Source organism: Schistocerca gregaria, chromosome 7, assembly GCF_023897955.1.
Source record: "Schistocerca gregaria isolate iqSchGreg1 chromosome 7, iqSchGreg1.2, whole genome shotgun sequence".
Taxonomy (NCBI): Eukaryota; Metazoa; Arthropoda; class Insecta; order Orthoptera; family Acrididae; genus Schistocerca; species Schistocerca gregaria.
The window spans coordinates 555,492,048-555,564,136 of record NC_064926.1 but is presented as its reverse complement, the minus strand read 5'-3'; positions in this window follow the sequence as shown (position 1 = coordinate 555,564,136).

Genomic DNA, 72,089 nt, shown 5'->3' with positions numbered 1-72,089 from the left:
TGGTCCATGGAGTGTGATCCCTTGATGCCTCAGAACATGCTCTACCAACCGGTCCCTTCTTCTTGTCAAGTTGTGCCACACTCCATAGAAATACTTTCAGAAATTACTTGCTGACACTTAAATCTATACTCGATTCTAACAAATTTCTATTCTTCATAAACGCTTTCCTTGCCATTACCAGTCTACATACACTCAGTATGAAGAACAAATTAGTATCATGAGTAAGCTTTCCTCCGTAATAAAGTATTCCAGGCAATTTGTCTCATATTAACAAATAACAGATCTTTTTCTCTGAAAAACATAACTACTCGCTACTATGACTCAAATAACAACGCTACAGCGCTGCAATTGACTGAATAACAAGTCAACTACAGACAGAACACAGAGTCAAGGATCTCATTCACAACTCACCAAGTGTACTCTTTTATCTTTGTCCCAATACAGTAAAGGTGGATTATTTACAATAGCAGGAAACGTATGAGAACTTTACACTACTCTGTGTCACCCCCCCCCCCCCCGCCACCCCCCCCCCCCCACCCGAAAAAATTTCATATGGGTTGTCATAGCTGTGAAAAGTGTGATAAGGCAAGGAGAATGAATTTTTTAAAGAAACTGTAAAGAATTGAGTACAATTTGTTATATTTATAAACAACAATACAAGTGTTATGATTCAGGTCGCACAATGTACTAAAGAATTTTGTAACTGGTATTTTATGCATGAAGATTATCTATGCACAGGGTTGGATGCACACGCACTATTTGACGAGTTCTGTAGATTGTGGGTAAGTATTGCATCACTTATTACTGTCGAAAGTAACGCATTTTTCGGGTAAGATAAATCATACACATAAGTTGCATCATAAAAGCAACACAACAAATGTGTCTGAAATTTTAAGAGACTTAACTGCTAAGGTCATCAGTCCCTAAGCTTACACACTACTTAACCTAAATTATCCTAAGGCAAACACACACAACCATGCCCGAGGGAGGACTCGAACCTCCTCCGAGACCAGCCGCACAGTCCATGACTGCAGCGCCTTAGAGCGGGTAATCCCGCACGGCAGCAAAACAACAATTAAAGCCAAGTGTGTTATAACAAAAATGAACAATACCAGTGTTATCACAAAATGCCAATAAGACAGCACTGTCAAAAGTTTGTTGGTACACCAACAATAGTGTAATGGATTGGTTCACAACCTATGTTAACCTTCCGATAGGGGAACGTGCGTGTCAGATATGCTGCTATAATGCTCGTTACCACTCTGTTCTAGCCTCCTCTCTCGATCCCACCCTACTTCAGTCCTGGTCGCTGCTGGCAATGGTAAACAGAAAGCTAGTAACACGTGTTTCATGTCTGAGGAGTAAGTTTTTTTTTTCATTTTCTATTATTTATTGTTAAATGTTTAATGCTTATTAGTAATTTAAAGTAGCGTACATCGTGAATTTTATGTGTCTGTAATAGACAGTGAAATTAAAGTAAATTGTATGTGTCAGTTATGCAGGACCTTCAATGCTAGCGTCATGTTATTTATTCTGTTTCGTTTCATATTTATTTCCAGGTACTATGGGGGACAAAGAGATGTATAATTTAAACAATTCTTTGTATGGCGAAGCTGTGATAAAAGCAATTCTGTGTGATACCGACGATGAGGATGATGTAGACAACAGTTCTATAGAGTACAGTGACACTCATGAAGAAGAGCATGTATTGGAATGAGATGAAGATTCGGATCAGAACTGAGTGCTCAGACATGCTCAGAAGCCGACGAAGACTAGATCACTAAATCGACATTTCAAGTTGTTCAAAGGAAAAATAAAAAATATAATCGAGGTTTGGTAATGGCAAAGAAAGCCAAGGAACAGGCAAAGACGTGGTAAACAAAATACTTTACTTCACCTGTACGTAGTGATCAGACCTGAGAGAAACGTGACTAATATTCTAGAGTAATGGAAATGTCTCATATCTGACACAATGATTCAACGTATTGTAGAAAATACAAATCTACTCTTACAATACAATATAACCATTCTCGTTCTAGGGAGGCTCAACAGACAGACACAGTGGAAATGAAAGCCTTATTCGGGCTGCTTTATCTCCCTGGGGTGTACCACACGAATCGTCTGAATCTCGACGACTTATGACGGATGGATTATTTCCTAACGGTGATTAGTATAAAACTATTTCAGTTTTTAATGAGATCACTTCGTTTTGATTATGTTTAAATCAGAGGAGAACGAAGAGAAACTGACATCGTAGCTCCTATAAGAATTATTTTTGAAGGATTCGTTGTGAATTGCCGAAAATGCCATTCAGTTGGTGAAAATGTCACAATCGACGAAAAACATTAGGCTTTTCGAGGTAAGTGCTGTTTCGTAGAATATTTGGCAAAAAAAAACTAAGCAAACATGGCATAAAAATTCATGCTTTGGGCGACTCTCGGCTGTATTATACATACAATATGGAAATATACCCTGGAACCACCCAGAAGATCAATTTAATGTAAGCAATAAACCATTCGACGTTGTAATAAGGTTACAGCACCCATTTTCAACGGTGGGAGTAATATCACGGTCGACAATTGCTTTACGGATTACGATTTGGTAAAGGAACTTGCATAAAAAGAAATTTCATACGCTGCTACGTTACGTAAAAATAAGCCTCAGATTCCTCCAGAATTCATAGAGCGCAGAGAGTGAGAACCCCACTCAAGTCTGTTTGGTTTTCGTAAAGAGGCAACAGTTGTTTCATACGTGGCAAAAAAATACAAGAATATTTTGTTGATATGGAAAAACCGATGATGGATCAGGTGACCTCAAGAAGCCTGATATTATAACTTTTTACAGTCACACAAAAGGAGGCATTGATACTGTTGACAAACTTTTAGGGTCTCACAAACTTGCGAGAAACACATAACGATGGCGTCTGGTGGTATTTCAAATGGCTCTGAGCACTATGGGACTTATCTTCTGGGGTCGTCAGTCCCCTAGAACTTAGAACTACTTAAACCTAACTAACCTAAGGACACCACACACATCCATGCCCGAGGTAGGACTCGAACCTGAGACCGTAGAGGTTAGCGCAGTTCCAGACTGTAGCGCCTAGAACCGCTCGGCCCCATCTGCCGGCCTGGTGGTGTTTCTTTCGATGATAAACGTTGCTACCAAAAATTCACTTGTAATCAGGAAAGGTAACACCAGCAACAATCTCAAAAGATGAAGATATCTCAGAGATATTTTGAACGAACTTGTGCAGGAGGTAAATGTAACAGGGAGAAATGCTAAAGTAACTGGAGACCTCTGTACAAAAGTTCTAAATGTGTCACACACAGAAGATGAACACCAACAGCAACAAAGAAGAGAAGAAGAAGATCAACCTCAGCAGCATCTGAAGAAAAAATGTATGCCATGTTTAGTCAGTACGAAAATGAGGATCACCCGTTTCAAATGTGAAATACGTGGACAGTTAATTGGTTTATAGCATTCAAGAAATCTCTGCAATGATTGTATTTCATCTTCTAAATAGACACCAATTTTAAATGTGAGATATATTGACGGTATGTGTTATTTACATCATTCAAGAAATATTTGCATTGATTGTACTTCAACTTCTAAATAACTTTAGAATATTGAGAAACCAAAATTTCAAGCATAATCCTTTATAAATTTGACATTCGTATATGCAAAGTATCAGTACCTCGGAAAGCTATGGGAAGAAAATTTGTGTTTTGAAAGATAAATTTATTTTTAGATATTTTACCTTGCTTTTGTTTATATAACCCGTGAATGATAGCTGATATTCCGTTTATGGCAAAAATGTAATGTTTAAAACGACATTAAGAGTATTAACAATAAGTGGTATCTGCGAGATATGCCCGACTGGCCTTGTCCTACTAGAAGGCGGGCCAATGGGAAGGTTAAGAAACAATAATATTTGGCAACAACATTATGAACCTATCATAATACAGTACTAACCAAACCCATGGCAATGCAATTAATTAGTCAGTGCTAAAATGCAAAACAAAAAGCGGTATTATGGATTAGTAGCAGTTTGTTCATGTTTTCCAACTCTGCCTAGTGTCTTCACAAAAACTTGTCATTCAACAGTGCATCACACGCGTAACTAAGTCTCATAAAACTGGAACATGTGCATAGTAGCTAAATTTGTTTAAATGCATATTTATATCATCATTCTGCCATAATCTGACCTGAATACAAAAAGTTTGTGTTTAGTTACAAAAAAAGCTACATATTGCAGTAGGATAATGCTTTAGTAAGACATTTGCAGCAAATCAAAGATAATGATCACAAAACATAAACAACACCGATATGTCGGAAATGTATGCTGCAGCATTTGTAAACCGATGACCCAAAAAACTTCACATAAAAATTCATTATGTTGCCTTTCCAAATATTGGTGCTACTAACGATTTCAGATTTCTGTAGTTCTAACACTCATATGACTGTTCATTACCTTCCGTTTACTACATTCAGGATAATGAAATATATCTATGCCATGAAAAAATTTGCTTCATCAAAATCAGAGTTCGTAACATGTACCCCAACCTTTACTTACTCATTCCTGATAATACGTAATAATCCATCTTCCTAAAAATTTTATCATCATTATTCTCAGAACCACCATCAATAATCCATAATGCCTCCAACATGTTTCCATGCTGTGTCGTGGTCATGATGGGCTCATATAATATCTCATAAATAATCAATAGTAATGACTCCATGGTCCATCTCATTAACAAATCATTACACGAGACACACACCACAGTCACACTTAATAAATAACGCTACTGAGCAAACAAACTTTCATTACTGCACAACTGATCACGAAAAAACGTATCCACGAACATACATATTACCTCGGGCACTGATAATATCCTCGAGACAACTCAATCTTACCTTTAAAAACTTGGAGTTATTCCTTGAACTTGTAAAACACCCTTCAAACAGTTGTAATTCATCAGTACTATTACTATTCGTAAAACTGGCTTTCCGTTCGGGCAACACAGCTACAATGTGAATAGTATGTATATCTCATCAGAACTGGTACTAAAACACACAACTGCTGTATGTAACAATTACGATGTTATACACTTACGGGACCAATCTGTGTTTCAGCTCCTAAAATTTCATATTATAATATGTTCACTGAGGGTTCAATTCCTATTTTTGTGGGAAGTGGGTAGTTTAACATCGTGTTTAGGACGATCCGTAAGATGTCCCAGATATTTCTCTTAACGAACGAAGTTTAGTGTTGCAGCAGCGGTATTTTCTGTGTGGGGTGTGACTCATTGTGTACTGGTCGAGTGGCGTGGCGCTGTTGTGTAGTGCACTCCTGTCACGTATTGTTACGTATGTACCGCGGTCGAATATGTTTTTCTTTGTATCTTTTCCAACGGGATCAAATATTCATGAAGTGCCAGTAATTATTATTTTGACCTGTTTTAACTGGGTCAAATTATGTTTTTGTGACGAAATGCATGTGTGTAGTCGAAGGTCTTAGTTTTATCAGAATCGGAATTACTTTCCTGCCAATACGCCACAGTAATAATAATAACAACTCGCTAATCACTAACATTACTGTAAATATTTTTGCATTGGAAAAGTACATGGAGATTCTTTGTACTTATGGAGTAATAATGATAGTAGAAGAATACGAGTGTGCCAATAAACTGAATAACAGTTCACACTCAGGTCAGGGAGGCATCGTTCGCCAATCGATGTATCCAAAAAGTATAATAGGTCCTCTACCTACTTAAGAGCGGTTGGATTTCATCTACTTGAGGGGGAAGATTGTACCCTACTGAAATAAATTACAACTTTATTTACTGTAGACAGTTTAAGTTAGGCGTCAGGTATTAGGGGTTATATATTATGTATTACTGGATGTTATTATTAAGATCCACCATGTTGATGTGGTTACTGAAGGGGGAAAGTGTACTCCCTTGTCAATTAAACGTTCTTACCTGTAGGCTTAATGTGTTATGTTACTGGGTCTTAAATAGTATTCCAACACCGGATGGATGTCAGCTGTTGGAGAACAAAACAGAATAATATTGGTGATTGTGGGCGTAACGTATTAACCATTAGGTATAAGAGGCAATACATATTAAACATTAGGAGTACACATTGTAGTGCTTTGTTTGTGTTTGTGGTGTTTCAGTATATAATAAAATTACATTATAACTATGGAATTTGTTTATGTTTTAATTGGCTGGGTGAGTGAGTTATAAAGTGCAGGTGTGTGTGCGTTAACATCCACTCTTGAGAGCTGTCGTTTGTACAGCGTCCGTGAACAGTTGAGTTTGGCACAGCTGACGCCTGGGCCGTCGTCACCGGCAGAGAGAGCAAACACGAGCGACAGATAACGGTTGCATTTCGCAGACCTCTGGAGGTGGACGTAAAGCTTTTAGTTCTTCTAAGCGTGGTGAATACCTGTCTCATGCTGCAGACCGCACTGACGACACTGTATTTCCATTTTAACAGCAATCTTAGTGAAAAAACTATGTTAGCTACGTTGATATTTCATATGCATAAATTACATTAACATTTATCAACTAATATCTCATAAAAGCTTCTGGTGGGTTTTACAATCACTGTGTGGAACAATAGCTGAGGTCTCCAGACACCGTCCCTGGAGGTCCCACTTTCATATCTAGTATGTGCATATTGTATTTTACCACGCCTCAATAACAGTTATGTCAGAATACTGATTACTGTACACATACACATATACTTCAGAAAAACTCAACAAGTTATATCTTGAGCCATTACAGATCCACTTATTTGTTACAGGTGTAGTTCATACAGTGACTTCTTGATTAATTAATGAAATTTTCCCTCTAAGTGGTACTTCATATCGAACACCCCCATTTAACAGAGTGAAGAGACATGATTCTCACGAGCAGGCCGTCTTCTAAAGCTTTCTCTGATGTTACTGTTTATATGCAGTGAGCTATGACGGTTTCCAGAGCAAAATAATTCATTTAAAACCTCCCGTAGGTGAATTTGTTCTGTAACGACAGACCACACACATTATAGACTAAGCGTTGCTGACGATACCAATTTATGCTTACGTCTTTGTAATGGGAAAAAAGCTGCGAAACAGTATACGTGAAAATGATTTTGAAAATCAGTGTTTGGGAGCCACGACTGGAAACAGATAAGTTTGTATTATCAGAATGCCCTGTTATCACTGTTTACTCCAGATAACGGTGATTCAGGTACAGGCTGCTTAAATAGAGAAATGTCTCATATAATGCACGTAACAGTATATGCACGTAACCTTCTTAACCTGAAACACCCATCGGAAGAAACGTTCAAGGCTTCACTGTATTTATTAAAATGAATATAGTGTCTCAAAGCCAGTATCTAGATAGTGGTCACTTCATAAGAAATGTCACTGATAGGAAATTAACCAGCGATATCAAGTAAGCGTACACTATTGGCCATTAAAATTGCTACACCACGAAGGTGATGTGCTACAGACGCGAAATTTATCCGACAGGAAGACGATGCTGTGATATGCAAATCATCAGCTTTTCAGAGCAATCACACAAGGTTGGCGCCGATGGCGATACCTACAACGTGCTGACATGAGGAAAGTTTCCAACCCATTTCTCATACTCAGGTAGCAGTTGACCGGCGTTGCCTCGTAAAACAATTTTGTGATGCCTCGTGTAATGTGGAGAAATGCGTACCATCACGTTTCCGGCTTTCATAAAGGTCGGTTTGTAGCCTATCGCGATTGCGGTTTATCGTATCACGACATTGCTGCTCGCGTTGGTCGAGATCCAAAGACTGTTAGCAGAATATTGAATCGGTGGATTCAGGAGGGTAATACGCCGTGCTGGATCCCAACGGCCTCGTATCACTAGCAGTCGAGATGGCAGGCATGTTATCCGCATTGCTGTAACGGATCGTGCAGCCACGTCTCGATCCCTGAGTCAACAGATGGGGACGTTTGCAAGACAACAACCATCTACACGAACAGTTCGACGACGTTTGCAGCAGCACGGACTATCAGCTCGGAGACCATGGCTGCGGTTACCCTTAACGCTTCATCACAGACAGGAGCGCCTGCGATGGTGTACTCAACGATGAACTTCGGTGCACGAATGGCAAAACGTAATTTTTTCGGATGAATCCAGGTTCTGTTTACAGCATCATGATGGTCGCATCCGTGTTTGGTGACATCGCGGTGCACGCACATTGGAAGCGTGTATTCGTCATCGCCATACGGTCGTATCTCCCGGAGGGATGGTATGGGTTGCCATTGGTTACATGTCTCGGTCACCTCTTGTTCGCACTGACGGCAGTTTGAATAGTGGACGTTACATTTTAGATGTGTTACGACCCGTGGGTCAAGCCTTCATTCGATCCCTGCGAAACCCTACATTTCAGCAGGATAATACACGGCAGTGTGTTGCACGTCCTGTATGGGCCTTTCTGGATACAGAAAATGTTCGATGTGCTGGCCAGGGCAGCAATTCTCCAGATCTCTCACCAATTGAAAACGCCTGGTGAATGGTGGCCGAGCAATTGGCTCGTCACAATCCGCCAGTCACTACTCTTGTTGAACTGTGGTATCGTGGTGAAGTTGCATGGGCAGCTGTACCTGTACAGGACATTAAAGCTCTGTTTGACTCTATGCCTAGGCTTATCAAGGCCGTTATTAGGGCCAGAGGTGGTTGTTCTGGGTACTGATTTCTCAGGGTCTATGCACCCATGCTGCGTGAAAATCTAATCACATGTCCGTTCTATTATAAGATACACTCCTGGAAATTGAAATAAGAACACCGTGAATTCATTGTCCCAGGAAGGGGAAACTTTATTGACACATTCCTGGGGTCAGATACATCACATGATCACACTGACAGAACCACAGGCACATAGACACAGGCAACAGAGCATGCACAATGTCGGCACTAGTACAGTGTATATCCACCTTTCGCAGCAATGCAGGCTGCTATTCTCCCATGGAGACGATCGTAGAGATGCTGGATGTAGTCCTGTGGAACGGTTTGCCAGGTTATTTCCACCTGGCGCCTCAGTTGGACCAGCGTTCGTGCTGGACGTGCAGACCGCGTGAGACGACGCTTCATCCAGTCCCAAACATGCTCAATGGGGGACAGATCCGGAGATCTTGCTGGCCAGGGTAGTTGACTTACACCTTCTAGAGCCCGTTGGGTGGGACGGGATACATGCGGACGTGCATTGTCCTGTTGGAACAGCAAGTTCCCTTGCCGGTATAGTAATGGTAGAACGATGGGTTCGAAGACGGTTTGGATGTACCGTGCACTATTCAGTGTCCCCTCGACGATCACCAGAGGTGTACGGCCAGTGTAGGAGATCGCTCCCCACACCATGATGCCGGGTGTTGGCCCTGTGTGCCTCGGTCGTATGCAGTCCTGATTGTGGTGCTCACCTGCACGGCGCCAAACACGCATACGACCATCTTTGGCACCAAGGCAGAAGCGACTTTCATCGCTGAAGACCACACGTCTCCATTCATCCCTCCATTCACGCCTGTCGCGACACCAGTGGAGACGAGCTGCACGATGTTGGGGCGTGAGCGGAAGACGGCCTAACGGTGTGCGGGACCGTAGCCCAGCTTCATGGAGACGGTTGCGAATGGTCCTCGCCGATACCCCAGGAGCAACAGTGTCCCTAATTTGCTGGGAAGTGGCGGTGCGGTCCCCTACGGCACTGCGTAGGATCCTACGGTCTTGGCGTGCATCAGTGCGTCGCTGCGGTCCGGTCCCAGGTCGACGGGCACGTGCACCTTCCGCCGACCACTGGTGACAGCATCGATGTACTGTGGAGACCTCACGCCCCACGTGTTGAGCAATTCGGCGGTACGTCCACCCGGCCTCCCGCATGCCCACTATATGCCCTCGCTCAAAGTCCGTCAACTGCACATACGGTTCACGTCCACGATGTCACGGCATGCTACCAGTGTTGAAGACTGCGATGGAGCTCCGTATGCCACGGCAAACTGGCTGACACTGACGGCGGCGGTGCACAAATGCTGCGCAGCTAGCGCCATTCGACGGCCAACACCGCGGTTCCTTGTGTGTCCGCTGTGCCGTGCGTGTGATCAATGCTTGTACAGCCCTCTCGCAGTGTCCGGAGCAAGTATGGTGGGTCTGACACACCGGTGTCAATGTGTTCTTTTTCCATTTCCAGGAGTGTATTTGTCGAATGAACACCCGTTTGTCACCTGCATTTCTTCTTAGTGTAGCCATTTTAATGGCCAGTAGTGTATTAATGGAGTAGTTACATCTTGTGCTGATTGAACCGAAAATTTACATGGTTAAGAAAGACATAAAACGTTTCTCAACCCAAAGGTTCCTCAGGACACTATAATGCTTTACAAGGTATGGTCATACGGGAAGTGGTATGTTTTTGCTTCACTCCGACTACAGAGGTGACTCACAGAGTAGGAATCTTAACCACGGTGTAATTTGGCTGTTTCATTGTAAGAAATCATTACAACAGGTCAAAAGAGCCGCAACTGACAGAAGGAAATGGAATCACGAGCTTCTGGATATTTTTAGGTGACAGCCTATTAGTTGAAAAAAAGACCTAAAGACTTTTCAGTTCCCTAAAGTTATGAACATACATTTCTTAAATCCTGTAAGGACACAAGACGGAAGAGAGTCTTTAGTAGGTGCAAACAACTTGACGTGATGGAGAGCGTACTCTTGACTGTTCTTGAGAGGATGTGGGTACAATCTCACGGCGCACCGCCACACTTCAGTGTGGATGTCAGCTACCATCTCAGTGCTGTATTTCCTTCTCGTAGGATTGGAAGGGGAGGTTATATTCCATGACCTGCTAGGTCAAATGTCCTGAGTCCCCTTTATTATCTCCTATGTGGGTATAACGTCACATGAGACTTCAGTGGATTTGGCGATGGAATTAGTTGCCAGAATTGTAGTTGCCTGTGATGTGATTCGAAACATACCAGCAACATTTGTCAGCGTTAGCCAGAATCTTGCTCGCAAATGTCATGCTTGCATTGAGATTGATGGCCGTCAGTTTCAGCACGTTTTGTAAGATAAAGTACAAATGGTACGTTCATTGTGTCAATGATGATATTTGCAATTAATTTCAATTAAAATAGATAAAAAGCACACAGTATTGTGATTTTGTTTCCATTATCTCCTTAGCCGATTTCTCACACCCACGGTTCCCTATCTCGGATTACTCAGTGGAGCATCCTCTATGTCCTGTTAAAGTTTTGCACCCTATTACATAAACACCCTGTATAATGCATATTCCCATTCATAAAAGACTTATGAATAAGTTCTTTGGGAAGAGCCAGCTTACACCGATAGCATTTCTAGAATACAGAACACTTTAATAACAACAATTATTGTTGTAGTTGTTGTAGTCTTCAGGCCTGACACTGGTTTGATGCAGCTCCCCATGCTACTCTATCAAATGCAAGCTTCTTCATCTCCCAGTACCTACTGCTACCTACATCCTTTTGAATCTGTTTTGTGTATTCATGTCTTGGTCTCCCTCTACGATTTTTACTCTCCGCGCTACCCTCCAATACTAAATCCCTTGATGCCTCAGAGTATGCCCTACCAACCGATTTCTTCTTCTAGTAAAGTTGTCTCACCAATTTCTCTTCTCTGCAATTTTTTTTCAAATACTCATTGGTTATGTGATCTACCCATCTAATCTTCAGCGTTCTCCTGTAGCACCACATTTCGAAAGCTTCTATTCTCTTCTTGTGTACTGCACTTATCGTCCACGTTTCACTCCCGTACATGGCTACACTCCATACAAATACTTTCGAAAACGTCTTCCTGACACTTAAATCTAGGTGTTAAAAAATTTCTCTTCTTCAGAAACGCTTTCCTTGCCATTGCCAGTCTACACTTTATATTCTCTCTACTTCGACCATCATCAGTTATTTTGCTCCCCAAATAGCAAAACTCCTTTACTACTTTCAGTGTCTCATTTCCTATTATAATTCACTCAGCATCACCCGACTTAATTCGACTACATTCCATTAACCTCGTTTTGCTTTTGTTGATGTTTATCTTATACCCTCCTTTCAAGACACTGTCCATTCCGTTCAATTGCTCTCCCAATTCCTTTGCTTCCCAGACACTGCTTCCCTGTCATGCCCCTCGATTCCTCTAACTGCCGTCTGGTTTCTCTACAAATTGTAAATAGCCTTTCACTCCCTGTATTTTACCCCTGCCACCTTCAGAATTTGAAAGAGAGTATACCAGTCAACATTGTTAAAAGCGTTCTCTAAGTCTACAAATGGTGGAAACGTAGGTTTGCCTTCCCTTAATCTATATTTGAAGATAAGTCGTAGGGTCAGTACTGCCTCACGTGTTCCAACATTTTTACGGAATCCAAACTTATCTTCCCCGAGGTCGGCTTCTACCAGTTTTTCCTTTCGTCTGTAAAGAATTCGTGTTAGTATTTTGCAGCTGTGGCTTATTAAACTGATAGTTCGGTAATTTTCACATCTGTCAACACCTGCTCTCTTTGGAATTGGAATTATTAAATTTTTCTTAAAGTCTGAGGGTATTTCGCCTGGCTCATACATCTTGCTCAGTAGATGGCAGAGGTTTTTTAGGCCTGGCTCTCCCAAGGCTGTCAGTAGTTCTAATGGAATGTTGTCTACTCCTGGGGCCCTGTTTCGACTCAGGTCTTTCAGTGCTCTGTCAAACTCTTCACGCAGTATCGTATCTCCTATTTCATCTTCATCTACATTCTCTTCGATTTCCATAATATTTTCCTCAAGAACGTCGCCCTTGTATAGACCCTTCCACCTTTCTGCTTTCCCTTCTCTGCTTAGAACTGGGTTTCCATCTGAGCCCTTGATGTCCATACAAGTGGTTCTCTTATCTCCAAAGGTCTCCTTTAATTTTTTTGTAGGCAGTATCTACCTTACCCCGAGTGAGACGAGCCTCTACATCCTTACATTTGTCCTCTAGCCATCCCTGCTTTGAAATTTGGAACTTCTTGTCGATCTCATTTCTGAGACGTTTGTATTCCTTTTTGCCTGCTTCATTTACTGTATTTCTGTATTTTCTCCTTTCATCAATTAAATTAAATAACGCTTCTGTTACCCAAGGATTTCTGGTAGCCCTCGTCGTTTTACATATGTCATCCTCTGCAGCCTCCTAGTTTCCCCAGTCTTCTTCCATATATACAACCTTCTGTCATGATTCTTAAACCAAGTGTTAGCTATGATTAAGTTATGCTCTGCGCCAAATTCTACCAGGCGGCGCCCTCTTTCATTCCTTAGTCCCATTCCATATTTACATACTATTTTTCCATCTCTTCCTTTTCCTACTATCGTGTTCCAGTCACCCACGACTACAGAATTTTCGTCTCTCTGCGCTATCTGAACAATTTCGTACCTCTCATTACACATTTCATCAACCTCTTCGTCATCTGCAGAGCTAGTTGGCATATAAACTTGTACTACTGTGGTAGGCGTGGGCCTCGTATCTTTCTTGGCCACAATAAAGCGTTCACTATGCTGTTTGTAATAGCTTACCCGCATCCTGTTTTCCTATTCTTTATTAAACCTACTTCTGCATTACCCCTATTTGATTTTGTATTTATAACCCTGTATTCACCCGACTAGAAGTCTTGTTCCTCCTCCCACCGTACTTCTCTAATTTCCACTATATCCAACTGCAACCTACTCATTTCCCTTTTTAAATTTTCTAACCTACCTGCCCGATTAAGTAATCTGACATTTCACGCCAGTTTTCTTTCTCCTGATAACAACGTCCACTGAGTAGTCTCCGCCCAGAGATCCGAATGGGGGACTAGTTTACCTCGGGAATATTTTACCCATGAGGACGCCATCATCATTTAGTCATACAGTAAAAAACTACGGCTGTAGTTTCCCCTTGCTTGCAGCCGTTCACAGTACCAGCACAGCAACGCCGTTTTGGTTAGTGTTACAAGGCCAGGTCAGTCAATCATCCATACTTTTACCCTTGAAACTACTGAAAAGGCTGCTGCCCATGTTCAGGAGCCACACGTTTGTCTGGCCTCTCAACAGATACCTCTACATTGTGGTTGCACCTATGTTACGGCTATCTGTGTCGCTGAGGCACGCAAGCCTCCCCCCCCCCCCCCCTCCCAACGGCAAGGTCCATGGTTCATATGGGGGCGGAGGTACAACAATTAAATCTGATGTTAACTATACAGACTTCAGAAACCGTTCGAAAACTAGGTGTTCTAAAAATGGTTGCATAATACATTTTGATTACCTAATGTTCTCTGTCATTACCAATATTTAACTTTCTTCTAAACCACGTCGAAATCCACGGATATAACGATAAGGTCAAAAACCATCACTACAAAGCTTTATTGCGGTTAACACCACAACAGCAACAAGTCAGGTGTACAGATGCACATGTGTTGAATAACCTGCCAGATTATGTTAAACGTCATGTAGAGAATGTGCTGAAGTTTGGGAGTGGCTTCAAAAACTTTCCATTGAGCAACCTCTTCAACGTCATGGGAGTGTATAATCACATAAAGTCCAAAAATGAATGTTTTAGGTTGCCATGAAGCTATCAGTTTTGCCGTAATATAATAATGTTTGGTGACATTAAGTAATATCATTGTACTGCACTTACGTGGAATAAAATGCACATCTTTCACTTCTTTGCACTCCCTACACACCGCTCTCCGTGGGATCCAAGCAATAAAATTGATGTAATATAACGGAACGTAAATACCGTTGTCGGGTAAATATACATAGGTTTCGGCTTTGTGGTTTCGAATGCTGTTGGCCCACCTTTCGTGCTATCTTTTCTTTAGTTTTTCTAATCTCCTGGAATACAGAGAAGAATTTCCTTGGCCCATTGATCATCCATTCACCCAGATATATATTCTACCCGCTTCCATTTCGTTTTATTTAATTTCAATACAGTCACAATTACCTTTTGCAGAGAAACACACTATCAATAAACATTTCACTTGAGAATCATTAGAAGTGTGCTTCTAAAAACTTTATTTGCTTGACAATGAGCTCTCCAATCTGTTTGGATTTTTCTGTTTATACCTCTTCCTGTCTAAATATGAAAACCCATTTTATTACGTCGTAAATATTGTACAAACGCCAAGTAGAACACGTAGAGCATATTTTCGCTCTGATAAATTAATATTCTCTGCTGACAGACTGACAATATCTTTGAAGTTACTTTTGTAATACTTTTCGTGTAGCTTTAATCAGTTCTGTTGAAACGGCGGCATCTCAAAATTTCTTTCTTTTCTTCATATCTTGAACTGTTTATATACCCAGTCTTGCTTTATATTAGTTTCGTTATGATTTTACTATTGGTAACCCATATTTCAGATTCATCTGTCCAGCTACATACAACTTGAAATAAATTTTCCAATCTGTATTTAGTTACCTACCTGTGCCGTCTGACATTATAATCTAAGTCTTTGGAGAGATGTCTGATGACTAATGTACCAAAGATAAGTAAATAGTTTAAGGGGATATGGATGGTGAAGTACCTCCATCTTGAGGACGTGCTGAATAATGCTATGTTCGAAAGGTAGAAATTTTCTGTGACTGGGCAAAAAAATCCTTTAGAAAGAAAGAAACGGCAGAGTTGGTTAATGATGTTTTTCAGGAGAAACAATTTTAAATTAGATTTAAAATTTGCTTCGCCACTTGTTAGATACTTTATGTTATTCTGGAAATTATCAAAAACTTATATTGCTACATATTGAACTCCTGTCTGAGCCACTGACAACTATAGCAATGAGCAGTTAAGGTAGTTTCCATCTAGTGTTACAGGTTTGGACATCACTGTAATCAAATTGTGATGGGTTATGTGTAACAAATTTCGATAGCGAATTTATGTACTGTGACGGTTCAGTTAAAATGTCCAGCCTCTTGAAGAAGTACTTCATGGAGTCCTTGGGAGATCATCATATATTATTGACACTGCTTGCAAATAATTTGTAAGAAATTATTAAGTGGAACTTTGCAAAATGTACCAGGAAGTTGATCTGTTTGTTACGAAGACTAGAAAGTAGCTGAAGTTAATTATTTGAGAATTTCAATAATATGTTTCTTTCAGTTTTTATCAATATGTAAATCCTAAATTTAGAAGTTTTCTTCCTTATTTAATGGCTCATGTTCAGGTGCTACGTCAGTTGTTGGTGTGACACTATTTGATATACAGAATTAAATGTAGAGTGTTTTTCTTTTTTTACAAAATTAAAGTGAGAGTCCAGTTTCTGAGAGACGCTTGATAATTATTTGGAAAATATCATTAACCAATTTTCTTGATTCCCCTCTAATGCGATTTATTAGAAATCTAGTAATGTCTACAAAAAGTACCAATTTAGCGTGTTGAATTTCAAGTGAAGTGTCATTCACACACATAAGGAATATAAGAGACTCAAAATTGAATCCCGTGGGACTCCTTTTTTGAATTTTTTCCTCCTACCACTAAAAATCTCTATCTTTCCAACATTGTCTGAATTATTCAGCACAGCCTTTAGCATTAAGTATGAATCGAGCCAGCTGTGCATAAAGCCATCAATTACAAAAAACTGAGTTTTTCAAGGAGAGTAACGTTATGTGGACGATCAAACACCTTGGAAAGACCACAGCTAGAGGATGATAAATTAAAAATATCACAAATAGCTGCATTGAACACTGAATTGTGTTTCGATATTACTCCACAACTGGAGAAAACTGCCACCATAGTTATCTACTCACTTATCGTATCCATGTTCTGCTCTGCTGGTTTCATTTGCACCCGGAATGAAATGTACCACTTTACCTTCTTTCATTTCCATTGAATTACCATTTCTTTCAAAACTGCCACCTCCGTAATCACCGGCAAGAAATAAATGAAATAAACTGATTTTCAGTTGTCTGTGGCAGATGTTATTACTTCACACTGCGAGTCCTAAGCGCGTGTATTTATTTTTCTCACTCTTTTCATTTCAGTTATTGTGTATTTCAAAACAGGTCATACATTTTGAAATTTTCATCAGAAAACAACATTAACAGTTCGTAAGCAAATTTTGTTTTCTGCAAGACAAATAAAATCAATAATGAGTTACAAAGATAGTTTAGCAAAATCGAAACAGTAAGTTAATTAAAGAAAACGTAGAATGTTAAGTAAAAATTTGAGTAATATAGAAGAAAGTTAAGAGACAGATAGGAAAGGATAGATGATATGGTGGCATGCCACTCTCACTGATTGGAAGGGATGGAATTGATTTGAGCCTTTTCCTCTCGATTTGAAGGGCCAGTTTTACACGTAATTTGATTGCATGTCTAGGATTAAATCCGTAAATTAGTTAAACTTTTTATGTTACCCTAGGACAACAATAGAAGTTCACTGTTTACAGACCATTACGAAATACATTTTAAAGGCGGTTGTTATATTTATTATTGCTGTCAGTATTTTATAGAGTTTATCTGGAGAGCGGATCTTGAAATGGGGTCATCGCTTTATACATTTGTAATCAGCATTTCTTTATTAGGAAGTTTCTATGTAAGCATGTTTGTACACATATCAATCTCTAATACTGTTCAAAGTATTTATGTAGTTTTGTAGGTACGTTTCTGTTTTCCTTTGCGGTGACTTTGTGTGTGAATCATCTTCTGTTTGTGGATCACTATATGAAGTTCATTTTTTCTGTCATTAACTGCAGCCATTTAGTGTCACGGTTATGTTTGATGGGTGTTTGAGGAGACAATTTCTCCATTTGAGCATTCTTGTCTAGGATGAAGGTCCGTATGATGTACATGTGCTGGATATGGACCATGGCCCGTTAGGAAATGCATCATTCCACACCTTGGGTCAGCGTGTTCTATTACTAGTCATTCCCTAATCTTCCAAAAGAAACCATAGACTCTCCAGTTCTTGGTGCATGTGAAACATTCACTTTGACATGTACCACCGAGCGATATATTAAGATGGTGTTTATCGATGACGTCTTCTTCTGATATTGCTTTTATTTAGTTCTTAACTACATCATCATTCAGTACGTTTTAACAAAACGTTTTTCTCAGACTTATGTTAAATTCTTCGCCTGATTTTTCATCAGTTTTTGGAGACTCAAGACCACGAGCACACTGCACTCGCATTCAGGAGGAAGACGTTTCAAATCCGAGTCCGGGCACCTGATTTAGGTTTTCCGTGATTTCCCTAAATGACTTCAGGAAAATGCCGAGGTGGTTCCCTGCAAAGGGCACTGCCTAATTTTCTTCGCCATCCTACCCTAATCCGATGTGACCGATGACCTCGCTGTCTGGTCTTCTCCTCCAAATCAACCAACCAACCAAGGTCACGATTTTCTGCTAATGTTAATAATTCCTTTTCCATCACAGAAAGCACTTTATCCGAGCTGTCCAATTTCACTTCATAGTTTGTGAATTCATCACGTTCTTCAGTAATCCGTAAGTTATCATTCAAATCAACCTCGTCTCGTTTATTGACAACAGTTACCTCTATTGGCATTTCGCTAGTTAGGGATAGTTCGTCGGCAATGCTACTGACTTCTCACTCTTCCATTCTCTTCCTTTTTACGAATGCACTTTTTTCACTATCATTCACATCAAATTTATCGGGGGCGTGCGTACTTTGCTTGGGGTCTTTTTCCTCGCTTCCTATCACCTCCTTAGAAGTTGCTCACGCTACTTGGCACGGCGCTTATTACTTCAACTTTTTCTTTCTGTGGAACAAGTTACTACTTTCGAAAACCTTGCTCTTCACTACACTCCTGTTTAACTTCCGAGCTGCATAATCCCTCTTGAAATCTTCCCATCTGCACTGCTTTAGTTGCTTGTACAGACTGTCGATTTTTTTTTTTTGCGCGAATTAATTATTCCTGACAACGCATTTTAGCTTCAATATTTTACTTCATTATCCTTTAAAGTATCGCTACTCCCTTCCTTGCCTATAAATGTATGCACGTTCTCTCTTCCTGCACTGCCTCTACCTAGCGAAGTGAGTTCATAGGTCTCTGCTGTAGCGTCACTGAATCTGTATAACTGCCGGAGCTCTTGCTTCCACACTGGTGATCGTATGACTATATCTTTTATTTGTGAGAGTTATGCCAGCAAACTTATATTCGTTTCACTGCCTACCTGCCGTGATTCATCGCTGAGCACATCTATTGGTACTTCGGTATCATATTGTAACACTTCGTAGTCTCTTTGTTGTGGATGCAACCATAATAATTACGTCGGTGCTGTGTCCTACATCTGGACCGTGACAATCTTTCGACATTAATTCGGCCTCCAGCATACGCGGCCCTTAGCTATCGGCACATTTGCTGTCATGGTATAATTTCACTGTGCATAATCCCTACCGCGAGCGGCTAAATTACAAAGTCCTCTACTCCTTTGTACCATAGTAACCCGATATCTTTGTATGTTATTATTTTCGTTGTCATTGTGATTACATTGATTGTTGTTATCACACTGGGGGTAATAACAGTTCCTTTACAATGATCTTCGTCTCCTACTTTTTCCAGAAACGTTGAAAAGCATTTGTGATTGCTACCTACATATCGCTTTGAATTATCTGGTGCCTTTTCCGTAGCTCACATACAGTCTTGAATTCGGATCTTCTATTCCTGAAATGAGTAATTTTCTATACCAACATTCACAGAAATCTTTCATAGAATTCCTATTCCTATTACCACACATTTTGCCCATAATGAATTCACGTCAGAAGTAGGTCTAATATTGTTTCTGGTCTGACCACTATTCTTTGGTGAATTTTTGTATGAAATCAATAAAAGTCATCTGGCATGTTTTCAGATTCTGCCTATCTTCTGTCACCATCTGTTGATACATTAATTACTACTTTGATTTTTTCCTGGTCTGTCAAGTCTGCAGGGAAAATGTTTTCAGGTCCATCAGGAAGTCATTACGTCTTTTGGCTGGTCAAAACGTTCCTCATCATCTAATAGTTTGTTAAGAGCTACTGTGCCAATCACACAACTGCTGTTATCTCTATTTTTTTTTCAAGGTCGCAAATTTTTCCTTCAATGTGGGCAACATTTTGATTTTGAATTTTTTTATTTCCTTTTCAGAATAAAACACAAATTTCCTCGAATGTGAGATTTCACTTTTAAGTTCACCAACAATTTCGGTTTTCTAACTGCAAACTTTATCGTCGACTTTTATCTTTATTACAGGTTCCACTCCTTCCTGGGTCTTTTAGATTTCTTAATCGAACCTTGCATTAATGTTATTACTCTGACCTTGCATAACAGTCAGTTATTGTTTATGTTATCTCTTTCTTGTTTGGTTTCTTTATTTGCAGTTGTCAACACGCCTTCTTTGTCAATCTGTTGACTGATGTTAACTCCTTATATCAGCTTGTGCTGTCAGCTGAATATCAAGATCAGTCAAACAACTTGCTAGATTATGAAGACCACCTTTGCAACTCGTCTGTGCTTTGAGTTGAATGTCAATACCGCTCGCAGTGTTAACAAGTTATTTACCCTTCTATAATTTATGTAGATAAAATTTTTAACAGATCGCTCGTGCTCGGTGGCTTTTCATTGCTGTACTCCACGGTCCTCGTGATCCGATACTACATCAAAAGTTTCTATCGATTCTTTACTTACGAAGAGCTTACAATTTCAACAGATTCATTCGTGTATTAATTGTCTTCTATATAATTTTATTCATTTGTCTCTTTCATTGGCTTCTGTTTTATTCTCGACGGCTTCCTCATGTGAATCTGATAATTTAAATGTTCCTGGTACGCTACATACGCGTGTTGCCGTACTATGGCGTCATCTATGCGTCCATTTCAGTACGCTCCTGTGTGCGACCTTTACTCTCTTGTTCTGTTCGCGGTGACCTGCTACTGTCTTCATATCCATTTTATTATCAAATATTGCTTATAATTTACCTAATAAATTCCTGTAACATTTTCTATTGCTTTCTCTGTCAAAGTTCCTGAAATTTCATGCCACTGGACATTCAGTACTAGTAATATTTTTGTTTGACAGTTACTACTTACGCTGTAATATGTATTTTACTGTAAAACAAGTTAACGGATGTCCTGTTACGCTCTCTAAGTATAAAACTCTTGGTTATTACCACGAGAGTAAATGACCGATAATATTTTTCCTTAAGAAGGAACTAAAGTTTGACCATGAGCGTGTACTAATGCGAAAGAAGTGGACCATGTTTCGTATCTGCAAGATTATGTTTTAATAGGGAGCAATAGTTGCACTAGCAGGAATAAATCCAATATAACTTATGTTGTAAACAAAAATATAGTAGTGTAAGTCAGACAGTCGCCAGCCAAATTAAGGTTATTCCAAATAAATATATTATTGACCAAGAAAACTTTATATACTTTTACTTGATACATATATCAGTTTTGGAAATCGGACACGAAAACAAGAGCTCAATCATACAAGAGTTGGTGAGATAATCAGACATTAGCAACACATACAGGAACTTAAAACGTCTTGGCAGTAAATTATCTCGCAGGAGGGAACACTCTGTTTCAAACAATAAGGCTAATGTCCATTGCACAATACTATTTAATATGGGTGGAGTACAGATAAATTGGACATGAGATAGCTTTAATATTTTATTATTGAAATACAGTAGCACAGAGACGATCATAAACTGTTGTGCTAACTGATATGATTACTACACGTTTACATGGGGAGCATGTAAATATTTGCAGGCTGCAAGCCATACATGAGGCTGGGGGTCCTGAATCTGTTATGGTTTTAATAATTTGTTTCCATTTACGTTAACAAGAGAAGAGATATCCCTAAAACGTATATTGTACTACGTAAGTACTTTCCTGCATGAATTACTGAGCCACTGAATCCACATGCGGTTGGGTGTGGAGACGGGTCGGGGTGAGAGGGAGGCAGGCCAGGAACTGTTCTGCGTATTGAATAATAGGTTTGGGATAAACAGTTCTGGCAAAACACAGTGAGATAATCACTATTTCAAACTGTAGTTTTGACCTTTGAACTGTAAAGACATGTAAATATTTCCTATAATCACTATAATTAACACTATATTCTGTTACTTTTATTACTGACCAAAGCCATTGATAAAAACGAAAGATAAATATTGTAACTAGGCTTTTTTTCTTGCACTCGTTCTTTTGAAGTATTTGAGCTATTCACTTTTAATAATCAAGTGGAACATTTAATGCACAAAAGTAACTCAACCGTTGAAAAAATTATTATTCAAAAAATTTTAATAAAGACTTTTAAAAGAGGAATTATTCTATAGTTCATTAGAGTTCGGAGACTCGGAATTATTGCATTACTAAGAAATGGGTCCAATCCAGGTAAATGACTGAGGAATAGTCATTGTTCTTACCAAAAATTTAGGGTTAGATTGATTATTATTTGCACGTTAAGAAACTCAGTGGTCCTTGCAAATGAATACAATACTAAACCTCACTTACACGGTAGGTAGTGGCTGTGCCGATCTTCTGTGGCACACATATGAAGCCGTCTGGTGGAAAGGCTCTTGATTTAAAAATACTCTGTAAATTATCTTCTCGGAGCCGGACGTTTATGATTCAGAGCATACCAATTATTTACATACTGAAACTGTTAATATACTTCCACATTGGAGGCAACATTAGTCCAATGTTGCTACAAATCCAGCCTTGTTGAGCAAACAGGACGATAACTCACTCGATACTGACCACAGATTCCCTGAGCAACATGGACTTTTTGCGTCATTTTTCTCTAGCCATGTTTTACATTCCCGCCTACAGTCTTTCGTTGCGGAGGGGCTTCCCTCCTAGTTTTAGATCTGTATAATCCAACGTGTCTTATACGTGATCCACTTTTACACACACTACTTTAACATACACTGAAGCGGCAGCAGTCACTGGATACCTTTGTAATACCATGTCGGACCTGCTTTTGCCCGATGTAGAGCAACAGTTGGAGGTGGCGAGGACTCAACAAGTCGTGGCAAGTACCCTACAGAAATACTTTGTCGTGATACCCCTACACTCGTCAAGAATTACGGAAGTGTTGCCTGGGCAGGATCTGGAGCACGTGTTGAGCTCTCCATTACTTCTCATAAATGTTTAATGCGATTCATGTCGGGAGATCAAAAAATGGTTGAAATGGCTCTGAGCACTATGGGACTTAACTTCTAAGGTCATCAGTCCCCTAGAACTTAGAACTATTTAAACCTAACTAACCTAAGGACAACACACACATCCACGCCCGAGGCAGGATTCGAACCTGCGACCGTAGCGGTCTCGCGGTTCCAGACTCTAGCGCCTTTAACCGCTTGGCCATCCCGGCCGGCTGTCGGGCGATCAGTGTGGCCAAATAATTCTCTTGAATTTTCCAGAATGTTCTTCAAACCAGTCGCGAACAACCTAGTTCATCGTCCTTCATAAAAATTCCATCGTTGTTTTGAAGTCCAAGAAGCCGAACATAAATATTTCCGGCCAATAATCGGTTCAGCTGGACTAGAGGACAAAGTCCATTCCACGCAAACATATCCTACACCATGTTGTAGCCACTACCAAATTGTTCACAGTTTGCTGCCATGGCTTCGTGGTCTATGCACCAGATACCAAAAGCAAAGTCAGCTCTTCCAGACTGAAATCAGAACTTAAATGATCTGGCATGGAATCCCTGATGCGCTGATGCAGCCCTGGAGAATGGCGTATTGTATCACAGCCGTCCACAATACGAGCACGAAGAGGTTCTACATTTGCTACCGGGATTGCGTAGACAAGAGCTTTCAAATGCCCCCCTAAATGAAAGTCATCAGGATTGAGGTCAGGAGAGCGTGGAGGCCATGGGATTCGACCGTCTCTACCATTCCATCAGTCACCGAATCTGTTGTTGAGAAGCGTACAAACACTTCGATTGATATGTGCAGGAGCACCATCGGGCATGAACCACATGTTGTGTCGTACTTGTAAAGGCACATGTTCGAGCAGCACAGGTAGAGTATCCCGTATGAAATCATGATAACGTGCTCCATTGAGCATAGGTGGACGAAACTAAAATAAGCTCTAACATGGAAAGTAAGCGTTTCCGGACACACGTCGACATGACATATTTTCTTTCTTTGTGTGTGAGGAATGTTTCCTGAAAGTTTGGCCGTACCTTTTTGTAACACCCTGTATACCAAGCTAGAGCACCATATGGTATGCATCGAGGATACGGAAAAATAAACGCCTAATGGACTTATGTCCGGAAATTCATGGTTTACATGCTGGAGGCCATTTATTCAGTCATACTTTGTTACAGAGACTACGGTCTACTACGCCTAGTACCACGCAGCCACAATGACAGTATGCATGGTTTCCTCCTAGAGGGTGGCCCTGTTCCTCATACATCATGCCCTAGCACCTTCTCCTGCCACATTGGTAATGTTGTGTCCGATTCACTTGCCTTGCTGACTCACCTTGTAATCAATGTGAGACAGCGATATTACACAGTGATCCCGTAATCGAATCGAGAGCTTGCCGGCATGGTGTTTACTTACGGAAAGGCACATGGTAATGGGTGCCCGGCAGCAAGCTTTTATAAGGAGACCTCCACCGACGACAACCGCCACGTTCAATGTTTACAACAGTATTTCGCCCTTTGTCTGAGGCAGTGGCGTTTCAGGAAGCAGGAAATAATGAAAGGCGCAACCGTAATGTTCAGAGACCAGACGTGGAGAAAAATGTGATCAACACCGTTGAGGGCAACATCCTGGCAGTACCAGGCAGTTGACCAGCCAGTAGAGGGTAGGCCACACGACCGTGTAGAACATCGCCCAGGAAAACTGTTACTACCCTTATCACTTACACCGTATTCAGGGGTTACTAGCGATACGCTTTCCACTTCGGAAGCAGTTTCGTCACTGGTTTCTTCACCAGGCAACCACGATTCCGGGATTTGTGTCATCCATCCTATTGACAGATGAGGCCACCTTCACACGGAGTGGCATCTTCAGTTTTAATGAGAGCCATCTGTGGGACATGGTATGCAGAACCCTCCCAACCCCCTCCCATGGTACCGTGACGGCAAGTCCTAAGCATCGGGGCAGCCGGAGTCTGTGGGCCGGGACAATTGCCGATCGTGCCTCAGGTCCAGTGGTCCTTCCACGTCGCCTAACAGGCCAGAACTATCGGTGTTTCTTGCGTGTAACTTTGCCTACTCTGCTGGAAGAAGTGTCATTCATAATTCGAAGGGTTATGTGAATGCCACATGATGGTGTTCTAGCCCACATAACGTCGGGACGCATCTCATGTCGTGTCTTCCCTGGTCGGTGGATCGAACGAGCAGGCCCAGTTGCATGGCCTGCACGGTCACCAGATATCAAACCGCTCTATTTCTAGTTTTGGGGCTATCTCAAAAGTATGGTGGAAGTAGAGCACATTCCAGATATGGAGACACTGGCAAATGAGAAGGTGTGAGAGAGAACATCCTACGGTGCGTACACGCATGCGTTGAGGCAATTGAAAACCATTTTCAACACATATTTTAACAGTGGCTGCACAGTACATGGCTGCACAGTATATCGCGTATCTGTAACAATGTATGCAGTGCATACCTGAATAAATGGTCTCCAGCACGGATACCATGGATTTCCGGACATCAGTTCATTAGACCTTCTTTGTCCTGTATTCTTTCGTCGATCAACCTCTAGAGTTTCTTACACGGTGGAAAAAATCGGTCCACTCATAGTGACTGGGCCAAATATCTCACGAAATAAGCATCAAACGAAAAAACTAGAGAGAACTAAACTCGTCTAGCTTGAAGGGGGAAGCCAGATGGCGCTATGGTTGGCCCGCTAGATGGCGCTGCCATAGGTCGAACCGATATCAACTGCCTTTGTTTAAAAAATGGGAATACCCATTTTTTATTACATATTCGTGTAGTACGTAAGGACATATGAATGTTTTAGTTGGACCATTTTTATCCTTAGTGATAGATGGCGCTGTAATAGTCACAAACGTATAAGTACGTGGTATTACGTAAAATTCAGTCAGTGCGGACGGTATTTGCTTCGTGATAAATTACCCGTGTTAAAATTGACCGTTTACCAATTGCGGAAAAGGTCGATATGGCGTTTATGTGTGGCTATTGTGATCAAAATGCCCAACGGGTGTGTGCTATGTATGCTGCTCGCTGGATAGGTACGTTATTTAAGGAAACAGGAAGTGTTCAGCCTGATGTAAAACGTCAACCACGACCTGCAACAAATGATGATGCCCAAGTAGGTGTTTTAGCTGCTGTCGCTACTAATCCGCACATCAGTAGCAGACAAACTGCGTGAGAGTCGGGAATCTCAAAAATGTCGGTACTGAGAATGCTACATCAACATCGATCGCAGCCGTACCATGTTTCTATGCTCGAGGAATTGCATGGCGACGACTTTGAACGTCGTGAACAGTTCTGCCACTGAGCACAAGAGAAGTTACGGGACATGACAGATTTTTTGCACGCATTCTATTTGGCGACGAAGCGTCATTCACCAACAGCAGTAACGTAGACCAGTATAATATGCACTACTGGGCAACGGAAAATCCACGATGCCTGCGACAAGTGGAACATCAGCGACCTTGGCGGGTTAATATATGGTGCGGCATTATGGGAGGAAGGATAACTGGGCCCCATTTTATCGATGGCAATCTAAATGGAGTAATGTATGCTGATTTCCTACGTAATCTCCTACCGATGTTACTATAAGATGTTTCACTGTATGACAGAATGCCGATGTACGATGTACTTCCAACATGATGGATGTCGGGCACATAGCTCGCGTGCGGTTGAAGCGGTATTGAATAGCATGTTTCATGACAGATAGATTGGTCGTCGAAGCACCGTACCACGACCCGCACGTTCACCGGATCTGACGCCGGAATTCTTTCTGTGGGGAAAGTTAAAGGATATTTGCTATCGTAATCCACCGACAACGCCTGACAACATGCGTCAGCGCATTGTCAATGCATGTGCGAAAATTACGGAAAGCTAACTACTCGCTGTTGAGAGGAATGTCGTTACACGTATTGCCAAATGCATTGAGGTTGACAGACATCATTTTTGGGCATTTCTTGCATTAATTTGGTATTTGCAGTTAATCACGCTGTAAAAGCATGCGTTCTCAGAAATGATAAGTTCACAAAGGTACATGAATCACATTGAAACAACCGAAGTAAAACGTTCAAACGTACCTATGTTCTGTATATTAATTTAGAAAACCTACCTGTTACCAACTGTTCGTCTAAAATTGTGAGCCATATGTTTGTGACTACAGCAGCGCCATCTATCACAAAGCGAAAAAAATTGGTGCCACTAAAACATTCATATTTCTTTACGTTCTACACAAATATGTAATAAAAATGGGGGTTTCTATTTAAAAAATCGCAGTTGATATCCGTTTGACCTATGTCAGCGCCATCTAGCGGGCCAACCATAGCGCCATCTGGTTTCCCCCTTCAAGCTAGACAATTTTCGTTCTTTGTGTTTTTTTCGTTTGACGCTTATTTCGTGAGATATTTGACCCGGTAACGATCAATGGACCACCCTGTATATGTGTATTTGTGTGTGTGTGTGTGTGTGTGTGTGTGTGTGTGTGTGTGTGTGTAACTACATAGATGGTGTATCTGCTTAGAGTCGCCAGGCACATTTTCTCCCATGTTTCGACAGATATGTGCAATTTACTTTTTGTAACGTTTGTTTGTAGCAGCTCATCAATTGTTTCATGCGACGCTCTGCGTCAGTTTGCAATGATTTTGAAATCTTAATTTTGTGATCCCATTCGATGTAGCGCTATACATCTACATCTACATCTACATCCATACCTCGCCAGCCACCTGACGGTGTGTGGCGGAGGGTACCCTTAGTACCTCTATCGGTTCTCCCTTCTATTCCAGTATCGTATTGTTCGTGGAAAGAAGGATTGTCGGTATGCTTCTGTGTGGGCTCTAATCTCTCTGATTTTATCCTCATGGTCTCTTCGCGAGATATACGTAGGAGGCAGCAATATACTGCTTGACTCTTCCGTGAAGGTATGTTCTCGAAACTTTAACAAAAGCCCGTATCGAGCTACTGAGCGTCTCTCCTGCTGAGTCTTCCACTGGAGTTTATCTATCATCTCCGTAAAGCTTTCGCGATTACTAAATGATCCTGTAACGAAGCGCGGTGCTCTCCGTTGAATCTTCTCTATCTCTTCTATCAACCCCATCTGGTACGGACCCCACACTGTTGAGCAGTATTCAAGCAGTGGGCGAACACGCGTACTGTAACCTACTTCCTTTGTTGTCGGATTGCATTTCCTTAGGATTCTTCCAATGAATCTTAGTCTGGCATCTGCTTTACCGACGATCAACTTTATATGATCATTCTATTTTAAATCACTGCTAATGCGTACTCCTAGATAATTTATGCAATTAACTGCTTCCAGTTGCTGACCTGCTATTTTGTAGCTAAATGATATGGGATCTATCTTTCTATGTATTCGCAGCACATTACACTTGTCTGCATTGAGATTCATTTGCTATTCCCTGCACCATGCATCAATTCACTGCAGATCCTCCTGCATTTCAGTACAATTTTCCATTGTTGCCACCTCTCGATACACCACAGCATCATCTGCAAAAAGCCTCAGTGAACTTCCGATGTCATCCACCAAGTCATTTATGTATATTGTGAATTAGTCTAGCGTGGTATTCGTTTTACGGATATGCGTTAGTAAAAACAGTAAAACACATTGGACTAACCATTACAACCAGCAGTGACTGAGCAGCGCTGCTGCATGGTAGAAGCAGTCAGTGCGGAACAGATTGATGCTGTTGCTCCTGGTATACTGATTGTTCTTCGTGTTTAACATTTTACTATCCCTATCAAGACACGTCGATAAAACGAATAATGCACTACAATAATCTGGGACCGCTCTGTCGAATGGGCACTTAAAATTCAATTATAATTTTTATTCTTTTTTCTTTCTTTTTTTTTTCAATGGAAAACAAACCAACGCTTTCCTTGAAATACTTGATGAGCGGCATTTTTCTGGAGTGACACTTGACACGCGTTGTAAAATAAATTGCAGTTATCTGTCTAAACACCAGAGAAAAGGTGCCTGACGTAGCCTGCAGCTGTGGCCGAGTGATTTTAGGCGCTTCAGTCTGGAACCGTGCTGCTACGGTCGCAGGTTCGAACCCTGCCTCGAGCATGGATGTGTGTGATGTCTTCAGGTTAGTTAGGTTCAAGTAGTTCAAAGTCTAAGGGACTCATGACCTCATATGTTAAGTCTCATAGTGCTCAGAGCCATTTGAACCAATTTGTGCCTGACGACTCTTAGGAGAGAAGAACTTACGAGATTTTCCGACTGTTCCTGAACACCCTGCGTGCGCTTTTATAGAGTCTGAATTTGGAATGACGGTAAACAGTGATCAAGGACAGAGAGAGCAAGTAAGAACAGATGGACAAATGGGTCGGTAGGAATAGACATAGAAACCGGGATGAAGGAGATGAACAAACTGAGGAGCCAGGGGATGGGGAGAGAGAGGGGAGTAGAAGATGGATACAGAGGAACGGGGATAGGATGTGATAGACTAAGGCAGGGGAAGAATTAGGAGAGAGATGGAGGAGAATACTGATAACAAACAGACCCGAACTTTTCGACTCTGTAAGTGCAGAACAGGGAATCAGTGATCATAAGGCAGATTTCAGACTACCTAACAGATCAGAACGAAAATTTCTTATCCGACATTGACAATGTTGAGTGTTTATGGAAAAAGTTCAAGGCAATCGTAAAATGGGGTTTAGACAGATACGTGCCGAGTAAAACTGTGAGGGACGAAAAAAACCCACTGCGGTTCAACAACAAAGTTAGGAAACTACTGCGAAGCAAAGAGAGCTTCACTGCAAGCCAAAATCTCTCAGACAAACAGAAGCTAAACGATGTCAAAGTTAGTGTAAGCAGGGCTATGCGTGAAGCGTTCAGTGAATTCGAAAGTAAAATTCTATGTGCCGACTTGACAGAAAATCCTAGGAAGTTCTGGTCTTATGTTAAATTAGTAAGTGGCTCGAAACAGCATACCCAGACACTCCGGGATGATGATAGCAATGAAACAGAGGATGGCACGCGTAAAGCTGAGATACTAAACACCTTTTTCCCAAGCTGTTTCACAGAGGAAGACCGCACTGCAGTTCCTTCTCTAAATCCTCGCACAAACGAAAAAATGGCTGACATCGAATAAGTGTCCAAGGAATAGAGAAGCAACTGGAATCACTCAACAGAGGAAAGTCCACTCAACCTGACGGGATACCAATTCGACTCTACGCAGAGTACGTGAAAGAACGTGGCCCCCTTCTAACAGCCGTGTACCGCAAGTCTCTAGAGGAACGGAAGGTTCCAAATGATTGGAAAAAGCACAGGTAGTCCCAATCTTCAAGAAGGGTCGTCGAGCAGATGCGCAAAACTATAGACCTATGTCTCTGACGTCCATCTGTTGTAGAATTTTAGAACATGTTTTTTGCTCGCGAATCATGTCGTTTCAGGATACCCGGAATTTACTATGTAGGAATCAACATGGATACCGGAAAGAGCGATCGTGTGAAACCTAACTCGCTTCATTTGTTCATGAGACCCAGAAAATATTAGATACAGGCTCCGAGGTAGATGCTATTTTCCTTGACTTCCGGAAGGTGTTCGATACAGTTCCGCACTGTCGCCTGATAATCAAAGTAAGAGCCTACGGAATATCAGACCAGCTGTGTGGCTGGATTGAAGAGTTTTTAGCAAACAGAACGCAGCATAATCATAGCGTGTAGGCTTTCACAGCCGGCGTCTTCAGTAATTAAAACTTCCGGGCTAAGAGGCCGTGGTCCAATAGTAGAAACACTTCTCTCTGACGTCAGGGAGAAGTATTTCTACTATTGGACCATTGCCTCTTAGCCCGGAAGTTTTAATTACTGAAGACGCCGGCTGTGAAAGCCTACACGCTATGATTAGGCGCCTCTACGGGGAGGATATGTCGGTTATGATACGACGATTGGAGAGCCTACGCAAGAGGAAGGCCCAGCAGCTTTGTTCGCTCACTTTCTTGCTACGTTGTCGTGACACGGGTACAGTTCCGAAGTTTTTGAAGGTGAGGAGATTGTTTCATTCATCGCAAGCTAGCCGTATCTACTTCCGCATGGTACTGGCAATGCTACGAGAACGGATCCATCAAACACGTCGAGGACTGGAGGTAACATGCAGTCAACTATTAAAGCTCCATCTATTTATTAGCAATACAATGCAGATTTGCGATTGGAATAAGGTGGATGGGCTAACATTTAGATCCATGGAACATAGTGAAGAAGTGTCTTCTAATAGGCAGAAGAAGAAGTTTCATAATCTACAGAAGAGCTGACAGGAAACACCGGTTATAGACAATTCTCGAACGGTTATAAATTTGTCCGGAAAATAATTATCCAGGGAAGAAACTTCTGTTCTCTCGAAAGGAGGAAATTTTGCACTTACTCCACTGAAGATTCCAACGGAGGATATTGTAGCTAATATAAAGGCGGGGATTCGGCTGTTACCATCACACACTGGTGATGAAGTTAGGATGGAAACAGCCAGGATACTCAGTAAAGCTGAGCCACCTAGCAGTAATCTGTCTCAAGGAGAAAAGAAAGCATTACGGGAGATAAATGCGGACAAGAGTATTATTGTACTTTCTGCTGACAAGGGTAATGCTACCGTGGTGATGAAGAGTGAAGACTACCACAAGAAGATCAGTGATCTTTTGGATCTTACCACTTATAAAAAGTTGAAAAAGGATCCTACAACGAAAGTGTGGACAGTTACCAATCAGTTAATAAAAAAGTCTTCTATTCCTTCAGAAGATAAAAAAGATCTTGGCAAAACGGAAGCTTATCCTCCTAGATTATATGGGCAACCTAAGGTGTATAAACCTAACGTCCCACTGAGACTGATAGTAAGTGCTATTGGATCCCCTACTCAAGAGCTGGCTAAACATCTTGCCACCTTGTTACAACCGTTTATTGGTAAAACTGATCATCATATTAAAAACTCTATGCAATTCATCGAAAAATTGAAGGAGATTGCCGTCAGCCCCAGTGATATTCTTGTCACCTTTGACGTGGTATCTCTGTTTACCATGGTTCCTGTCAACGAAGCTCTTGCTAGCATATCTGACATATTTCCTACTGATATAGTAGCTTTGTTTAGACATTGCCTTTCCATGACTTATTTTCAGTACAATAGTTTCTATGGACAAATTAATGGAGTGGCAATGGGTAGCCCTCTAAGTCAAGCCGTTACTAATATTTTTATGGAATGTTTTGAACAGCAAGCACTGCAGTCAGCCAGAAAAAGACTTTCAAGTAGTATCGGTATGTGGATGACACTTTTGTTATATGGAATCACGGTGAAGACGAACTGAACCGTTTTTTGAAGCATTTGAATAGCATCAATTCAAAAATAATACAATTCAATATGGAGACAGAGAGTAATGGACAGATTAATTTTTTGGAAGTTTCAGTAATTAAACGAGCAGATAGGTCTCTGGGTCACAAAGTCTACAGAAAATATACGCATACCGATCGTTATCTTCATAAGGATTCAAACCATCATCCCAGGTAGAAGAGAGGTATTATCAAGACATTGGTGGACAGGACTAATAAAATCTGTGAGCCAACTTATTTGCAAGAGGAACTAAACCACTTGCGAACCGCTTTCCAGAAAAAATGGGGACGCTGGCAAGGAGATAGATAGAGCACTCCATCCCAGAAGAAAAATGTGCAACAACAACAACCATCGGTGAGGAAAGTTTTTCTTCCATTCATCCACAATATTACGGACCGGGTCGGGAAAGTGCTGGCCAAGTTCAGAGCTGAAACAGTCTTTAGACCCACCAAGAAGATTAGTGAATGCTTAATATCGGCGAAAGATGCACGACACCCTTTAGCTACTCCTGGTGTGTATAAAATTCCGTGTAGTTGTGGGAAGGTTTACACTGGAACCACAAAAATAAATATCAATACTCGCCTAACTGAACACAAAAGGAACTGTCGACTGGGACACACGGACAAACCGGCTGTAGCGGAACATGTTTTTGAAACGGGTGACCATGAAATAAAATTTAGTGAGATGAGGGTGCTAGCTAAGACATCGCATTATTATGCACGTATATATAGAGAGGCTGTAGAGATTTTTAAACACCACAATAATTTTAACAGGAAAGAAGAAGGCTTGAAGTTAGATAAGATATGGCGATCGACTTTGCACCAAAGATGTGACAATCGATTACCTTCGATCGAGAGTAATGACGCCAGCCAGAGACAGTTTTACTGTTGACAACACGTGACGAGTGGTGGCGCCCTCTACGCGCTTTATATAAACAGGACCTCCAGGGCCTAGCAGCCAGTCGTAGACTCACCTCAGATGATGTTGCCCCCACCTGGCAACGAAACGTCAGGGAAAAGTATTTCTACAATCGGACCACGGCCTCTTAGCCCGAAAGTTTTAATTACTGAGAACGCAGCATGTTGTTCTCAATGGAGAGAGGTCTACAAACGTTAAAAGTAACCTCTGGCGTGCCGCAGGGGAGTGTTATGGAACCATTGCTTTTCACAATATATATAAATGACCTAGTAGATAGTGTCGAAAGTTCCATGCAGGTTTTCGCGGATGATGCTGTAGTATACAGAGAAGTTGCAGCATTAGAAAATTGCAGCGAAATGCAGGAAGATCTGCAACGAATAGGCACTTGGTGAAGGGAGTGGCAACTGACCCTTAACATAGACAAATGTAATGTATTGCGAATACATAGAAAGAAGGGTCAATTGGTTGCTCTAGAAGTGTCATCAGGGTGCACGGATATAAGTAACTTTACTATACTGTTTAATAGAGCTAATCTTACCACGTTTGGCTGTTACTGCCAATTTGGCTGTTACTACTAAATGAGGACAAGTCTTCGCATTAAGACACCCGTTCTGTACTGTCAAACTGTGTGCACACTTTCTCTGCCAAGTCAGAGTGGGCTTGTGGTTACAGTTGCCAATTCTCTATCTCTGGATCCTGGGTTAGATTCTCAGGCGTGTCGGGAATTTTTCTCCGCTGGGGGTCATGTGTGTGTGTGTGTGTGTGTGTCTGTGTGTGTGTGTGAGTTTACTTGTCGTGATCATCTCATCACCATTATCGATGAGTAAATCGCCGTAGTGGTGCCGGATGAAAAACTTGCACCAGGCAGTTGAACGCCCCAGAACGGGGCTCCCGTCCGAAAATGTCACACGCGCATTTGATTTTCCAACGTGATATGTCGAGAATAATCAGTGCACAATGATGGAAACTATCCAGATTTGATACCAGGGGCGTAACGACCGGGTTAATGCCATCTACGCTGAAGTGGCCCTGGAAATGAAGAAAGTAGGGAAAAATAATGAAAAATTATCAAAAATTAAAATTGGAAGAAAAAGTGGTAAAAAATTAGTAACATTAGCTAGGAGAAGCCTTTGGTTATGTTGAAATAATCTACGTCTGTTTTAGTAATCATTCTGACGTAAATGTATGCGTATCGTTTTCTTACTCCACGCAGTTGAAGAGCACTCTGCCTTCGGACTCGATCAGCGGTTGACAATGTGTGAAACAAAAGGGAGTAGCTTGGAGCAAGAGTGGGGGCCAAGGTTGTGGCGGAGCAAAAGTCGTGAGTGGCCTACGGAATGATGTGCGAAAAAGTATGAAGCCGCAATTTCAATTTGGTCCTTAGACACGTTGTAGAAGCTGAGTACCCAACCTAGATAGAGCTCTGTATTCGGAACAGCTGAGGACATCTACATGTTTATTGGCCACTTACAGCAGGAATATTTTAAAAATTGTTCAGCGAGTGCTTCTAATGTAACGCCAGAGACTTGTCAGATCTAAACCGGATAATAAACCTACTGCGTATTTAGAAAGACAGTCATTGACGTTCTAGGGGCGCTTGCATGTGTAATTCATACGAGGTCTTAAAAACACAACATTGCCCTTTTACGATTAACCACTCGAAATAATTGAGATATCACATAGGGCCCAGCAGTCTGATAATGTGGACGTTACAGGAGCGTATGGTCTCTTGGGAACGGCGGAAAGGCGCAGTCAGAAATAAAGAAGAGGAGACTATTAGAGTTTATCAGGCTATCGGCGACGAGGTCATTAAAGGCGGAGTACAAACTCGGATTCGTGAAGGATGGACAGGTAAATTGGCAGTGTCCTTTTCAAAGGATCAATTTCAGCATATTCTTGAAATCGGGTTTTTGGTGGGTGGGACAAGGAAAACCTCAATCTTGATTTTCATTCCATTGACGGAATACACCGCCATTTGACTGTATATTTCTCTATTTCTCCTGTGCGCAGTCTAGATTTCGGCTTTCAGATCATTAACGAGTACAATGTTCTTAGATCATTAATATCATTTCGCTGTGTACTGTGTAGGAAGACGTAAACACACTTCATCCTGCACAGTAAACAGCAAAATGATGTTAATGGTCTAAGAACGCTATACTCGATATTGGCGTGATAGCAGAAATCTAGATTGTACGCAGAATATGTGTAGAAATATACAATGAAACTGCGGTGTATTCTTTTAAAAAATATTGTGTCACGGTGCCTCAGCAGCATCGGAAACTGTTTTCACTCTCGATTGGCAGATTAGAGTTTGAATCGCCAGTCTCCCGAACGCAATATACAGCGTCACTAGGTTTCTGACAGAAACCGTTAACACCAAAGAATCAAACGAGAAATTAGTTGACTAAACTTACAAAATCCGTCAGAGATAGATCATTATATGTAACTTGCCCAAAAAACGAACTACAGCAGGAAAGAAGCACTTCGAAGAGTTTTGTGAGGGCGGAGGCTGAAGAAACCCGTAACTGGACTTGATCACACTTTTTCATCCAATGACTGCCAACATTCATTCGCAAATGCATATATTGTCACAAGCAGTGAAGTGTGTTACAGGCGCGAACGTAGATCTACATCTTTTTTCCTACCTAGCACTGTCTGGACGGTCTCGAAAATGAAGCACCTAAGTTTTTCAGTGACTTATTATGTGACATTTCTTTTTTGTTTCTAGCACAGCTAACGCTGATAAGAACTGTTCATAAAGCAATGTTCATCTTACAGAAAGTACGACGAAAGCAAAAGCCGATCGTCCTTTTTCAAAGCTAAGAGATGTATACATTTTGAAAAAAAAGAAAAGAAACATACTCACGTTAAATGATGAGACACGAACGGTTATCCGGTATCGGAATACTATCGACTGGACAAATGTTGTCTTTTCAAATGGTTCAAATGGCTCTGAGCACTATGGGACTCAACTGCTTTGGTCATCAGTCCCCTAGAACTTAGAACTACTTAAACCTAACTAACCTAAGGACATCACACACATCCATGCCCGAGGCAGGATTCGAACCTGCGACCGTAGCAGTCGCACGGTTCCGCACTGCGCGCCCAGAACCGCGAGACCACCGCGGCCGGCTGTTGTCTTTTATGACTGGTGAAAGAGTGTAACAGAAAGAAGAATATAAAGAAAGGAAAAGAGAACAATAGGAAAGATAAGAAAATAGAAGAAGAACGTTACATGGTGGAACTGCAAACAGTAGACCGCACATCTCTCAAAACGTGCTCAGGAGTACAAGGAGACAGATCTTTCATGGTACCAATCACTAATGTTTTCCATCGCTGTACGGATTTACCTACTAAAGATCACGCATATAAAATTATGGAAATAGTATTTCATACAGGGGCAGAACCACTCCTCCTGCACGCACCCTTTTCGCGACTGGGACAGGAGCAGGTTTCAAAGTATCGTTCAATAAAAGGTTACTTCAGCCACGCTGTTTACAGTGAATCGCAGGGGACAAATGAAGATCTACAGTACAAACCTATACAGAAACAGATGAAAGAATAAAAATTCGATTTTTTTTAAATGATGGACCATTTTGCACATTCAAGAACGAAACAAAAACCCATTTGAGTTAGAAGAGATTGTAGGTCACTGAGCACACACTTTTCGTTAGCTGTTTCCAATGCAACCAACAATACTTTGACAGTCGTAGTCACTGTCGCCTTCAAGTCATAAATGCTACGGATAGCTGTATGCGAGTAAATTTAAATTCTCGGTAGGCGGCCGAGAACCATAATACGGCATATAGAGACATCTTTCCAAAGATGTCCACGAGGGCGGTGCGAATTATCGTCCATGAAGACGAACGCCTCTCCAATTTGCTGCCAATATGGTCACACTATCGGTCGGAGGTTGGCCTTCCATGACCACCAGCGGCGTACGTCGGTCCCACATAATGCCACCACTAAACAGCAGGGAACCTCCACCTTGCTGCACTAGCTGGACAGAGTGTCTAAGGCGTTCAGCCTGAACGGGTTACCTTCAAACACGTCTCCAACCACTGTCTGGTTGAAGCCATATGCCACACTCATCGATGAAGAGAACTTGATGCCAATCCTGAGCGGTCCGTTCGGCATGTTGTTGGGGCCATCTGTACCGCGCTGTATGGTGTCGTGGTTTCAAAGATGGACCTCGCCGTGGAAGTCGGGAGTGAAATTGCGCATCATGCAGCCTGTTGCGCACAGTTTTAGTTGCAACACGACGTCCTGTGGCTGCACGAAAACCATTATTCAACATGGTGGCGTTGCTGTCAGTGTTTCTCCGACCCATAATCCGTAGGTGGCGGTCAACCACTGCAGTAGTAGCCCTTGGGAGGCCTGAGCGAAGCATGTCATCCACAGTTCCTGTCTCTCTGTATCTCCTTCATGTACGGAAACCATCGCATTGGTTCACTCCGAAACGCCTGGACACTATCCTTCTTAAGAGCCCTTTCTGGCACAAAGTAACAATGCAGAGGCGACCGGACCGCCTTATTGACCGTAAAGGTATGGTTGAAGTACAGACAACACGATCCGTGTACCTCCTTCCTGGTGGAATGACTGGAACTGATCGGCTGTCGGGCCACCTCCGTCTAATAGGCGCTGCTCATGCATGGTTGTTTACATCTTTCGGCGGGTTTAGTGACATCTCTCTACAGTCAAACGGACTGTGGCTGTGATACAGTATCCACAGTCAACACCTATCTTCAGGAGTCTTGGGAACTTTTTTTTATTTGTGTACATACCCTAAAAGGGCATTATTCGTAGGGGCTGATCATAAACACATTTCACACCGTCTTTCCGCAGAACACGACCAATCCTGTTCGAAATGTCTTGTCCCTAATGCATAAATGCCGTAACATAGATGTCACCTCATTATTGTCATGAGGCTGATTCAGAGTTGGTCGATAGTGCAACTTTCACTATAATCACACTGCCGAAAAGTGATTTCGAGGAGGTCTAACTCAGCTGACGAAGTTTGAGGTGTAAGATGACGTCGAGGCTATGAAGCAAGATACTAAATGACATAGTGAGTGATGGCAAACTGGAAACTCAACGACTAATAACGGGTCTGTTTAATGGAATAGAGAGAAAAATGCCTGAAAATAATCTGAAAACATCTAAGAAGTATGTATAAGCTTAATTTGTCGAATAAAACACACATAAAGTTTTTGCAAAAATAGTACTACAGGGCACTATAATCCTCAGGATAAAGAGATAGCCAAAAACTGAAAGGTGAAACCAACTCAAATAAGCTTACTATGTTTACTATGACAATACGCTTAGTCCGTAAAAGGAAATTTTTTCCAATAGATTGTAATAAGGGACAACGTGTTTGAATGTAATAGAAATTCTGAAAATTACCAGTCCTGATGATAGAATTTGTAATAAACTCCCCATGAGCTTATTGCTTGTGAAATTCGCCTTACGTTACGTAATCGACATCGATATCCTCTTTATGATTTCTAAATTACAGTTTATTGGAAAATAATATCTTGATGTTGGTGTAGATTGGAACGTCGAAAGACTGGTAAAGGAACTGAACAAAAACAGAAAGAGATAGTAAGTGTTGACGAGTAGAAGTAGATGAGTGTGGAATTGAAAGAGGTCAGGTTTAATTCCACGTGGAAACAGATGTGCCAAGCGACCGTATCTCTTTCAGTGGTAATGGGTGCAGCAATCAGTGTGATCATCTTCAGTGCAGTAATGCAACTTAAAACAATAAAACCACTTATATATGCAAAGTGATTATAATTAAACGTACGGTTTCAAAACGCTGTAAAAGATGAACCGTCACTCAAAACTATGTGAAATTGGAAAGGAATATTATCGAAGAGGGGGGGGGGGGGGGAGGTTTACACCTTATGGAAACAAAAGAAAAAAGGAATTAAAAGATTCGCATTACATGCTCGATAACATAAATGGGTTCGGCTATAGTTGACAGATGAATCGTAATACTACGTTTATGGTATGAGTTGGATACAAAACCAACCATACTGCGCAATGTGCATGGCGCACATGTTTAGCATTTAATAGTTGTGACAGTGTTTGTTAGGTAAGCCCATCCTCCATGGACAGGTCTTACCAAGTCGGGTAGGAAAAATTGTTTTTCAATTGTTCTGAGGCCAAAAGCTGTATAAAAAGCCACAATGAAATCGGTTTTTAATTTTAGTAAGGCCAAAAACCACATAAAAAGCAACAATGAATCCGCTCTTTAATTGTCGTGAGACTGACTCTACATGTTCAGTAGGCGGTCCATCATCCTCTGCCAGAAGCCGTTATCGAGAAACAGCATGTTCCACAACTTACCCATGCGGTAGCGTTCTCGCTTCCCACGCCCGGGTTCCCGGGTTCGATTCCCGGCGGGGTCAGGGATTTTCTCGGCCTCGTGATGGCTGGGTGTTGTGTGCTGTCCTTAGGTTAGTTAGGTTTAACTAGTTCTAAGTTCTTGGGGACTGATGAGCATAGATGTTAAGTCCCATAGTGCTCAGAGCCATTTGAACAACAACTTACCGGAATATCACAAAGGGTCACGTCTAGATTCAGTTGCGCAATGTGTGCCTTCAGTTCGCCTGCATTTGTTGTCGGGGCGCCGAATACAGCTTCTTTCAGACAATTCCACAGCCAGAACTCACAATGATTCAGGTGAAGTGATATGACGACCTGGCTATAGGAAAATAACGGTTGGTAAGTCTAGCATTTCCGAAATGCCTTTGCAGCGACTGCTTCATTGACTGTGTAATGTGTGGAGTTGGGCCGTCGTGCATAAAAGTGACCCTGCCTGCACATACACGCTGTTGAAGGGTTGAAGTGACGTTGGTGCGCAAAAGACTCTCACAGCGTTTAACAGTGACGACGCAAGTAACATGTCCCTCAGGACCATTTCGTCGAAAAAACTATGGTCCTACGACAAACGAAGCCGTCGGCCGGCACTACAGTTACTTTTACAGAATAAGGGGTAATGGTTGATGAGCGATGGGACTTTCTTTGCCCGTCATCTGTAGTTCTGTGTATTGGCATGTTCTTGGAGATGGACACAGACTTCGTCTGTCAACAGAATGTTCCATGGCCATTCATTGTCCAGTTTCATTGGAGCGAAAAATTCTTGAGCAGACATATGCCTTACTGTCAGATCAGCATGAAGGAGCACCTGAACAACACTTATATTATATGAATACGAAAGCAAGAAGTTTCGTAGAATTTAACGCACTGCGCTCACGGTCGTCTCCAAAATTCGGGCAATTTCCTCTCCATAGCATGTTTAGAACACCACCGCTCTTACCTGTCCTTCAATCCTGTGGCCACATCATCTACTGACATCGGATCATTTGTTTTCCTATCTCTGCTCCATTACAATTCAAAAGAACCTGTATTTTCCAACTCCGTAATCATTTTCTCCAGGTCTTTGACATACATCGTACCACCTCTTTTCTTTTCATACCCTTAGTATCCGCAACTTCTGCAGAGCTACTGGCCCACAGTAAGCTTCCTTGTGAAAGAGCTTTACCAGCAGCGAGCGATCTCAGACACAAAGTGAGGAATAGCCATGTACTGCGCATCATTTATTTTCCGTATTCTGCCGCTTAAAGCGTGGTCTAGTGGTAACATTTTTGGTACTTGTTTTTGTTTCTATAAAGTTTCCCTCCTCTTCGATAACATTCCGTTCGAATTTGACGTCGTTCTTAGCAGTGGTTGTTTTTTTAAAACGTTTTGAAACTGGAACCTTAATTATAATCACCCTCTTCACATAGTCACAACTGCACTATTCATGTCAACTGTTGAATGTGGACGCAACCTTTAACAGAAATAGTTCACTTGGCACTAAGCGTATATATAAGTGGTTTTAGTGTTTTAACTTAAATGTACTGCACTGGAGGTTGGCAAAAAGTGACCGAAAGCTGGATTTGTAATGAATATTGTTTGCGACTAATTGACGCACTCTTTTCTCACGTATTTAGCACCTGTCATAGTCGTATCTAGACGTATGAGGGTCCCATATCATCCAACTGCGCACGCCCCACTCTATTACAGAGCCTCCATCAGCTTGAACAGTTCCCTGCTGACAACAAGGGTTCGTGGATTCATGAGGTTGTCTCCATTGCCGTACACGCCCATCCGTTCGATGCCATTAGTAACGAGACTCATACGACCAGCAACATGTTCCCATTTATCAACAGTCCAATGTCGATGTTGACGGGCCCAGGCGAGGCGTAACGCTTTGTGTCGTGCAATCATCAAGGGTACACGAGTGTACCTTCGGCTCCGAAAGCCCATATCCATGATGTTTCGTTGAATGGTTTATCCGCTGACACCTGTTGATGGCCTAGCATTGAAATTTGCAGTGGTTTGCGAAATGGTTGCACTTCTGTCGCGTTGAACGATTCTATTCAGTCGTCGTTGATCGCATTCTTGCATTATCTTTTTCCGGCTGCACCGATGTCGGAGATGTGATGTTTTTCTGGATTCCTGATATTCACGGCACAATCGTTAAATGTTAATACCGGAAAATCCCCACTTCACCGCAACCTCGAAAATCCTGTGCCCCATCGCTCGTCCGCCGACTATAACATCACGTTGAAACTCACTTAAATAGTGATAACCTTCCATTGTCGCAGCAGTAACCGATCTATCAACCGCGCCAGATACTTATTGTCCTATACAGGCGTTGCCGACCGCAACATCGTATTCTGCCAGTTTACATATCTCTGTATTTTAATACTCATGCCTATACCAGTATGTAATTTTTCCTCCTATGTATGTAATAATGTAATTATGTAGTTCTCAATTCGTTCGAGCAATCAATCATTCATAATAGGAAACACAATTATAACTCAGTCACTCAAAATGATTCAGAAATTTTACTTGTTAGAATGAAATAAGGCGATGTTTCTTCTTTTCTGCAGTCTCGTGCTTTGCGGCAGTCTGCTACTTTGTACAAATAAAATGCCTCGTATTTTTGGGAGCGTTGTATAATCAGTCGGGAAACCTCAGATCAAGCGGATATTTGGCTTTGATGAAGGTTAACCTTCCGCAGAAGTAATGGAGCTCTTGGATAATTAAATGCAGGTTCGTATCCAGTCTTTCGGAAGTTCCCTTCTGAGTAACAACTACGCAATATGTCGATGAATATCGTTAATTCTCAAATGTCAACTAATGTAGATTATTACACATCTTTTTTATGAAGGAGCAATGTATATATATATATATATATATATATATATATATATATATATATATATATATATATATATATTATATATATATATATATATATTTCCCATTTAAACGTACAATTTCGTAACAGTTATCTTTTGTCATAAGTCTCAATATTCAGATTACAATTCCTCAAACGAAGCTCAGGCTAATCGGCACGAAGACAATCTCGGAAGCTTTTTTTCAACAATCACCAGAGAAAGAGAGCTACAAAGAATAATTATGTGCTCATGGCATAGCTATTGTATGAAACTACTTTGCGCATGGATTCTGCGAGTATGAAGATAGAAAATTAGTAAACGTATTTCGAGGGTAGAATTGAATCAGAATAATTCATCGAATATAAAGAGATATTACATGTTTTGCGCTCAATGTATTACCCCAATTTAAATCGTTTGTTCGTTGAACGAAACCCTTACAAAGATAAGGTGATGAATCATACGTCGAAGAGGTGGTATCCTAAATACTTGCAGAAATGATAATATTATTTCCCGACTAGTTTTGAATCCATTGTTAGTGTTTCTTGCCTCAGCTACTATTGTGCTCTCCCTACTACCACCGGGATCAATTGGGAAATTACATCTCTCTTGTTTTCAAAGCTATTACTTTCAAAATATGTTGCTTTCTCCATCTGAGTCAACCGTTTCCAATGATATTTTGTTCAGTTTTATTTATACATCACATTAATATCTAGTCATAATATCACTGGGGTCTGTATGACTCGAAACTAAATTTCTTTTGGTTTTCGAATTAATGCAGCGCAGCAATTAGTCGTCCTTTCGTTGTTTAGAATGAACTGTGAAAGAAGCCAGAACAACAGGGGTCTGACATGTATTGAAACTACATGTAATACTCGACTTATAATGGCTAGGCACTAGCCGATATCTAGATTTGCTTCAGCAAAACCTGAAAGGAAAGACGACTGATTGCTGTGCTCTATCATTTTGAAAGACATATCAAGTCGTTGAGCGCATCCACGTTCCTAATGGAAGGCACCATGATGAATTCTTTTGGTTCCCTGAACGTCACATTTATGGAAATAGAATTTTGACGGTTATGTCAATAGCCACAACATATATTTTTATGGTAGTTTATTAAATACTGCTGCCGTCCGGTATGGCCGTGCGGTTCTAAGCGCTTCAGTCTGGAACCGCGCGACTGCTACGATCACAGGTTCGAATCCTGCCTCGGGCATGGATGTGTGTGATGTCCTAAGGTTAGTTAGGTTTAAGTAGTTCTAAGTTCTAGGAGACAGATGACATCAGAAGTTAAGTCTCATAGTACTCAGAGCCATTAAATACTGCTAAAATATCACTCGTAAATTAAAATGGTTGAGATGGCTCTGAGCACTATGTGACTTAACAGCTGAGGTCATCCGTCCCCTAGACTTAGAACTACTTCAACCTAACCAACCTACGGACAACACACACATCCATGACGGAGGCAGGATTCGAACCTGTGACCGTAGCAGCAGCGAGGTTCCGGACTTACGCGCCTAGAACCACTCGGCCATAGCGGCAGGCACTCATAAATTACTTAGGGTCTATACGACATCGGTGGTAATCAGTCAAACAAAAATCTCCAGCTACTAAGAAGGAAGAAGTCACAGCCCTTCAAATCCCGTGGCCGTGGAGATCGGCTGAGAAGTACTAGGTCTCCGGCTGTTTGACGACAAATTCCACAGCTCGGTATAGTTTAACAGAGATATTCACTCATTTGGCGACTCCATAGAAGGGTCGTCCCGTCAGAGTGGAAAATGATACTGCCTTGGTTCAGTCTCGGAAGCAACCAGTTTTGTAACATAGTAAGACACTGCTGAGCGTTAACCGCGTTTCCATCACAGAAGAATGAAAAAAAAATGGCTCTGAGCACTATGGGACTTAACATCTGAGGTCATCAGTCCCATAGAACTTAGAACTACTTGAATCTAACTAACCTAAGGACATCACACACATCCATGCCCAAGGCAGGATTCGAACCTGCGACCGTAGCAGTCGCGCGGTTCCGGACTGAGCGCCTGAACCGCTAGACCACCGCGGCCGGCAGAGAAGAATGAACCACAAACAAATGAGTGGGATCTCACACAAAGCAAATTGACGTAAGGAGTCTCGTACATGTTCAATATTTGCATGTGGGTCCTTCAGACCTCAGATTCGAACAATATGTTTGTCTAAATTGCCCACTAGGAGGAAAGTCGCTTCATCAGTGAATACGACGCGTTGTGCGGGAGTGTTTTTCTCAATAGCAGTCGGACGCTCATCAGAAAATGCCGCAGGTTTGCATATTTCGTCATGACGTAGAGGCTGTAACAGCTGTAACTTGCACGGCGTCATAAGTATCCGGCATCCCAAAACACTCCAAACTGTTATTGTACGCTGTTGTAACACCCGACTGGCACGACGGGTTGACTTTTATACGACTACGTAGTAAAGCGGTTTGAATTCGTCCGACATTTTCATCGGATGTCGAGGACAGCCGGTACTCATTCCTATACATAGACATTCTGTGTGTACTGACTGTCGATACTATGAGCGAATGTTCCATCCATTGTGAGGGTCAGCGTGGTATCTCAACCTGAGGCGTCTTTGCACTGTAATCACGAAATTACATTTCCTAAACTCGAGAACACAAAATAATTTCTACTGTGGAGTAGCCATTTTGCAACATGTGCCTGTAACGAAACAAAGAAAAGACAATTGACATTTAGCCTCAATTAGTATAAAGTAGAGAATGTATTCGACCTTCCAATAACCGAGCCGTGGCGCAGAGATCGATTGTTGTAACAAGATAATACTTTGTTATTTTTATATCCTTTTTAAAGACACCAGCAATTTCTTTTTTAAGGACATGACCAGTGACTACAGAAGCAATCGGCGTGTAACATAAATTTAATTTAGGCGAGATGGACGAGCTTTTGAGTATTCATCTCACTATGTTATTCGAAAGGACTTTGTTTCGGAAAACTCACGATACTGAACTGCATTAACTGGATTTTGTTAGTACTTCCGACTTCCGCCGTAAGCCATCATCTGGTACCTAACAACACAACATTTCAATTTGTAGAACAATCTTAACACAAATTGGCGCCTAGCAACCACAAGATAATAAACTTTCGAAAATCACGTAAAACATTTCATTTGTAATGAATATTTAAACACAAAGCACTGAATATTTTAATCCACATGAAACTCGTAATAAAAAGCTCATTTATAGTCGCTACAATGGCAGCAATCGTCCTATTCATATGAGATGACAACTACAATTACTAAATGACTTGGCATCACAACCCAAAGATCTCGTTATGCTGAAGATATACCTATGAAGATACATCAATATGTATATTATTAAATTACAAAATGTGTCAAATAACGTAAAGAAAGCTACATTTTATCTCTACTATCGTCATATAGCATTGTAATTTTTATTTATTTTGTAATACAGTAATGCCCTCGTAACAAACAAAGGCAGACACAATGAAAAGCATATACCAAGGTCTCAATTTACCTGGTCACTACTTAATGTGACTGAGAATGTGACATTGTAAAAATTACAGTATCATAGTATTGTACAAATTATAGTACAGACTAAATCAAAAACGAAGCCTAACATAAAAATGATCCAGTAAGTCATGTACTTAAAGTTAATGAGAGGAGAAAGTGAGATCTTGTAATTGAGTGGCTCATCCAAGTTATTACATATTATGTATATAAGCCTTTTCCAAGTCTATCTAACATGCTGATGGTGTAGAACACATACTGTAGTACACATATACAAGGTTCATTATTCGGTTTACGTATAGCAAAAGTACAAAGAGTGTAGAAGTAGGGTACTGAAATTGCTGAACCCACAGTAGTTAAGTCAACAAACCATAGTTATCTCCAGAGTGTGTTGGAATTGTAGAAACTATCTTCATGACTAATCATTTGAGTCACATGAATATGTTAATTTATCAAACAATCTGCACTCAAATACAGAAATTCCAAGAATAAAACTCTACCCTTATTAAAAACTAAGAACAGATACAATCATGTGAAAAGCGTAATATCAGACCAATTTTATTCATACTCTGAAATTTAATAGTAGTTCACTATCTTAACTCACTGCAAGAACGAAAATCTGCCAACTGAATTACTTTCAAAATGTACTAACTAGCAAAATTCTTTCTTGATGACTAACCATTTGAGTCACATCAATAAATTATGTGTAGAAAAACCTGCATAAAACCTGCATAAAAATACTCGGGACCTTTGCCTTAGCATGACTCACGCCCCGTCCTCATAGCTTTACTTTTGCCAGTATCTCGTCTCCTACCTTCCAAACTTCGCAGAAGCTCTCCTGCGAACCTTACAGGCAAAGGTCCGAGTTCGAGTCTCGGTCCGGCACACAGTTTTAATGTGCCAGGAAGTTTCATCCATTACTTTATTCTGAATTCTTTGTTTCAGTTAAAGTAAACTGCTTTCATTTCAGCACCCTCAAATCACGTCGTCGAGACTTCCCGAGGACACCGTTGGAGACCTTCAATTACCTACACATTCCACGGATACAAAATATAGTAATAAAGATCGATTTCAACGGAAAACTTCGGCCGACGAAATACGTGCTGATATTCGAAGGTGGGGCTGAGGAGGTGGAAGAACATCTTATAAAAATATGAAATAAAATAGAAGTAAACTGAGTGAGGAAAGCAAATATCACAGCTAGGGAACCGATACAGCACAAATGTTCATTGGTTACGATATATTCATTACAGTGCAATTTTGAATTTTTGGGCGTTTGTTCGGTGACAGATTGTCGTCATTCATTAATTTCATTGTGGCGTACATAATGCAGTTCATAGAGAAGTGCCATCGGCTGGATAAGGGTCAATCAAAAAGTTTCCGCTATAAGGTCGTACAGTTCAGAATCGTCATGCCAGTCGGCAGAATTGCCGTGATCTTTGAGGCAACATCCTACTGACTCACCAAGTTGATGATGCCAGTTTGGTGAAACACCATCTTCTGCTGCCTGAGTAAATCCGTAACTGTCTGCTGCACACACTCGTCCTACCGAAGTCGTCGTTACTTCTAGGTCTTCTTAAAGGGACCAAAGGCTGATAATCGCATGGGGTAAGATCAGGACTATAGGACGCGTGCTCGTGTATGTCCCAGTTGAGTTGGCTTGACTTCTTCCTTACGACGTTTTCGGTTTGGAAACGTGACGTATTATTAATCAGCAGCAGCATCCCTTATCGAATTTCGACAGACGTGCTGCTTCATACACATTCTTCATTCTCCAACGGATGTCTACCTCAATATGTCCTTCGGCAGGCAAGAAAAGATTAACAGCAAGCTGAGGCGTAGCGCAGTATACTGATCCTGCCTTGGAGGCGGTTAAGTGGGAGAGGTGTCTCAGAGCTGGATAGTGACAGATGGTGACGCGAGACTGGACGCGCACGTAGTTTATGTATCAACCGATAGAGGACAGTATTGGATAGGGGACTGTGGTTTAGATTCGATTGTGCCCTGTAGAGTGCACTAAAGTAATAGAATGTTCTCCATAAACTGTTCTAGTATTTTCATAAAGTTTCATTATGTCTTTTTGTGTGTGTAAAATGTTATAAATGTGTTTTAGCAGTATGAATGATGAATGAGTGTGGTTTAAGGTTACTATTAAGATAATTGTTTAACGAGTTATGGAGTTGAATTTAGTGTGGGAACATTTCGAGAGAGTATGGATGTGGACAAAGGGGATTTTTGTAGAATAGATTTTCAAAGTAAGCTTATGGTAAAGGGAAAGTTAATTCAGGTATAAACAACAATAGCAAATAATTTTATGCATAAACAAAACTTCAGAATATTAGATAATTACGTCGGTAAAATGTGCAGTCGTTAGGTTTACTATTTTGCGGTTGGTTATTGATGAAAAGCGCGGATTGACTCGGGAGAATGTTGTTTTGATATTGGCTGTCGAGTAAACTGACCAATGGTAGAGCAGCATTCTTCGCGCGCCTTTCTCTGCTGGTAGAGTAGACTTAGAGTATTCTAGAGTGGAGTCGGACCCTAGCCATGAAACAGTTCGGACCTGTGTAGTAGTAGATCCGATGGAAATGATAAATTGCCGGATCTAGCAGTGTTTCATACATGAAAAGTGTGGTAAAGTGACGGCGTAATTATTCCAATGGGTGTGTAGAAATTTCTGAATTTTCAAGTGAATTTTGTGACGAGAAAAGACATAAATTCCGAGTGGAATATTGAGCAGGTCGGTGGCTAAAAACTGTGACTGTGTTAGGTACCGACAGTCTTAATATTTGGCGAGCACTCTCAATCAAAAACAATCAGTATATTTCGTAGCTATTACGTTTCGGGAAATGCAACACCCTAAAATTGATAACGTGAGTGAAAGGGATTGTGAGTGAGTGTGTTAAGTCTAGCACGGGCTTAGGAAATATAGTTGTTCACCTACGTTTTAGAATATATTATTTAAGGAGAAAATGTCCAACCTTTCATTTCGTATGACAACTTTTTACTGAAATGTAGATTAGTGACTTAAATTGCAGCCTGGTTCACGTCGAAGTACAGTAGGTTTCGCTCGGCTTCCCTAATGATGATCTGCTGAGACAATGTTTACTGGTAGGTGCAGGTTCGTCGTAAAGGGACGGAAGGAACCGCGCCGCCGCAAAGTTTGGTCCTGTTACGAAGCATTTGGTAATTGCGTCGCCTTAACTCACATTCACGCGTTCACCTCACGTACCTCGAAAAGACACGAATTCCCCCTGATATTTTCCCTACATGTCAGTGCTTATATACCTGCAGTGGAGTTGCGCAACGTTGCATATACGCTACACAAACGCCCTCAGATGGAAAGTTTTTGGCCGATCTTATAGTATACTACTAGTACAGCGTCTTTATGCAATGGTTTAGTCCAGATGTAAACTTCGAAAACGAGGAGATGACGATAAAAAAGGAGGTAACCTCTGTTTATGGAGTATCGTGACGAAAACGAGCAATGTATTCCAGACGGAAAGCCATCGCTTTTTGAGGAAACTAGGGAGGAGGATAAGACTATCGACTCAAGTCTGGAGTTGATTTATCGAGTTGGGTAAGTTCGTCGCCGATCCGCGTGCCCTGGAAACTCAATTTAGTGGATAGGCGGCAGTTGCGGGTCGAGCCTTGGTGGCGCAGCTCACCAGCTGCAACGGGACACATCGCTGGTCGCATCACAGCGGGCACGCCAACGGCTAACGAGCCGAAACACTTCAACTACTCTCCAGCGTCTTTGTCGTTGATATGCAGGCGTATTCGGAAGGTGTGCTCACCTTTTTTTACGGTTTCAAGTGCGATGGGTACCTAGCTGTCACGTTCAAGGGTAGATCACACTCATGGTCAGGTAATATATAAATAAGAACCATAGATCTGCCTGGAGTCGGTAGTTCATTATTTATTGTAAATCCTAGTTGAGAACTAAAGCTGACATTTCACGCTCAGCTTTCGCAAACGACCCAAAGATTCTGCATCACCGCACTGAAACAATACGTAAAGAACATAAAATGTTTAAATCAGGTGCATAGAATGATACAGGTCGACGGACATCGTTTGAAATACAAATAAAAAAGTGAACGAATGTGTAACATGTATCTTGTACCTGTCTAAAATGCTATAAATTAGAGTAGACGTAAGTCGAGAGAGTTTCTTAGTTCGAATATATGGGCGAATACATTCAAGAGTCGGGCCTAGAACAGATCGGTTCGAAATTCATTATCACATAATGTAAACAACCTTAAGGGAAATAAATGAAACAGACAAAAAACTGCACTCTGAAACACTTAAAAAATGGGCTATTAGAAATTGGTAAAAAAAATCAGCTAAAGCACTCATTTTTAATAATAAGACAGAGAGAGAGAGACTGAGAAAATAAAGGATATAAAGCAAAATAAGAAAAGTCTCAGTTTCAAACTTCAGCCCTCCTGGAACGTACATGTTAAGAACAAATAAGGAATTTCGAAAAGATACCAGCGTTTATTCTACTGTAAGAAAAGAAAAAGTAGTCTAAAATGTCGTGACTTACAAAGAAACCTGACACTTGAAAGTAGGGCTAGTCTTACAAACTTAATTATGTACCCACTCGTAGATTGTCCATTCATCTTTTCATGAGCGAACTTAGGAATAACGAAAAATCAGAGAAAAAACGGGCCCCATATTTTCAGGCAGTTGACTCAGACGCCTACATTTTTTTTACACTGCCAAGAGAACGTAAACCTTATTAATTTTCAACTTAATGCCTCTATCTATTCTTGCCTTAACAGACGAACAACAGACAGGCAATAAATGGCAAGAAACTAATTTTTATCAAATATCATTAAAAATTAACAATATTATGATTTTGCCTTTACTTGTACTTTGAAACCCCGCTTCTTGCCTCATTTTATGATTCTAAGTCAACGAGAAGTACTCTACAGCCTTTAGTGTAGACAAAATATTGAACTTCCGTATCTTTTGAGTGCAGCGGCTTAGAAACTTACATCTTATATACCGTCAAGGAACCGTAAACTTCATATCTGATATAAATTTGAATCTTATATCTTCACCTTCCTTACAAAAAGGGGAATTAACAGATAGACAGTATCCTGTAAGTGTTCCGTTTTTGCCAATTGAAATACTAAATCGTAAATATAGCACGATCGTGAGTAATCTAATGCGTTATGCAGCTCTACAGAACTGCAGTACAGCTAAGATTCAAATTAAATGGATTCTACCAGTAAAAAATTCTACCAGTAAAAAAAAAAAAAAAAAAAAAAAAAGACCCCAAGTCGCAGGGGAAACTCAACAGGAAATATGAATTTTAGGCACACATTGACGACAGAGTGACTTTATGTGAAGCCCTTGTCAATGGCCTGTTCGGGGAGGGGGGGGGGGGTGAATTACTACTACATGCATAGGCGACCATGCAAATTTATCGGCGTACGTGGCCAGCTGTTCATTTCGCGATGATGATAGTGTAGGCAAACTCTTCGAAGTTATGAAAAAAAACAGTACTTTAAAGGCAGGATGTTACAGTAAGACGTAATTCGTTACCGTAAGACCGGTTCCCAATGACCATACCGCGTCCTAAATTTATCTCACACTTTAATCTCCATCTGTAGTCTCATGGGAGAGGTAGAAAGCTCTTAGGAATCACATAGTGAACTCTCTTTATAGCTTTTATCTGTTAAAGAAAAATTACGAAACCTGTGTGTAAAAAACATATGGACCTAACTAAATGTATTAAAAGAGAACAGTTTTAATGAAATTTACCATAAACGTCCATTTGTTTATAGTACCTTGAAACAGCACACAGAGTCACTTTTCCTTTACGTAAATTAAGATCGGGAGTGCTGAGTCTTTTTTCCAGATATATTGTTTTCGTATAACCACGCTATTTGTACTATAGCGTTCTGAAAAGACCCAACATCGCTCATTTCCTACTGATTATCCGGCTCTGTTTAATCACCTCATCATCGAAATTATTTACTAGCAACTTTCGTTCATCTTACATTGCTTGTTCTTCCACAGCTGCTTGTTAATACTGCTTGATTTTCTTACATACACTTGTAGATACCCATAACTGTTGCTAGACTAAGCGTGATGTGGCACAAACGTATATTTACATAATTACGGCCCTCACAACGCACTGTTGAATCTGTGGAGATACTCCAGCTTCACCGTATTTCAGTCGTCTTCATCTACTAGTAGGCTTACCAGTCCCTGTTCATTTCCTCACACACAAGAGCAGAAACTCACTATTAAAGTTTTTTACTATTAAAATATTTACTATTAAAAACAGTCTTGACCAAGATTTATTTATCAAGGTGACCGGTTTCGACCACTGCTGTGATCTTCTTCAGACCTACAAGTTGTATACAAAGATTTAATTAGAGGGCTTGTAACACCATAACTCTAGTGCTTTACTGATTGAGTTTGTCTGCTTTATTTCATGTTAGATCATTGAGCTTCTGTAAATGTGTTTGTTTGAATCGATAACATAAAATTGTATACAACTTTCTTTGTTTAAAACTTTGATGTTGTGGCTTGATTCTATGCAAAGTAGTGTATCTGTCATTTAAATTCTTTGTCCCATTTGGAGGGAACAAATTTTACTGTATATAATTGTTATTTCTGTGTGAATAATTTTTTGTAGAAATGTCAATATGTGCAAATATTCTGTTTTATTTAATGAATTTGGTTGCTGTTATGTAAACTGCTGATCCTCACTTAAGGATCTTAGTTAGTTTGTATGTAAAAAGTTGTTGTGAGTCCCCTCGGGAACGAAACTGTGTAGCGTGTGCAAATTGTGGTTGGCCTAGGTAGAAAAGGTGGAACAAGAGTCAGTCGGGGGCGAGCCACCAGTCGGGGACGAGCTACCAAACTATGCACTGCCATGTAAATGTTGCATACTGTGCTGGTTCCGAGAGAGGATTTTTCTGCTACTTTCCAATGCCTCGGATGGATGGATAAATAGCTGGAACTATTCTGGAATTTGTGTCTATCATCGCCATCAAGAAATGACAAGAGTCCAGCAATTCTACCTGCAATTCCACCTACCGACATGCAGTTGCCACCACATTGCGCAATCACTGTAATGGAGCACTATAGCAATGTACAGTGAAGGATCAGCTAAATGGATGTGTTAGTGTGCTCAAATATAAGGTAATTTATAACTGAGTTTATGTACCTACCTTGATCTTTCTCCTTATCATAACACCTCTCAGGTTCCTCTCCGTTTGAACTAAAGTGATTTCCGAGTGTCCCTACTGAAAGAACATTAAAGACCAGTGTTTTTGCTAATTAATGCCTCTTGAACATAATAAAAAAGAAAGATAATGAAAGTAATTTTCCTAATAAAACAGCTTATTAATGTATTGTTGTCAACTTCACATTAAGAGTTCGTAAGACTGAGGCTTATAAAGTTTTGCTTCGTAAATGATCTCATTATTGCCTGTTCTTAATCACAGAAGGTGAGTCAGTATCTCACATATATGTTAATTTTGTCTCTCAATGTATTAAGAGTGGAAAACTGCAGTATGAAACGTTATATACTCATGTTTGCTAAGTGTTTGTCTCTCCTGTGTATTAGAAGTGCTTATTAATAATATAACAGGATCCACAGTTTGTCTATTGGGTTAATGCTTGGTAACAAGTAACGGAAAGACCACTAATTAGGAAAACCTTGATTTCTGTAGTCAAATGATAGTGAGGACCAACCTGTTAGTGGATTCCAATTAACTTTCATTTTAAATAGTAACGTATTTAACTGAAAGAGACTTAACCTATATCCAATTCACGATTCTGCAGTTAATAGCAATAATAATGTTATAAAGATTATTCAGTTTGTGTAAGCCCTGAAAGTAATAGTATGTTTCGGTATCTGTTATAATTTTGCAAATAGTTTGTGCTGCTTTAACTGGTAGTTTCAATCTTACCGTACACATATGTATGTGTCAAGAGTTTACTGCACTCGCGTGTGACAAAGTATGGGTTGTGTTTATCCATTCAAGTTACTAATAACTATTTTCTTGAACGAGAATGTTAATCATTCTCTTGCCTAGTTAGGCTGGCGACCGTTTTCTTTACCTGTTAAACAGTGCAGATAGGCAAATTTTTTTTTGTATGCTTTTCAAATATTTCCGTAATTCTGACTTTCATTTCCGATAAGCCACCTTTGTTAGGTAAACACGGTCAACACAACAAAATTCCTCCCAGAGAGTAACACTGCTCTGTTGCGTTATACCATAACTGCTTTAATAATATTTTTTTATTTCACAATCTGCTTTAAGGTTATGGTACAGCAGTGACAGACACTAATGTTATAGGCTACATACATTAAAGAAAATAGATAAAGTTATAAAGTTTCAAAACAATGAATTAACATTGAGTAGGAACCTATTTCTGTTAGAGAATCACTATTGGAGAAACCAGTGCACGTCTTACTATATGTAATGAAGGCTCCACCCACTTCTAACAGCATGATGTCATTACTACCCAATCAATCAGTTTTTTAATTTTTGTTTGAATACTTGAAGTCGGGTTTTTATTAACCTCAGTTATTTCATTAGCGTTAAAAAATTGTAAAGCCTTATAAACATAATCATCTTCACTAATAATGACAAGAGGTCGGCAGTACCACATGTGTGGAAGGTGGCCGTTGCTCTGAATCACGTCGGTACGTTAGGTGGGTAGTTGATTAACATTAATCAGTTTATGTTTATTCTAAACAAAATTTTACGCTTTAACAGTTGGTTTAGAGTGTCGATGTGTGGAGACGACTAACTAGTTTCGCTATGCTTTTTAGGCAGGTCCGACCATGTCTCCCAATTCAGACATTGCTGTAGTAATTAAATGAAGAGATAAACTTCTACAAAATCCTACGATTAGATAATTGAAACAAGATATTGTACAAACACAAATTTACTGTGTGCGCATACAGCAAATATATTGCTCACATTTTCTCTTCCCCCTCTCATTTCGTCTCCGTCCCCCCCCCCCCCTCTCTCCCTCCAACTCACTCTTGCCCTGTCTCTTTTCAGTTCACTATCTCTGTGATCATGTCCTCTTCCACCCCAGCCCGATCCACCTCATTCTTCCCCGATCTGTCTGTACATTTCTCTCTATTTCTATCTCTTTCCCTCTGTCCTCCCCTTTTCACTGTCCATCTCCTTCCCGCTCTCCTCCCACATCACATCCTCTTCCTCTCTCATCCATCTCATACTCGCCTCAGTTTGTCCATTCTTCCTCCCTCCCCTCTCTACTCATCTCCTCCTCCCCTCTTGAATTTACATCTGCTCGCAATCCCTCTCCATCTTTTACACACCTCCTAGACCTCTCCCTCCTACTCCCATCTCTATGTCAACCTCACTCTCCCATCTCTATGACTACAGTTGTAACATTCCAGGCTTCTGGTTACCTCCCCCTGCATTATGTATTACTAGATCAGTACTCTTATATCTCCAGGTATTATTAAATTCAATTAGTTTTCGATAATAGGAAAAAGTCTTTTAATAGAATAATAGCAATACCAAACAATAGTAGTTACAAAACTATTTGTACCATAAACAATCAAAATCAGATTCAGGAATTTAATATTTGGAAAATAATTAGGTAAAAGAATAATATATTTCGCTCTCATTGTCTGTAAATGGTAGAAATTAAATGTCAGGCCTAATTAACAAAATGTAAATAATTGATCGTTTAGCACTGATAGAATGCTTATATGTGCAAATCCAATAGTAATGTGATTTTTATGTTTTTAGAAAATGTGTTAAGCTTGTTCTAGCAAAGTAAGGAATATTATAGAGTGTTTGATAATGTTGTTAAACTATTTCATATTGTAAATTATGTTTTGCATTATTATAAGCAGTTGTACACTGTAGGAAGAGAATAAATACTTGACCTCGAGTATTGTTAGGGCAGATGAGTGTAGGACCAACTAGAACACAGATCTGTGCATACAGTTCAGATAGGTTCTTGGTACATGATTCAGGTTTGGACTTACAATAATGAAACTCGTAGGCTGGACTTTTTCTAAAACTGCAAATTCGAACAGTGCAGTGACGGATTATTTCGGAGTGTTAAACAGTTTGATTTAATATCGCAAAAAGCAGAATGATATGTGACTTAATAATCGTACTTTGTTAAGTACTAGTGTTGAACAATGCAATGGACCTCACATGCGCATTTTTATCAAATTACTGCATCTGAACTATTTATTATCGCCAGTGTAGTCTGTACTACCATCGGTTAATTGTAGTAGTAACAACGAGGCTTATTACACCGAAGATTGATCATGAGCTCATAAGATACTGTTTTCGAAGTGAATAAATCTACGTACTTACTTTACTTCCGTTGTGGCCTACATCACTGTAGTGAAATCCACTATAGTACCCTGTATTTATTGAACAAGTATATTTTAGCTCATCTAGGCAGTCCTCAAAGGACACCGAAGGCAAGATATTCTCAGGTATTTAAACCATTTTTAACTACTCACTAACTGGTGAGATGTCACACAGTCTCACCTCCTCTCTATTCATTTCCTCCTCCCCAAGTTTTGCCAATTTTCACCTCACCCCTCTCTCTCTCTCTCTCTCTCTCTCCCTCCCTCCCTCTCTCTCTCTCTCTCTCTCTATCTTTCTCTCACTTTCTCTCTCTTTCCCCATCTCCTCCTCTCACTCCCCTTTCTCAACCACTTTTTCGAAACGCCGTTATTGTTTCCACTGTGACGCCTACGTTTGAAATTTGACTCAAATGTGTATACAACTTGTATCTGTAATGGGGCAAAACATCAAGTGTTGAACATGCGCAAAAAGGCAAGATCTAAAAGTTCCTGTGAGGTGTATGGTGGGTTAAGAATGACACATTGGGACCAAATTCCACGCCAGCTCTGCCCAGTGCCATTGTGAATGTGTCACACGAAGGGCAGGGCGTCACACCCTCTCTTACATTTCACGTCTTCTTTTGACGCCTCTCTGATAGAGGTCAGAACCGGAACGCCCAGCGTTGAAATTGGGGCGGCGCGGTTACTTCCGTCCCTTTACGACTGACCTGCACCTACCTGTGAACATTGTCTCAGTAGATCATAAGTAGGAAAGCCGAGTGAAACCTACTGTACTTCGACGTGAACCAGACTGCAATTAAAGTCCCTAATCTACGTTTCGAGAGAAAGTTGTCACACGAAATGAAAGTTTCGAAATTTTGTCCTCAGTTAATATATTCCGAAACTTAGGTGAACAAGTATCACTGCCAAGACCGTGCTAGTCGTAACACAGTCACTCACAATCCCTTTCACTCAAGTTAGCAAGTTTATGGTGCTGCATTTCCCGAAAACGTAATAGCTACAAAAATATGGATTGTTTTTGATTGAGAATGCTCGCCAAATATTCAGTTTGTCGGTACCTTATTAAGTCTCAGTTTTTAGCCACCGACCTGCTCAAAATGTCTTTTCTCGTCACAAAATTCACTTAAAAATTCCGAAATTTCTACACACTCACATCGGCATAATTAAGCGGTCACTTTCCAACACTTTTGATGTGTGAAACACTGCTAGATCCGCAACTTATCATTTACATGGGAACTACTACTGCACACGTCCGATCTCTTTCATAGCTAGGCTTCGACTCCTACTCCCTCGAATACTCTGTCATCTCTACCAGCAGAGAAAGGTGCGCGAACAATGCTGCTCTACCATTGGTCAGTTTACTCAACAGCCAATAGCAAAACAACACTCTCCCGTGTCAGTCCGCGCTTTTCATCGACAACCGATCGCAAAATAGTAAACCTAACGACTACACTTTTTACTGACGTAATTATCTAAAATGCTTAAGTTTTGCTTATGCATAAAGTTATTTACTATTGTTATTTATACATGAATTAACTTTCCCTTTACCATGCAAATCTATTCTACAAAAATCCCCTTTGTTCATATCCATACTTCTTGGAAGTGTTCCCACACTAAATCCTACTACATAACTCGTTAAACAGTTATCTTCATAGTAGCCTTAAACCACACTCACACATCATTCATACTGCTAAAACACATTTATAACATTTTACACGCACAAAAATACATAATAACACTTTATGAAAATCTGTAACAGCTTATGAAAAACATTCTATTACTTCAGGGCACTCTACTGGGCACAATCGAAACTAAATCAGTCACCTATCCAATACTGTCCTCTATCGGTTGATACATAAACTACGTCTCTCGTCACCATCTGTTACTCTCCAGCTCTGAGACACATCTCCCACTTAACCGCCTCCAAGGCAGGATCTTTATACAGCGCTACGCCTCAAAATCACGCGATTTTCCTATGGGTGCCCGAAGAACAATATTCAGACACTCCGGGACTCAGAATCAGCACGAGAAGGCCATAGAGGGTGACACAAAGAGCCTCAGTGAAACGACACCACTCGCTGGGACAAATTCCGACAGTTAGCAGTATGAAGAGCAACAGGACGAGGTCCGTGACAACTTTTCAAACCTTTAAGCCTTTCCCTACCCCTGACGATTCAACCTTTCTCTACTGACAACGTGGGCGAGCAACTCCAGTGAACTGGATCGCCCCTTACTGGAGTGCAGGGCGACCACAATTTTTTCTTTGGTGCAATGGGTGGAACCAATAGGGACCGTTCGAAACCATTCGACTAAATTTGAATGTGATCTGAAGCTTTTTCAACTCTGCTGCTACGCACCCTCCTGTGGCATGGTCACAGACGGATGCGATACGGACACTCGCGTAAATAAAATTGCGAAGACTCCTTCTAAACTAAGGCCAGCCATTTCGGCAACGCTTTAGGTGCCATCCACACATCCTTGTCGAACACCTTAAATATGTACCTTCTAACAACCCTACCACAACAAAGGTCAAAATTTAATGATGATTGTGGTGTTGCTCACGCTGCTAAATACTGCATTTTCGGGCAACAACAAAGTTATTATGTGGCAGGTGTCATTAGAGCACAGTTAATAAGGTCATTTCATGTAATAAGGAATAAACTAGGCACTCATCTTTTCGTATTTCCCACGCTGGCCTCGTTGTAAAATCATGGCTCAATCGTCGAAAATCTAGGTGGTGATGATTCGAAGCTCGGAAGCAAAGAGGGCATGGTTTTATTCCGCTACATTCAAAAGTTTTATAGATGTGTTTCACAAACCATTCTTGAAGATTAAACCTTTCAAAGTTAGCACAATGGTGACGTAAAAAAATAATCAGCACTCCGAATTTAAGTTACACTTCCTTTTTATTGCTTTTGCTGCAATATCAAGTAACACACAAAATATCACTTCACAATAGAAAACATACTTGAAAACATCTACCTCACTATTAAAGATAATATTTTATAAATTGGCTACAATATGCGTCTTTCCAACATGACCTCCAACACTGGAATTTCTCGAGGTCCCTAACTCTCTAACTACATAATAATCGCTTACGTGCCCAAAAATCAGAGTTACAAGTACGTCAAAGATCATAGTGATAAAAGAAAGAATACACATAAGAATAATATCATTGCAATATAAACATATCGATGTATCAATGTACCTCTACATTAATGAAATCAAATCTGAATGTTGTCTCAGAAATATGTTAACTACATTACAGAAACACCGTAGAATATTGCTGGTATCGAGAGGTTCAGGTGAGATGCCGCAATGGCAGCGTAATTCAAGTACCATTACAACCTGTACAGACAGAATCCACGACAAGACTCCTAAGGGTCTCTATGTAGGCTACACCGTTGCTGTTGGGCCTGGTGGTTGCGCGTAAGAAATGCAAAGCACGCGAAGGGATTCCTAAACGCCTGCACGTTTCCTGTGCTGTTGCTGTTTCACCTTGCACCTGCTAGTAGACCGCCAGCCATTACAGGGGTTCGAAGAGGTTATGTTTTGGCAAACACCTATGACTTCGTCACAGTTAGATCATACGAGAGTCAGTCAAAAAGGAATGAACACTATTTTTGTAAAAAATACAGTTTTCATTCTGCATGTGTGAAAGTTTTAGAGTGTGTAGATACATCCTTCCTGCGTGTTTTCAAACTTAGTTCAACCTGTTCCCGTGAGTGGCGCCGTTTTCAAGATGGCTGCTACACTTCCTTGTTGTCATGGAATTCCTGTGCTGTGGGAACGAGACAATGGGAAAATTCCACAAGAGGTTGGAAAAGGTGTATGGAGATGCTCCTGTCGATCATAGTACAGTTAGTCGGTGGGCAAGCAGGTTACGTGATGAAAACGGGCACGACAATATTGAGGATAGTCCTCGCAGCGGCAGGCTTCGTACCGCATACACTCCAGACAATGTCCAGAGAGTTAACGAATTGGTGATTGCTGACTGACGCATCACACTGAACGAATTGTCACGCTACGTTTGGATAGAGGAAGGAAGTGTTTGCAGAATACTGAAAGTATTGGCGTTAAAAAAGGTTTGTGCCAGGTGGGTTCCCAGGATGTTGACAGTGGCTCACAACGAAACAAGAAAAACGGTATTAAGCGAGCTTTTGGAACAGATGAGAATGGTGGAGATGAATTTCTTGGAAGAATTGTGACAGGTGATGAAACATGGCTCCATCATTTTTCACCAGAGACGAAGAGGCAATCAGTAGAGTAGCATCATGCAAATTCGCTGAAAGAAAAAAAATTCAAAACCACACCTTCTGAAGGAAAAGTTATAGCTACGGTGTTTTTAGATTCCGAAGGACTCTTGCTTGTGGACATCATGCCAAGTGGAACCACCCAAAATTCTTATGCATATGTAACGACACTGAAGAAACTTCAAGATCGACTGAGTCGTGTTCGACCACATCGGCAAATGCAGCATGTTTTGCTGTTGCACGACAATCCACGGCCACATGTCAGTCAAAAAACCATGGAAGCGATCACAAAACTCGGATGGACAACACTGAAGCACTTGCGTTACAATCCTGACCTGGCTCCATATGACTATCATCTCTTTTGGAAACTGAAGGACTCTCTGTTCTACACTCGACGCTGGTTCAGAGGAGAGTCCTCGAAGTTTTCGGTAGTCTGTCTTTCGTAGTAAACAGCCCCCCACTCGTGTTCTTTCGTGCTTCGCGTCACGGCCTTTTCAGACCAATGGGAGCGATCCTTTCATCTCGTGGAAACTACCCCCACCAATCGCTAAGGGCCTACCTTTACGCCGGCCTGTGTGGACGAACGGTTCTAGGCGCTTCAGTCTGGAAACGCGCGACCGCTACGGTCGCAGGTTCGAATCCTGCCTCGGTCATGGATGTGTGTGATGTCCCTAGATTGGTTAGGTTTAAATAGTTCAAAGTTGTAGGGGAATGATGACCTGAGATGTTAAGTCTCATAGTGCTTAGAGTCATTTTTGAGCCTACCTTTACACTGCGACGAAATATCACCCCTTTTACTCCTTATGAGTTTATTTCACCAATCGGACATTTTGTGCCCGCTCCTGACGCCTAAAAGTGAAATACATATATCTTGAGAGCACCACGGACCTTTCACGTGGTCATTAAATGCGACTCTCTTTTAACTGCGTCTCAGGCCTGTTTATATCCATCTGGAAATTTCCCAGTGCAAAACTCCTGCTAGAAGCCTTTCGTTGTATGTGGGCCATGCTGCGCAACTGAACTTCCAGCAGCTTTTTTTTTACCTTTTGCTCATTGACAATCAGGATTTGTGTTCGGTGTGAATACTGTCGAATCGAGCTTCATACCTTTTTTCATTACCTACTGTACATTTTGGTAGACAAATCTGCTCACTATCACCGAAGTATTTCAGGTGACATATCCGTCTGCTTGAGACGACATATAAAATCTCATGTAAGGTGCGAAATTAATATTCATTCAAGCTGCCACCTTTCAACCCAACCGACTGAAATCGGAACTCATCTGACCATTCCACGGTTCTCCGATCGTTTGGGTTCAAATGGCTGTGAGCACTATGGGACTTAACATCTGAGGTCATCAGTCTCCTAGAACTACTTAAACCTAATTAAGCTAAGTACATCACACACATTCATGCCCGAGGCAGAATTCGAACATGCAACCTTAGCGGTCGCACGATTCCAGACTGAAGCGCCTAGAACCGCTCAGCCACTCCGGTCGTTTAGGGTCCAACTGATATGGCCACAAGCCCAGGAGGACCAGTGGAGTTGACGTAGTGCTGTCAGCAAAAGCATTCGCGTCGGTTGTCTGTTGCCATAGCCCATTTCACCCCTATCTCTATGATCTGATTCGAGCCCCAATCAGATATCTGTGAGCTTTAGAGCAACATGTTTGCGTTGACACTCTTAGAATGCACTGTCATGATCCTTCCGTATTCTGAAGCTCACAGTATTGGAAGAACTGCTGTCGCCTTTATCGAGATTGTTATCCACAATGTGTGACACCATCGCATACCCTTTTCACCACAATAACGCAACGGCTTCGGAAAAGCGTTCATTCACCGTCAGCAGGCGTGAATCTGGTGCTCCAAGATGACACTGCAAACCCGAAGTCGAAAGCCGTACCATGTCATGTTGAAGATTACCCGTCAACGGGTACAGGAGGAAATATCTTTGTTTATTAATGAGTGGAACAGTGAAACAAGTGATGTAGTGGGTCACGCCTCATAAATCACTTGTATAAGTGGTTGCATAACCAACTTGTTTTCAAACGGCTGTAGCACAGAGACGGTACGTTTCCTGACGTGGGTTCCTATTCAAAATATTACGGTCTCACTCCTCTCTACGAGTCCTAGAACTCTGTAATGGGAATTTCCGGACTCCCTGTAATCTATCCATTATTACATGAGGTGACGACGGTTGTAGACGTAATAACGTTACTTATTTACGTCACAATGCACTCCAGTACTTCCATCCCTGTGAGGTATAATGATAACAATTTTATCATTACTCGAACCTGTTTCACAGTATTTTCTGCGCAGAAGGAAGCAAGGTGATGACTCGTGTGAGTCCATGTTTGGTATCTGGTGTATCTACAGTTATTGCCAATTTTCAGGTGGACATCGCAACCCAGTATGCCCGAACACGTGCCATGTTCAGCTTACAGCCATATTTCCGACTTTGAGAACGATCGAGTCATTGTCATAATGGACACGGAAGGACCGCCGGTGACGCATCATACTCAGGATTACAGCGGGTGGAAAGAGGGTACGGATATAAACAGAAGGTTAAAGTAAGAAGATCGTAGATTCGTTTCACAAGCAGATGGATGGCACTAGCTGAAACCCGGGCAGGGGTTACGGGCAGAAATGTCCTGTCACCACGAACAGATAGCCAGTAGCCAGTAGCTAGGTTAAGATCTACGGCTGCCACACGTAGGGGCCACTGACATACCACAGACAACGGATTCATACAATTTATGGGGCCACACTCAACTGTGATATTAAGCGGCACTCTGTGTTGTTCAGCGGTATGTCTCGCTTCTATCTGTAGCGGTCAGATGGAAGGCAACGTACCCGTAGAGGACCTGGAGACAATCCCACAGGAAAGAGTGGTTTTAGGGTCTCATACATCTGCTGCTTACGTATGAAGCTATTGAATACAACACTAGGAAGGAATTGGTATATATGAAACGGAGACTCAATACGGATTGCGAAGCCGTACTGTGGTATCCTTCATAGACATTATACTGTATGATACTCCAGCAGGATTTTAGAAAATCTCACACTGCAGTTCGCAGTTCATATGCCTTAATGAATATACGGAACTCTGGTGGCTTACACGTTCCTCTGACTTGCTTTGTCTGGGATGCTATGGACGTACCTTCGTATAAGCTTGCAACCAGGAACTAACTCCACTTGTGTTTTGGGCATAACACGGAATTCTTCAAGATGACATTCACAGGCTGCAAGTAATGAAATTTTAATGATCCCATATCTCCACAAAGATAGCAAAAAGTCAGAGTGATGCTTAGTAATGAAACACTCTTCATATCCACCATTTAATTTACACGGAGAACAACTACACTCCTGGAAATTGAAATAAGAACACCGTGAATTCATTGTCCCAGGAAGGGGAAACTTTATTGACACATTCCTGGGGTCAGATACATCACATGATCACACTGACAGAACCACAGGCACATAGACACAGGCAACAGAGCATGCACAATGTCGGCACTAGTACAGTGTATATCCACCTTTCGCAGCAATGCAGGCTGCTATTCTCCCATGGAGACGATCGTAGAGATGCTGGATGTAGTCCTGTGGAACGGCTTGCCATGCCATTTCCACCTGGCGCCTCAGTTGGACCAGCGTTCGTGCTGGACGTGCAGACCGCGTGAGACGACGCTTCATCCAGTCCCAAACATGCTCAATGGGGGACAGATCCGGAGATCTTGCTGGCCAGGGTAGTTGACTTACACCTTCTAGAGCACGTTGGGTGGCACGGGATACATGCGGACGTGCATTGTCCTGTTGGAACAGCAAGTTCCCTTGCCGGTCTAGGAATGGTAGAACGATGGGTTCGATAACGGTTTGGATGTACCGTGCACTATTCAGTGTCCCCTCGACGATCACCAGAGGTGTACGGCCAGTGTAGGAGATCGCTCCCCACACCATGATGCCGGGTGTTGGCCCTGTGTGCCTCGGTCGTATGCAGTCCTGATTGTGGCGGTCACCTGCACGGCGCCAAACACGCATACGACCATTATTGGCACCAAGGCAGAAGCGACTCTCATCGCTGAAGACGACACGTCTCCATTCGTCCCTCCATTCACACCTGTCGCGACACCACTGGAGGCGGGCTGCACGATGTTGGGGCGTGAGCGGAAGACGGCCTAACGGTGTGCGGGACCGTAGCCCAGCTTCATGGAGACGGTTGCGAATGGTCCTCGCCGGTACCCCAGGAGCAACAGTGTCCCTAATTTGCTGGGAAGTGACGGTGCGGTCCCCTACGGCACTGCGTAGGGTCCTACGGTCTTGGCGTGCATCCGTGCGTCGCTGAGGTCCGGTCCCAGGTCGACGGGCACGTGCACCTTCCGCCGACCACTGGCGACAACATCGATGTACTGTGGAGACCTCACGCCCCACGTGTTGAGCAATTCGGCGGTACGTCCACCCGGCCTCTCGCATGCCCACTATATGCCCTCGCTCAAAGTCCGTCAACTGCACATACGGTTCACGTCCACGCTGTCGCGGCATGCTACCAGTGTTAAAGGCTGCGATGGAGCTCCGTATGCCACGGCAAACTGGCTGACACTGACGGCGGCGGTGCACAAATGCTGCGCAGCTAGCGCCATTCGACGGCCAACACCGCGGTTCCTGGTGTGTCCGCTGTGCCGTGCGTGTGATCATTGCTTGTACAGCTCTCTCGCAGTGTCCGGAGCAAGTATGGTGGGTCTGACACACCGGTGTCAATGTGTTCTTTTTTCCATTTCCAGGAGTGTATTTACCGGTACGTCCGTGGTAGATAAAAGGGAATTAACGAAGTGTAAAATGAATAATTCTTCCAATAGCGACAGTAAAGCTCAAGGCACTTGAGGTGATGAGAAATTTTTCTTACAGAAACTTAGCGAGACGTCAGATTAACGTTATATCTAACATAAAATTAATTCTTAAAGCTAAGGCACAATAGAAACATGTGCCTTAAAATAATGCCACATGATGTTAAGTAGTACTCGACATGAACCGTGGCAGGTCTCCCGAAGTCAGCCGAATACCCCGTACACAGATACAGTAAATACCTCAAAAGTAGTTGTGAAGTTGCGGTGCCATTCAACAGGGCTACCTTGTCATTTAACGTTTAAAGACGTGAAGGTACGGCTCAGTCCTGTCTAGGTTTCGTAACTTCTCCTCGATTTTTAATAACAAATTCCGGATTCCGTTTTTTTAACATCTTTGTTCTGAAAGGGCAAAATTTTCGGTACCAATGCCGTGCAAAAGAAAAGCGACTCACTACATTAGCAGCTAGCTGTTGCTCCGTATGTTTAATGTCGTAGATATGTCTCATAAATGAAAACACCACTGCAGTAGCAGTTTTCTTGAACTGTCAGTTCCGCTTTCTTCCACATATAGACTAGGAGTCTAACTGGTCAAGTATCCGCAGTTGCATCATCATAAGTTCTGTTCTCCTTACCGTGTAAGCAAATCACAAGATGGAACCTCACCATTAATGGAGCAACTATCATTCTTCCATGACCGTACTATGGTGGTATTGTTATGGATTTCAAAATTCCATAAATCTTAGATGGCGTGACGTGACATTTGTGTCTTCTGTGGAAGTAACTGAGGATTACTTGACCTCCTGAGTTGAATGAACTGCCCACTGAGCATATGTTTTGGCCTGATAGTTAACCAAAGAAAGAGGATGGTACATTCAAGCTGATTAATTGAGATTAACTACAAATTTGGCATCAAAATTGGGTACCACGTAATAAATGAAGAAATTCTGCTACCTTAGAAGCAAAATAACGCTTGACAAATGAATCAAGAAGGACACACAAATCGGACTGATAAAGGGAAAGAGAGCATTTCTCATCTAAAATATGTGTAATTTCATCAAATATTGATCTTAATATCAGGAAGAAACTGCCGAGAAAGCTTGTCCTGAAGACATGATGGTACAGAACTGAATCGTCACCTCTGGCGAGATGAGAAAAAGAGAGCCCAAAAAATTTGATTTGTGGGGGTGCTTAAAAATTGCGTAAAATGAAGTCTTTCTACGCAAAATCGATGAGGAAAGAAGGACGTTGAAAATAGTAATTGAAAGGCGGTACAGGTTGATGGGACACGTGCTCAGACATCTCAGAGATTAATTCGCGCGGTACTACGGAGATCATTGGTAAACAAAAAATTGTAGAAGACGACAGAGATTAGTTTATGTACGCCAGATATTTGAGGACGTTGGAGCTGGGTTTTTACAACTCATTCCCGGGGTACGGGTTTTAACATGTACATTTTCAAAAGAGGAGGAAAATACTTCACGCTGTCAGGACAGTTCGGTCACCAGCGAGAGCTCTAATGTCCAAAGAAATGAACCAGTCGATACTGTACATAAGCCTCGAACGTCGACAGCACTCATAGTGAGCCAAGAGACCAAACTGAGAGCGAGATACCCCTAAAGAAACAACTATCTGTGTTCGGCAAAAGGTTAGCAGGAATGGCTTCTAAACTTGAGAACACACGGTTGAACAGAACCGGCACAAACTTGGCAAAATGACAACTTTAAGCATCCAAATTCGATTTTCACACTTACAGATTAGGTCTGAACGTCCTTGTATTCGTCACCTCAGGTAACTGGTCAATCGCACTGCCGTAAAATATCCTTAGTTATGTTGATAATAAAGGCGTGTGTGGGTCTGACAGGCAAGTTGCATTCGAAACTCGAAAGTATAATAACGTGAATTGTTTGATCATCTCATGCGAAAATCTCAATATTTATCATGGAGGTGGAAGCCACAGTTGTGTTCATTAAATAGACAACGTTAAAATTCATTTTTTTACCCTTCTTAAGAGTAAATGACGATTTTATAAAAAATATTTTTCCTTAGACTTTCAAAAAAAGTTCCGCTTCGTACCGCTTTCTGTCCAAAATATTTACACTTGTGCATTTGTTGACTATTAGTATGGTAAATTCTAGGAACTCAAATTAACGCATTGCGACATCAGACTTTTCTTTATAGGTAATCGGAGTGGACCAAGTCACTCGGAATTAAATATGAGGAAAATGGATATAGTTTTAGTTTTAAAAAATGGAGAGCTGTTACAAACAATCACAGTCTAAGTGTATAGAACGACTAACGAGTCACATACTGGATAAATGTAGTGAATATAAACAGTCAAAAGACAGTGTATGTAAAATTAAGTCAATTTTAAAAGTGCTTGTCTCAAAAATTCCTAAAAAAGTGGAAAATCCAATTAGAATATGGAAAGATTTCCCAAATCCATTTCAGAATGGTTAAAAAACGACTTGGTCTTGCCAGCTCTAAGCAGTAAAACCACAAACAAAGATTTACACGTGAAAAAACCCAGAGGAAAACCTGCAAAATCTTTTGAAGAGTGCGCTCATTGATCAAAACGAAGAATAGTGCAACCAATTATTGCTGAGTCAACCCCAGAGCTTTTGTGTACTGCGGCTCAAGGCAGCCTTAATAAGAGTGGAAAAAGAACAGCTGCACAAGTAGTAAACTTAGCCCTAACCACAAGCCCTCGCAGATACAAACGCATGAAACACATTCACGACAAGCAATCATATTCGGTTATGAAGTCTTACTCACCCGAAGAAACCTTAGCGCTCATTACTCTCTCTGACATGGGAAAAGAAGATTATATTCATTCGCAAAAAGGGGCGAATTCTCGAGGCGAGAACATCTATCAACCTTATAATGTCATAGCACAAACAAAGAAGCAATGGTACCCGAGTAACATAACAATCACGGAGACCGAAGTGCAAATTGCAGTTCAAGATATTTTGGACCACACAATCAAAAGACTTGCTCATGTACAGCAAGATGTACTTCTGTTACACCACGATCACACTTTAAACTCTGCGACTGAAGTCATCTACAAGTGGGGCCTGGACATTAGTGGTGGACATTCCATTTACAAACAATGAGTTGCAGTTGAGGAAGAAATATCAAGTTTGCAGCCTACTGAGGTGACCATTGGGGATAAATCTTACACATTTAAACGTCATGTTGTATGTACATTGATGGACGGCAAAACGTGTAATGTGCTCACAGACACTTCGACAACAGAAGCGTGTAATGTGTGCAAGGCAACACCCAAAGAAATCAACAAAAAACAATATTCTACGACTAATTCATTTAAGTTTGGGATATCTGTTTTACACTCATACCTTAGATGTTACGAGTACTTGTTACATATATCATATAAATTGGAACTGAAGCAGTGGCAAGCAAGAGGTAAAGAAGCCAAAGAAAATATAAAAAGAAGAAAAGAAGAAATAACCACTAAATTCTCTCGTGAAATGTGATTAGTGGTTGACCAGCCCATGCAAAGACTTGGTAACTCCAATGATGGGAATACTGCAAGAAAATGTTTAGCAGAGTCCACGAAATCTGCGACTATAACAGGTCTAGAGCCCGAAATTATACAATGATTTGCAAACTTCCTAAGCGTTCTGTCTTGCAGATTTAATGTTCACCTCAACCCAGTCTCAGGACTGAAGACCACAACAACCACAGTAATTTAAAAAATTATTGCCTCGAAACAGTAAATATCTGTTTAGGAACGTGGAAGTGGTACAAAATGAGTGCATCTGTGCACAAGCTGCTAATACATGGTGCAGACATAATAAAGGAACTACCTTTGCCTGTGGGGATTTTTTCAGAAGATGTCTTGGAATCTAGTCAGAAAGAATATAAAGGTTTAAGACTTTTCGTTGCAATGAAAACTTCAAGAATACATACCAGTACGGATATTGTCCACTGGATGCTGATAGCTTCAGATCCTATCATTGCGTCCAAGAGGAGGAGGCACATTAAAAAAAGAAAACCCTTTCCTAAGGAGGTACTGTTAATGTTAGAAGAACCTGTTGTGAAAATGCTTGAATACAATGGATGACGATGGCGATGGCGATGGCCATGATGACTACGACAACGACGACGACGTAACAATGGATACTAACTGTCTTACTGTCTGTAAACTTTAAGTGAAACATACTAATCTGATTTTCATTCTACTTTTTCTTTTTTAGCTACCTATAAATCACCTTTAAGGTAGGTAGGTACTTTCAGAATCTTGTAAAGTCTGAATACACACCAACCCTAAGGTCAGAAGCCTTTACAAGTTTAAATGCACATATTATTTAACATATTTGAATATTGGCCTCCTAAAGTGGCCATTTTGCCGTGTGTGCGGCGGTCGCCATACCTAGTCACCTCAGACACCAGAGGCTCTTTCCAATACACACGCTACGAGAGGCCACCGTGTCCAGTCCGCTGGCTGCCAGAATCTTTGATTCTGCGCCTTTCGTTGCCATGGCATTATTGGCAGTCGCAGATACCTCATCCATCGCGCGTTCAATCGGAATCTGAAGGTGTATGTGCCTAGTCTCTGTCTTAAGCTATTCGGGATGGGAGAGAGAGAGAGAGACAGTGGATTCAAGCCAGCGGTCCCGACTGGGCGTCGGTATCCTCTGGTGTGGCTACAGGAGTCAAAGCGGACTCAAAATACAACAACCTTTGTTCGCCGGTTAGTACAGGATGTTAAGGTTAGAGTGACTCAAAGCCCATTGGTTGCCCCTCATCACTGTGTAAGGTGAACGCTGCCGCGACTTTAATTACGAGTAATAATGACGATACGGGGGTGGCGATCCGCATTGCCTGCCGTGTAGCGGGAAAATACTTGCGTCGCCCGTAAAGTCGTAGGCCTTAGAATTAGCTCCTTAGATGGCGATTGGCTAGGTTCAAGTCGCAAGAGTAACTCGTTCCTGTGCCTTGTGCACATATTGTCTCTGACTGCGACCTCAAAAAGTTGTGTTGGGATTTCACAATGGTCGACGCCTAAATGTAAAGGACAAACCAGCACACCTTTCTTGGAACGTTGTGGAGCATATGACTGCAGGGGCGGGAGATAGGGTGCAAGAGATCCGACAACGAATGGGACTGTCGACCATGCAAGAGCCCGCTGGCTGATGCCCATCTAACGGCCACGTGTGGTATGTGGCTAAGATGTGTGTAACAGCATTATCGACTGGCGAAGCTAGCACTGCCTTCCTCATTTGTGTCAAATGTCCTGACCATCGACTCTGAGTAGGACGCAAGGTAGAAGGGAATGGTCCTCAGGTTATGGATACCAATGTAACGACAAAACGCCTCTAACTCCGGAACTGTAAACGGTGTCGGGGGGGGGGGGGGGGGGGGGGCAAGGGGGGGGGGGGGGAGCGTTATCTCTCCAAACACATAAGTGAGCGCCCTGATGGTTCATTTCATTGTTGACATGAACACCTGTGCCATATGCTGGAAGTTGGACATGGTGTCAACCAGTACCAAATATGGACATGAATCTTAAATTTCATACACTAGAAATACTGGAAGACAATAACATTTTAATTGTCTCCTGAACGTTTCTCGTAGGTCAGGAATTGTCTCTTCATAATGTTGCTGCCACATATACAACTGAGCGTAAGAAATGCTACAAGTTAAACTACAACAAGAGACTCTTGATGAGTGGGAAACATGTAGTATGTAGAGTAAGTAAGGAAGGGAAACAAGTAGTGGCAAAGACCATGTAAGGTGTCAGGCAAATCCAACACCCTCCATGAAAACCCTGACATGATAAGCAAATCAATTAGTATGTCACACAGCTCCAAATAAATCGTGACATTAAATTAACAAAAGCAATACGAGTAAGGAGTGAGCAAACGAAATACCACAGACTAACACAAGAATGCCTAAATGCATGTCATACCTTCCCACCGTGAGACAGACGCAGTTCCGAGGGGAGAAACGAGAACAGAGGCCGAGAGCAGAACCGTTTTAAGCTGGAAGGCCCTACGATAAGGGACGGACACCCACGTCTCCAGCTAACAGCTAGGACCACCCCCCAGCCTATGTTAAAAGCTAGAGCCCTCCAGAAGAACAGTATAGATCTTACGATAACACAAAAAGGGGCCACCCCACCCACAAGTTTTAGCGTGAGACTTTTTCGCGTCTCTGTTACGTCAGGACCACCCCCCAGTCCATGTTAAAAGATGGAGCCGTCCAGAAGAACAATATAGATCTTACGATAACACTAAAAGGACCACACCAGCTACAAGTTTTAGCGTGAGACCTTTTCGCGTCTCTGTTACGTTGACAACTTTAAAAACATTCCCCCACCACGAAAAGTATAACATTTCTCATTGGATAGACAGAATTTTTGTAGGCGGAGATTAAGGTTAACATTGAGACCCCGATTGGTCAGATGAAAACACAGTCAGATAGTTTTTTTAAACCAACTTCGGTAAATTGTAATAAGGAGAAGTTAGGAGAGAGTTGCTTCCGAGACGGCGAGGTGATCGGAGCTGTGC